General features: G+C 40.0%; 2 protein-coding genes across 2 annotated transcripts in view; one reads left to right on the top strand and one right to left on the bottom strand.

Annotated features, from left to right (window-relative positions):
* Window positions 1-599: 599 nt before the first annotated feature.
* slc1a7b (solute carrier family 1 member 7b) lies at window positions 600-39794 on the bottom strand. Its single transcript, XM_029430548.1, has 11 exons — window positions 39654-39794; window positions 25445-25524; window positions 17030-17245; window positions 11888-11930; window positions 11552-11786; window positions 11341-11440; window positions 10964-11197; window positions 10258-10452; window positions 2952-3086; window positions 2686-2785; window positions 600-1892 (listed from the first exon to the last, which is right to left on the bottom strand). The coding sequence occupies exons 1-11, from the start codon at window positions 39792-39794 to the stop codon at window positions 1632-1634; spliced, it is 1740 nt and encodes a 579-aa protein (XP_029286408.1). The 3' UTR covers window positions 600-1631.
* Window positions 39795-55274: 15480 nt separating this feature from the next.
* Window positions 55275-60948, top strand: part of LOC115007608 (protein shisa-like-2A) — an 8094-nt gene continuing 2420 nt past the window's right edge. The window contains exons 1-2 of the mRNA XM_029430549.1: window positions 55275-55523; window positions 60654-60790. Of these exons, the coding sequence (XP_029286409.1) occupies window positions 55342-55523; window positions 60654-60790 (319 nt within the window). The 5' untranslated portion in view covers window positions 55275-55341. The remainder of the gene's footprint in view (window positions 55524-60653; window positions 60791-60948) is intronic.

Genomic DNA, 60948 nt, shown 5'->3' with positions numbered 1-60948 from the left:
TGTTTGAGATATTAGAGATAGTAGTGAAAAAATCAACTCAACCAACAAACAAGGACTCCCTGGATTGTGTTGAATTATCAGTTGTTGTTTTAGGCTGTTCAAGTGGCAGGAAAGTTTGATAAAAAGCAGGTGCTCCTGAGGCTGCTCAAATAAGTCTCTATTTTGCCCTTGTTTTACAGTTTCTGATCTTCTTCTTCTTCAGCCCTCTCTTCCCTGTCATCCCGTCAGCCTAGCACCACCAGCTTTGTTAAGGCAAAATTAAACATTTAGGGCATTTCACTTTGCCTCCTGATCATTTAGCCCAAACCAGACACTTGCACTCCTGTCTTGTCTCTTATATGCAACCCTGCCTCCGACTAAATTACATTCTCATACAACTTAACTGCACTTTGCGTTTTGAGGGACATTTATTTTCTCATGGATTACTGTCGCAGTTTAAAATACTTGTTAACGTTGTAAATGAAAATAAAATTGTAAAAACACAGGAAAACTACTTGGTTACGTTTGGCTTATTTAAGGTTTTGCTTATTTAAGTAACGGATGTAAATTTAAACTAGAATTACCGCCATGCCGTTGCCTCTGCCAACCGGTCAAATTGCAGTTTACATCCATGTCAGTCTAAAATGTCATCACTTTATGCTATTAGACATTTTTGCAAAATTAGCATATGAATTCTTATAAAATTATGGCCAAAAGGCCATAATTATGACGAGGTTAGCGTTTGCCTTTTGACCACCAAAATTGAACCAGTTTATCTTGAGTCCAAGTGGACGTTTTGTCCCAAATCGGAAGAAATTCCCTCCAGGCACTCCTGGGATAACACGTTCACAAGAATGGAACGGATGTGACCTTTGACCCCCAAATTCTAATTCAGTTTATCTGTGAGTCGTGTGGACGCTTGCGCTGTCGCAGTGGCGGAGCCATAAAAAGTCAACGATGACTTTTGATTTCACACAGGACACTAACAGCAGTCTCCTGGGGGAAAGTCCTGTGTGTTTGATCCACCCAACCTCCCCGACCTCCTGCCTATGCAGATTTCTGATTGATTACAAACATATCTGTGGTACGTCAAAAACAAATGTAATCCGTGAAAAAATATGTTTCCCTCGAAGTCATTGACATTGCAGTTTAATTGTATGGGAACTGAGTTTTTAGGAGACCAGGCTGCTTATACGACACAAACAGCTGGTTGCTTGCAGTAGTATAAAATATAATAAATACAGACAAAAACTAAAATCATAAATAATATAAAATGAAGATATCAAATACAAATCAGTTCATCAATGCAAGTACTCACACCTGTAATCCGAGTCTGGGAGTTTAGGTGCAGGTCCACACCAAGGACACATTTTATGTATGAAATCATAAACATGTTGTCCTTTTAGTGTCATTAATTCCACGGTTAGTGAGACACTTGTCCAATCTCACAGAAAGCATTTCACTGATGTACAATTTCCTCACTACATGGCTTTCCTCTTAGATTTCAGGACATCTTGTAACCAATAAGTTTTGCCCCCACCACACTAAGATGAGAGATGGCCGTTCTGTCCTCCCACCTGTACAGACGTCCTTTGCTCCGAGGTCCTGATCAGCACTCCTACACAGACGACCTGATAAACTCCAGGAGGAGGTTATACATTGGTCTCAAGACCATTAATGTCAATGGTGCAGTGTTCTTTGCTCTTCTTCAGATTCCTCGAGGGAATCGGAGGCTTCTTCCTCTCTGTAGGCGGCCGGACGCCCTCCTCCAGCTGTATCAGCCGGGCCACGTCAGAAGGGATAAGCTCGTGCTTGGCTCCTGAAGAAGGGGGCCGGTAGTTGCCGTTGTTGTTGTGACAGTTCATCAGAGTTGGGGGGTTCAACACGGGTTTGGGCTCACACATCATTGGCACCTAGGGGCCGACGGGGTCACAGGAAGGGAAGCAGAAAGGGAATTGGAAAGTGGAATAAGAAAATTAAAGCATGTTAGGAAGGAAATTGATGCAACATGTTGAAAGGACCTGGACAGCGATTTAGTCAGATATTTTATATTCTATCCCCATAATAAATGTTTTTTGTATTATATTGTGAATATGTTGTGTAATGTACAATGACAGTAATTACATACATTAACATCCTTCCTTTCTAAATGTCTGCTATTGTGGAGTGTTTAGCAGTGTTCATTTTGTTAACAAAAACTATGACTAAATATGTTCGTCAACAACATTTTTATCCAGTACTAAGCTGGTGCAATGACGAGACGGCACCGACGTCATTAAACACTAACTGTGACAAAATATCTTTCTATTCACATTGACAAAAAAGAGCAGACAAAATATTATAGACTGTTTTCTTTTCTTCAATGCAGCCGTTGTGTTGCCTGTGCTGCGTACGCCATATCAGGCCAACATCGGCAGCACACAATGAGCAGTCAGGAAGACTCGGAGCAACTTGACGACACTAGTTTTTAGGAAAAATTCGGACATTTAAACAAACAGAAACATGACGTCATGTAGTTTTCAGTATCAGGAAATAGTATTGACAGCACACCGGAGAACCTTTGATCGCATCAGCTCGATCAATCAAAACCAGCCCATGCTATGTTTTTGAACAACCCTTTTAATGAAGAATTACGTTTGTGTCACAACTGTGCAAGTCTTAAGTAGTTTTATTGCTTTCTGTAGAGAAGCCATAAATAAAACTTACCCCATCTCCCTCTTGCATGAAGTCTTTCCTGCAGATGTGTGCCATGATGCCTGTGGCCAAAGCATCCCCCATTACATTCACCATGGTGCGGAATCTGTCTCTGTAGATGAGAAAGACATTTGAGACAATGAGTTTAACTTAAACCTGAAATATTTTGGGACATTTTGGCCGAATGAAGAGATGAAGAAGAGGGGGCTCATGTGTTGTTATGAATAATTTGGATCTGGTGGGCAAAAGTGATGGAAGTGAACACACAGGCTACTTACAATGCCCAGTCGACTGCAATGATGAGAGTGATGTCATCAGTTGGCAACCCAACAGATGTTAGCACTATCACCATGGTGACCAGTCCAGCTTGTGGGATCCCTGCTGCACCAATACTGGCTGCAGTGGCTGTGATACTGGAGATTTAGAGAAAAACCGGATGTTAATTAATAAACATACACATTAGGAAGAGTATGTAATGTAACAACTGAAGAGACATAATGACTGTTGACCCTGAACAGAGGTTCCTGCGGGATGTCATGAGAGACACAACTAAAGGTCACAAGGAAATGCTTTTTTCAGTCCTTGATTTGTCTTTCACAAAAGGCATATCACCACTCCTCTTTTCCCATTGCAATTGTCTGTCCATCTAATTACCACCTTGCGGTTGTATGCATCCACAAACTAGTCAAGTTGTGAGGTTTCTTGTGATCTTGACATTTGACCACCAAAATATAATCAGTTCATCCTTGAGTGGACGTGTGTGCAAAATTTGATGAAATTCTCTCAAGGCATTTCTGAAATCTTGCGTTCATAAAAATGGGAACGACGGACGGATGTACACAACCCAAAAAAATTATGCATTTGGCCACGGCTATCACCGGCGCACAGGCATGAAAACTAAAATCAAAAACAGCACTGGTGACAGGGCAGCCATGTACTTTGTGTGGAGACAGATTGCATCCAAAAGAGATAGACTCCTTCAGACAAAGTAAAATCAGGAACACCAAAAATGACCTTGAACAGAACTGTGATGGACAAGCAAGCTGAAATGAACCTGAGTTAGGGGGAGGCTCAACATGTTGTCAACGATACGGAACATTGGGGCCTTCTGTCCCACAGGGGACAAATAAATACAGTTCTGTTAACTGGAATCACGATCTTGCCCTTAACTTAACAAAGAGTAGTAGTTGTGTAATCCTAAATATACCAAACTAGGGCTGTCCCCGACTGATCTGATTGGTCATACTTGCCTGTTGTCAAATCAGGTTTCCTTTTTTTGGCTAATTGATACCTCTCTGTTTAAGCTTTATGTATCTTTATAGAAGAACGCAATAACAACAAAATGATTGGCTGAGATACATATGCGACTCTCTCTTAGCTGTTGTTACGGAAAAACGGAATCGCTGTTTGTTGTGTGTCGGAGCGTTAGTTGTCCGTGTTATTGAAACGCAGCGGAGGAGATCGACAGACAGACAGACAGAACACATCACTTAGTTCGGTTTCTAAGCCGGCTTGCTTTTCGTATTGTAAATAGAACTTTCATTCTCCCCATTCCAGCAATCATCAGACAGAAGAGAAACAACAGTCAACGAGAGAGAGAGAGAGAGAGAGAGAGAGAGAGAGAGAGAGAGAGAGAGAGAGAGAGAGAGAGAGAGAGAGAGACGCAAGAGAATCATTCATTTTTATGTGAATGCTACAAGTTATTTTCACATATTTATTACTAGTATTATTATTAGGCTGATATTTATACCAAGGTAGGCTAAATATCACGATTTATAGGGAGAAACTAAACAATTTTCGAATCTTCAAATATTTGACTATTCGGGGTCCACCATATACCTAACCTTGCCATACCCATTATCTTTCTCTAACCACAATGTCAGCATAGTTGCCATGTGTAGACATTGTAAAAATAAAGACATTAAAAACACTAGGATAAACACTCCTGGGTTTGCAGCATCGTCCAATATCAACAGACAGAAATGCAGTCCAATGCATCCTATTCTCCTCTAAACCCCAGGACACAGTTTTCCAAAACCATCATCATCATCATCATCATCATCATCATCATCATCATCATCATCATCATCATCATCACAATAACTTGAAAGATATTATATTCACACAAGTAGCTTTAGGGGAATTCCTACAACAAAATCCACACATTGTCTTTTTTGGTGTTGAATGCCAACTGCTCAGGGTTTCAAACATAACTCAACCCTCCTGTAGTATCATTGTACTCACAGACTAAGCCCATCTTTTATTGAGTGCCCTACTTTCCCAGAGGGCAGCAGCAGACAGCTGATAGGTTGCTTTGATGAACGCTTGAACAGTTACTGATGATGAGAAAACTAATCAAAAGTTAAGCACATACCCATCAATAAATTAATTATCGTATTCTCCATTTCTTGTTGGGATGGAATCGAAAAATTTGCCTGGCCTCATAAGACTATGTCTCCATAGCAACTGTCTAACTGTATAGTGATTAGAAGCACCTTTAAATGAGATGAGTGCGTAACAGTAGAGACTGTGTGCAGAGTTGATCCCACTGCTCAGTACAGCATGATGGTGAGGGACGGCGGGGGGGGGGGGGGTTGGAGTCAGAGGTCCAGCTGTGGCGTGACTGGGATATGGTGGTTTATCGTGGCCACATGGCTCTTTTCAGAGATAAGTGGATAGTTTCAATTTACAGTTGTCGTATGGGATTATATAGAAAAACATACAGTGGTAAATATAAATAAATATAAATAATTTCCTTTGTTTTCAGTAAAACGCTGATGACAGAGTTGCGATATCAAATATATACGGTATATATATTCTTAACATTACTAATTTATGACACTGTTCTTTACAGGTAATTTGGGAGTCAATTATCACAACACAACAGTAATAGATTTTACATTTGTTTTTGAATGTACCAGGGATGTCAGAAACCTGAAACGTGTTTTTTTGATAAGGTCTAGTGGGAAGTTCAGAGAGAAGAGACAATGGACTAAATTCAATATTCAGATTGCAAATTGTAATGCTTTTGTCAGCAGATTATCTCCTGTTCACTGTACCAAATACTCATGTATTTTATGTAATCTGTACTTCCGCTTCTCTTTTTCAGCAGATCCCTCCCATTTCTTCAGCACCAGCAGGAGAGGATTCTCTTTTACATATTCACTATACGGTACGGCACGGCTCTACTCAGCTCGACTCGCTCTCTTTTGGTTTTCTAATTAGCAGAGTCATGTATAGTACCTGGTACTTTTTTGGTACCACCTCGGACGAGATTCCAAGTTGATACTGGGGGTGGTGTTAAAACACTGCAGACCACTGATTGGTCACGAGGAGAATCATCACTAGTGCTACGTGAAATATCCTGTACAAACCCAGCGATTTTATAGTGTTAATAGTGATCACAATTCTATTATTCACTCAACCTAGATAAAAAAATCTGAGTCATCTCACCTACAATGAGGGGATATAATCTGGAGTGGAAAACGAAATAGCGAAAAGGACATATTACCAAAAGTGAAGTCGAGCTGAACCACGCAATGAAAATGAGGTACTAGAATGCTATATTAGTCACTGATTTATCAGTGACTAATATAAGAAGGCCATCATCGTCAAATAGATTAAAACCCAGATCCAGGACACCTAAAGGCATCAATATGCAGCGCCCACTCCTTTCCAATACGACTTGGCAGGGCCATTTTTTTTTACTTTTTCTAATTTTCTGACAATATTTGTAACCTTCTGAAAGTGACAACCCAGAAATCACACACTTCATCAGTGTGTGAAGTGGGTGGCTTGGCTAAGTGTGTTGAAGACAGAAAGCAGGCAGGATTTGTACTTCTCTCTCAAGCACTACTTCCATCACTTTTTTTCCATCACAGTATGTTACACCATGAAGGCAGACTGTGAGGTTGATGCCATTTTACAGTTTATTGCGTTGTGTACCTCTTTATAATAATATGTTGGCCACCTCCGACCCCTAGTACACAGCGAATTAAAAAGAGCTATATAGATTGTATTTATTATTATTATCATTTCATGAACCAGACACTGCTGGTACATGTCCTCTTACACAGCCGATGCAGCCTCGGCCTCTCTCTGCTGCCTTTCTTCGGCCTTATACTCTGGCTCGTATAGTCAGCGAAAACACTGTGAAATATATCCCCCTCCATAACATTCTCTGCACTGAGATTGTGGATGCCACTTTTGCTGTTGGAAATAAAGTTTGTTTCCACATTTTTTACTCAAAGGATCTTACAAGAGGCTTATGAAGTACTGTTTTTGAACGACATCTAGAGCGCCGCTCCTGGCTACCCCGATGCAAACACTAAAATTCAAGCTGAATTAGACTGGAGCTCTTGCTTGCCTCCGACTACTTCATTGTTGCATCAAATGGGGGCTCTGAGTGAAGGAAGTACAACAGATCGTTTTTAGTCAATATAGCACACCGTCTCTTTATGCAATCCGTATAGTACAATGTTCTCTATCTCCCTCCGAGTCTTTATTAAGCCAACGGATAAAGGCATAAAGGCTGAAAAACTTCAAGTTCAATGAATATGAACGAACGTCTATCGAACTCATCGTATGACTAGCCCCATGGAATAGTCCTTGTGCCAGGTAGGCACGCTGGTCGCCCTGGTGGATCGGCGTTGACCCATCGCTGGTGCTGGCGGTGTCACGTCGGGCTCCGGTGGGGGTGGGGCTCTTAGGGTCCCAAGGTGGCGTCTGGTGGGTCGAGTGCTTCGGCGTGCCTCGTCCTGCTGCTGCTGGTGTGACTGAAGTGAGCGGTGCATTACGTCGGGTTGGTCTTGTCAAAGATGCAGACACCATGCTCGATTTCTTGAACAATCACGTCCTTTGACTCGTTTGCGTTTCGGAAGATCACAACCCAGCGCTTTATAATCTTTGTGCTCGTTGGTGAGCATGAGGTTTACATACAGCTGCGGGCTGGACTTCCGTTTCATCCACTTATCACACATATCATCGTACAGGTGGTGAGCGAGGGGGAGTGTGCGCAACCCGTCGTCTGCGCTGGCCATGGTGACCGTGCATAATTCAACAAAGGCTGCCGTCTGCTCATCGCACACCCCGTCGGTTTCCCCAGATGGGGAACTAGCCGGTCGGCCACCCAGGCATGCCTTACCATACCCAGGGCACTCTGTGCGTCTGGCACGCCACTGAGGCGTCTTGCCGTGGCCCACTTCACCATAGTAGATGCATACCCCTTCGGGCTTGTCCTTCGGGTTCTCTGGCCTGGCTCCTCCCCTGTTGCGGACGTCCTGCTGTTTCCCCCGCCGATATGAACTGCTGATTACATCCGCGCCCTGAGGGTCTAGTAGGCGCTATGCCGAGCGCTTTCCAGACTCCTTGGCCTCGATATACTCTATCATGTCCTTTAATGGCGTGTCCTGGTTCTTTTCACCGAGCAGGTCAAGTTGTATTTCTTGGTCAGCGATGCTGCGGGCAATCACATTGCGTAGTATCTCTTCTGTGAAGTCGTTGACTTGATCACACTCTGCCTTGGTGCACTTCATCTCATACTTGCACGTGTCCGCCTGCCCCTTGATAATACTAATAATAATAATACATTTTATTTGTAAAGCGCCTTTCAAAGCTAAAAGCAATCTCAAGGCACTCAAGATGCGGGCGTGGAACGACCGGATGGGCTCCTCGTGCCCTTGCCGCATGGTGGATAGGGCCACACGAGCTACCATGGTGTTCTCCGCTGGGACGGCAGCTTAAGTTTATCCATCTTGGCATTCGTGCCCGGCGCCCTGGGGACTGCGACGTGTACAGTGGCGTGTACACCCAGCATGGCTGCAATCACTGCGTCAAGTTGTTTAGTTGTTTAGTTATAAATAAGAACAGGGTTCCATTAATTCGATCGCTTTTATTAAAAATAATATCAGTGTGATATGACAATAACTAAACAAGTATTATACAGGTTGAAACACAGACGTGTTTACAATTAAATCTGATTCCGGGTTCCGGTCGCGCATGCGCTGATACAAGGGACCGTCTATGTATGCAATCTGTATAGTACAATGTTCTCTAATCATTAGTGAACACAATGTGTGCTTCCATAGCTATGCGGATGACACACAACTGTACATCTCTGCTGAACCAAATGATACTACAGCTGTTAACTCCATCACTGTCTGTCAGCAATAAATAAATGGATGAGCAATAATTTCTTAAAATTAAATGGGCCTTTTAATGGTGATATTTTACATCTCCTTACTTTAGCCTTTTAATGGTGAATTTTTTAATGCTGCTACTCTATGCCACTTTAAACTAATTTAAATGATTTCATTCTGTACTGTTAATTTTTGCTATAACTGGTCTAACATTGAATGTGTAAAGGTAACTTCGATACATTTCAGAGTGTGTATTTTTGAAAAACCTGAGATCAAATAGACTGTGTTACCACGGGAAAAAGAGGTAGTTTGTCTGATAAATGTGTAAGATTATTGGAGAAAAACTGGCTTTAACAGATAGATTTCATAAAACTTAACAAACTGGGGTTTGTTTATGAAACGGGAAGACTACCAAGAATGTGTAGCAAAGGGAGTAAACCAGTTGAAAGGCCACATGGGCCCATTGCTGATCTCATGCTTTCAAAATATGGCTCTGATAGTTTAAAACATTTACAAGAATGGTGTGATGAATGTGGTTTCCCGGCAGGAGGGTCTTTTAAGCACGGCACAGATAGGGAAACTAGGCATGATTTCCAATGTTATTTTATACTATTTTAATTCTGCTATTTTATATTATTTTAATTCTGCTATTTTATACTATTTTAATTCTGCTATTTTTTTTTACTATTTTAATTCTGTTATTTTATATTATTTTAATTCTGCTATTTTATACTATTTTAATTCTGCTATTTTTATACTATTTTTAATGCTACTTCACACAATTTACATCAACACTGTACTGTAAATGCTCTGTCTAATCTTGTACTATGTTTTTGCTGTGAAGCACTTTGGGCTGCAATTCTTGTATGAAAGGTGCTATACAAATAAAGCTTATTATTATTATTATTATTATTATTATTATTATTATTATTATTATTATTATTATTATTATTATTATTATTATCAACAAACTAAAATGTTTACTGTGTTTTCTTGGATTGCTTGATAAAAAGCAACCCTTGCTAGCAATTGCTCTTCTGCACCTTGATGGAAGCTGGGCAAGTTCACCCTGATTTATGAGTGTTTTTTGATGGGCTATTGCAGGAATGACTCAAAAGGTATTCATTGATGCTATAACAGTGTGTCAAAAACATGAGGGTATCTCACATCCATCATCAATATTTCCTATTGGTGCTTATGTGTCAAATTTAAAACTAGCATTTATAAACTGGTGAAAGACATTTTCCAACATCTGTGTTGCAACAAATCAGGTCATAAAATCACGGAAAACACTAATTAAAGTGGGTATTTTAAAATCCATGTATTATGCATAATGCATGTTTGCTATTCAGCGTAAAGGAATTATTGCCGTTGATATCGTTGCTTTAAAATCCCAATGATATATTTACAATGTTAATGAGCTTAGACGCACAGATGGTCCACTGACCTGATGGTGATGATCTGACCAAAGTCCAGCTCGTAATTGTTCACTTGTGCGATGAATATTGCTGCCACAGCCTCGTAGAGAGCGGTGCCGTCCATATTGATGGTGGCACCCACAGGGAGCACAAAACGGATGATGCGGCGGTCAATGTGGTTGTTCTCTAAGAGGCACTTGAAGGTTATAGGCAATGTGGCAGAGCTGTGGAAGACAGAGAACAAGACAGAGAGTTCAGAACATTCAAAGGTCAGGAAAAAAATCATTACCTCCTAATTTCTCCTGGTTCATATGTAAACAAGTTGTATCTGTAATCACCAGCACTACAGTCTCCATACACACTGCTTCTGTGTTTTAGATTTAGACCTTTCAGGCAGCCATTGATTTCCATTCATTTCTGTATGGGTTGTAAATTCACATTCACACACGGATAGCTGCCAGTCTAATCAAAAGCGTGGAATGCTCCTTTACATTCCCATCTCTTTCCACACACACCAGATGTGTTCTGATCTCCCAAAGTCCCTTTGAGGCTTTTCATGCTAATGTTCTAGTAAATTGATAGGACAGGAAAGGATAAGTGGTATTAGGGCCCAGGGAAATATAATTTTGATTCACACATGAGAAAATAAAAAACACTTACTGATCTGTTCTTTTTACAATATAAACAAAAACCAAGATAATTGAGTTTGTTCACCATGCAGTCATTTTCCTTTACCTGGAAGAGGTTGCCAGGGCGATGAGCAGGGCTTGCAGGATTCCCCGTATGTAAACGATGGGGCTCTTTTTGGTGATGAAGAAGTACATGGAAGGCAGGATGAACAAGCCGTGCAACACCAGACCAAACACCACGGTGACGGCGTAGAAACCCAGCTTTTTCCCCATGGCTGACGGATCGCTCATCTCCAGGATTTTACCGGCCACCAGGAACACGATGCCAAACGGGAAGTACCTGTCAGGGCGAGGAGTAGATAAAAGTCAGCAACAGTGGCTGTTAAGTCAAGTAAGTAGATTTGTTGACCTATAGAAAGGTTTCCCACCGACATCATCATGAGATGCACAAAAGTAAAGTAGTATGTTTGAAGAAAGCATTACCATATAACAATGGCAACAATTCTAAGGACGGCCTCATTCAGGCTCAGGCAGAAGTTCACCAAGGCGCTGCCATTTGGCCCCATCCTTCCCAACATAATACCTGTGAAAATATACAACACAATCTTTAAAATGATGAATGAAAGCATTTTTCATTTGCAATGATACATTCAACATGAGGCCGAATTGAGAGAAGAATGATGCAGGTTTTTACCCATGGTGGCTGAAAATATAACAATTCCAAGGACATTCATTCCATCGCTGGTTCCTTCTCGTATGCGTACGAGCACATCAGGGGGCGGAGTCAGGTCAAGGGCAAAGTTCTGAATGTCAGTCCCATTATCGTCCTGGATACCGTAGATGAGCGCTCGCCGTGTGGTGGACTCTGATTGGGCTTGACTCACCGTTGGCTTGGGTTTCACAACAGTGTACTCACTACTCGTTCGATACTGTTGCCAGGGAATAGAAACAGAAGCAGAAAAATACTTTAAAAAAAAAAGCTATGCCTTCGTGTTTGAAAGTGATATGTGTTTATTATCAAACGTCTCACCTGCTGAAATGTGGCCTGGACCAGATTAGATGGAAACATGTTGCTGCAAGTCAAAGATAAACACATATTAAAACATTCTGGTTCAAAAAGTTTAACAAATAAGCAAGCAAACAGTTAGATACTGCATTTTGAGGGTTAAAAGGCCTTTTCCTATTTAGTTTAATACGTGTTATTATCCATATATTATCTCCAGAATTACGGTTACATTAATCATTCTTTTCAAATAATCTGATCCTATTCACTACAAAACTGAAGAGAACTCAGATTTCAGAGGTTCTTGCCTTGATAAAAGAAATGGCAGTGAGTCAGCAGGTTCCAAATATATCCTTCAAGTGTTTTTGACAAGCTGACATAATACAGAGCAGGAGCCTGCAAGAGTGAACAGTGCAGCTCTCACACTGTAACCTCTTTGCAAGAGAGGTGGTGGCAGACGATATAATTATTTACATTTATACAAAAAAACCCATAATAAAACAAACTACAAAAACAAAATGAAATTAATATTGTTGCTCCAAGGTAAAAAAAAAAAAAAATCCTGCTCTGTAATTTGTTACAATCCAGTGACATTTACCCTCCTGTCTCAACAAACCAAATTATGCTGAAATTGTTTGCTGGTCTGTTTGATTGAAGTGGGCTTGACCTCAAATCATGTTGCTGGATATTTAGAATAATAAGTTTTTTTATAACATTCTACAATTTAAGAAGAGCAAAGAGGCAGGGTTAATTCGACTGAAACAAATAGAGGTTTCTGCTGTGAAACGGTTGAATTTTCAGTGAAATTTGGTTTATTGAACAATAACAAAAACTTCACTTTAACCTTTCGTTGTCGAAACTATGGAGTTGCTCTCCAAAAATCCATTTGAAAAACCATCTGCACTCCAGACACCCTACTGATGGAGGGAGGGGGGTGTATAAAAATATGATAAACTATCAGCTCTGACAATAATTACCCAGACAGATCATTTCATCTCTGCCCCTGGCTCAATTAAAACTCGAAGGGCATTCGGAGATCGCAGACCTCCACAAACTACATTTACATAAGTCAACAATAATGCTTTCATCTGGCCCATTATTCAGATCCGCTCAAAAAGGTAATGGGTTCTTCCTTGGCCCATGATGCACCCTTCTACCAAGTTTTAGGAAAGTTTGTTCATAATCAAATGAACAAACCAAACCGAAAAAACCTAACGACAGAGGTAAATACCAACCACTGTACACAATAATAGCCTAATTTCCCCCAAAGGTGTGATAACTGAAAAATTAACTAGGTATCACTTCCAACACACTCAACCCAATATACGTTTATGAGCAGCTTAATTGATGTGTTTTACATAAAGGGTCTATAGGCTATACGGCATTCATTGCAGTAATATAGCAGCAAACAGATATTTGCGATGGAAAGATATATTGCAGTAATGGCATCCTAAGCAGAGAATGAACTCCCTTTGTGTGTGCCGTATTCCGAGCTTCTCTGCACTTTGTTTACGTAGCCGGTCCGGCCGTGCGTGCATGTAAGTCCTATGTGTGGCTAGCTAATGGCTGCCGCTCTGCACTTGGTTTGTATGATGACTAGGCTACCGCTGAAAAACACCAACCCGACCGACAGCGTCCACACGGAATCGTAAGGCTCACCCTCTGGTTCCCCCCCAGGTTAGCACTGTTAGCACTGTTGCCGTTGTTTGTTGTTGTTTGCAATATTTCACTGTCAGCACCGTGAGCGGCTAGCCGCCGGCTCAGCCAATGCCATGTCGCCAAATTTCCTCATACAAATTTAAAGTTACATTAATAAGCAATATAATGCTCCCTTTCATAATTGCATACACTCAGATGTTTTGCTGATGCAACCTTACTTGCTCTCGTATGATCAGCAGATTATGGTGGCTAATGTTAGCTGTTTAGGTATAATTATAACTTCTGCTACTTAAGTTCCTGTGCAGTGACAGTTACAGTAGGCTACAGATAGATACGATAGATAGACAGTGCCGCCCCTGCACAAGCACAACAGGTCCAGATCTTTCCCCAAAACCCAAATTAGACATTTTAATTTGCTCTGCCTTCACATCAGGAATATCTGCCAGCTGGTGACATTAATTGTTGAGTCAGAGGAGGTATGGAAATACCTGTCATTGTGAAGCCACCCAAAACCTTAAACAGCTAATAACAGAATTTAAATAAAAAATGTTCCCATTGACATGAACACTCTCAATAAGAGATGTAAATTAGGGATGTTCATTTTTTCGCAAAATATTAAAAAGAAATATGAAAATATAGTTAAACCTTGAAGCTGCACTAATCAATATGTTTATAAACTGCTACTTTTATATTATTGTTTATGTGCTCAGCGTGCAAACATGCATTTTGAAGCAGCTCCTCTAATAGTGTTTATACTGCATTCTTAATGTCACCTGCGGATCCATTCAGCCTGCCAACACAGCTGTGCTCTCTGGTGACGACCTGGGCTTTGACTCACCCCACAAACAACATGAAATAATAAAATGCTTGAATTAGACTTTCAGAAGCACAGTGTACAGACAGGTGACTGTTAATAGTCCTGTTTACTGATGCTGGGTCTGAAAAACTGAGTAACATCTCCTATTAAAGAAGATTAAATGGTTTTAGTCAACAATGATGTCATCCCAGATGCAGGAACAGAAAAGCTTAAAACAACCAATGTTTATAAATCCTGTCTCCAGATTTGTGACAAATCCAAATCCAAACAGAAAAAGTAGGCTGTGAGGATGATGTCCGCTCTAGTGAGGTGTTGATTTTATGTGAAAAGGGTGTTTCCATTCACATTCAGCTAGAATATAATAGAATATAATAGCTGAATGTGAATGGAAACACCCTTTTCACATAAAATCAACACCTCACTAGAGCGGACATCATCCTCACAGCCTACTTTTTCTGTTTGGATTTGTGCCTGTAAACTGCACTTCATGTGAGTACACTTCAAGGGCATTGCCGTATTGAGCTTGATCATCCTTAATAGTTTCACCCCCGAAATTGCCATATAGTTTTAATTAGATTTTTTTTATCAAAGGTGCCTCACAACACCATGGCCATGTATTGAGTAGTAAGAAAGAAACATATGTATAAGTAACAGCACAGACTGTCTGCAGTACTGGGAACTTACATCGTTGATGAAACTCAAATAATAAAATAACATGTGTCATGATGTTTTTGAAATGCTGAACTTCACCACACACAGCTGTTCTTTTGTTGACAAGATGTCATTCAGACATGGGAACATGCTGTGCGTGACACTGTTGTTTAGTTTTTTTGTAATGTTTTGTTCTTACTTTTGGATAAAACATGTTGGGTGTGCTGTAAATTGGTTTGTGTATTAGGGCCACTGAGAAGAAATCATAATATCATGGGAATAAAGTTCAACAAATGATGATACAACCAAAATGTTGTAATCCATTTCCAACACCATCAACTTGTGGCCAGAGATGTTTGGAAGAAACAAAGTCCCCACTGTTCTCCAGCTGCTGCTTTAAGCTTAGTTATGCCACTAAGAAATCATGTCATCTCATCAACATCAGCGTTTGCTGGAGTCGGGGGTGAAACTATTAAGGATGATCAAGCTCAATACGGCAATGCCCTTGAAGGGTACTCACATGAAGTGCAGTTTACAGGCACAAGGGGCACTACTCCGCCTGTGAGAGAGTTGTATGATGTCCTCTGTGGTTTTGCAGGGAACTGACTAAAGTCTGAAAATAACTCTGATGATGACAGTAGTTATCTGGGTTTAGGCTTACAGACAGGAAACCTGCTTTATAAACTAGGGACATGGAGTTTGAGAGTCAAAGTCATTTACCAGGCAGTGAAGATTCAGTGATGCTGCTGAGCTCCATTATGGGATGTGGAGCATCCAGCCTTTCTCAATCTTGACCTATACTAAGGACTAAAAGTCTTGGTCGGAGCTCAGGGATGTGCAGAAACTGAAATGCAGCCTGGGACTTTGAGATGGCCTAAGAGTTGGCAGTAATATTTTCAGGTAAAGGGAGAATCTGATGATGCTGAAGATCTTTAGGATATTTAGATATGCCTCAGTTTATATAAGCATGTCAGTTAGGCAATCAGATTTCAACAAAATGTGGATCAGTCCACATTTGGAGAGGCTGCTCAAATCCCCCCTCAATATTGAGTATTAGATTGGCCCAATCTGACAGGCATAGCTGCACTCTGTGCTGTGTGAGACTGCGAGGGCCAGGCTGACCCAGGCCGACCCAGGCCACAGCAGAGGACCATACAGTAACTACCGACTGAAAAATAAAAACTCTATGACCTACTGCCTGTTCAGTCTGGAATGGAACGGCCATGGTCTTCTCTAAATTCTCGCCTGTGCTGCTTTGATTTTGACCCTTTTTTGTGTGCAGTACTAAATCACTAGAGTATCCTTTTAAAGCTTTGATCATGGGGTCTTTATGTGCACAACTCATTTCAAAATGGTGAACCCTCTATCAAAGTACACCTTCATATCCTCCCCAGCTGTCATCTGGACACATACACTGGCACACTCATATACATACTTCTCTACATCTGAGCTATTTTTGAAGTATTAAGACTTTGACCACAGAATATTACAAGTAATACAACTTTTCTTTTCTTGGAATGTTTTATAAAATTCACATTTGTCATAAAACTCCAACTTTCAACCCTTAAAACTGTTGTATATGGGACAGACTGGTCTCATCTTATACGTTTTTAAAAAGGTATAAATTATGAACTGTGTATATATGCAATATATGTATACATACTCAACATCAATCTTCTTCCATCAATCTTATCCTCTTTTGGTCCCCCCTGTATGTCCACAAATCCCCTGCAGTACAGAAATAATCTGTGTGCGTCTCTCAGTGAGTGTTATTACTTCTGAGGACAGAAGCTCCCTGCAGACCTCGCAGGTCCAGTCTGTCTCTGCTCATCCTCCTCTACCTACAGTTCACCGCACAGTACTGTACTGAAACTCCTTCTGCCTTGAAGACATTTCATCACAGCCAAACAATTAAACAGCATGTGCTCCACTTGTACTATTTTAATCTGAACTGGCTGATACAATACTTGCCATGTATTGAGTGTTGCTCACACACGTATCAGCTGTTGTTGGTGTGCACTTGTATGCTATGGTGGTCTTACCGGATGAGGTCCAGCAGAGCATCAGCAGAACTCATGATAGGCTTGCCACTGTCCTCAGAGTCCTCTTTCTGTGCTGCACCGCCTGGGTGGATGATGGAGACCATGATGATTCCCACTACCACGGCCACAAAGGTGGTCCACAGGTAATAAGACACTGTGATGAGGCCGAGCCGACTGGAACACTTGGCGTCGAGGGCTGCCAGTCCTGACATCAAACTGGAAGAGGAAACATCCATGTTAGCAATGTTAGTGCTTTAAATGTAGATAATAACAATAATAATAATAATAATAATAATACACTTTATTTGTATTGCGCCTTTCATACAAGAAATACAGAACACGTCTTACATCTGTGTCACCGTGGGTTCTTATGGGTTAAGGGAAAATAGACATTCAATGAAAAACAGGAATAGAAGGCTATAATTAAGTGGAAATAAAATGTTAAATACAAATGTAATTAAATAGAATGCTTAACATAAGATAGAAAATAAAACCCAGGGAATAATTATAATAATATTAAAATAAGTAACCCATGCATACAACAATAAACACTGCAGCAGCATCGAAAGCTCTCCATTCTTTCCAACTCCGTTCTTTTATTTTCTTCATCAGTGGTGGGAACCATCACTCTACTGTGGTGGAGAGGTTTGTGTGTCCCTATGAACCTGAGAGCTGTGTTGTCTGGAGCCTTGTGCTCCTGGTAGGGTCTTCCAAGGCAAATTGGTCTCAGGCGAGGGGCCAGACTAAGAAGGTTCAAAATGACCTCATGAAAAAAAGGGAAACAGAAGGAAAGACCCTGCCTAGAGGTAGCCCGTCTGGAGCCAGGCCCAGAGGGAGGGCCCGACAGCGAACGCCTGGTGGCCGGGTTTGCTACAGAGCCCGGTCAGGCACAGCCCGAAGAAGCTACGTGGTGCCTCCCATCCATCCTGTGAGCTCACAGGAAGAACCGCTGGGGTCGGGTGCGCTGTCATACGGGTGGCAGTGATGGTCAGGGACGCCTTCGGGTTACAGGGGGAAAACTCTGACTGTTGTTTGTGCCTATGCCCCAAACCGCAGTTCGGAGTATTCGGCCTTCTTGGAGACCCTGAATGGAGCCCTACAGGGGGCTCCAGTAGGGGACTCCGTAGTCTTGCTGGGATACTTTAACGTGGGAAACGATGGAGACACCTGGAGAGGCGTGATTGGGAGGAACGGCCTGATCTAAACCCGAACAGTCGTTTGTTGTTGGACTTCTGTGCTAGTCATGGAATGGCCATAACAAACACCATGTTTGAACATAAGAATGCTCATAAGTGTACGTGGTACACACGTGGTTCAAAACCTTCATTGCTGAAGCTGCGGTGAGGAGCTGTGGTCTCAAGGTCTTAGGTGCTTCAAGGGGCAGTAACCCTCGAACACCGTGGTGTACCCCGGTGGTCAGGGAAGCTGTTCGTCTGAAGAAGGAGTCCTTCCGGGTTATGTTATCCGGGAGGACTCTGGAAACAGTTGCAGGGTACCGACGGATTCAAAGGGCGGCAGAGGATAAGCAGTGGGTGTGGGAGAAGTTCGGAGAAGCTATGGAGAAGGATTTTTGGTCGGCACCAAGGTGCTTCTGGAAAACCGTCCGGAACCTCAGGGAGGGGGAAGCGGGGAACCATCCAAGCTGTGTACAGCAAGGTTGGGACCCTGATGACTTCGACTAAGAAGGTTATCGGAACAGTGGAAGGAGCACTTTGAGGAACTCCTGAATCCGACTAACACGCCCTCTATGGTAGAGGCAGAGCTGGAAGCTGATGGGGGATCATCGTCAATTTCCCTGTTGGAAGTCATTGAAGTAGTCAAACAACTCCACAGTGGCAAAGCCGCAGGGGTTGATGAGATTCGTCCAGAAATGCTGAAGGCTTTGGTTGTTGAGGGGCTGTCTTGGTTGACACGCCTCGTCAACATTGCGTGGAAGTCTGGGACAGTGCCTAGGGGGTGGCAGACCAGGGTGGTGGTTCCCCTATTCAAAAAAGGGGACCAGAGAGTGTTAGCCAACTACAGGGATATCACACTTCTCAGCCTCCCCGGTAAAGTCTACTCCAAGGTGCTGGAAAGGAGTGTTCGGCCGACTCTTCATTCTTGCAAGGATCCTGGAGGGGGCCTGGGAGTACGCCCAACCGGTCTACATGTGTTTTGTGGATCTGGAGAAGGCGTATGACCGGGTCCCCCGGGTGATTCTGTGGGAGGTGCTGCGGGAGTATGGGGTGAGGGGGTCACTTCTGAGGGCCATCCAATCCCTGTAGGTCCAAAGTTAGAGTTGTGTCCAGATACTCGGCGGTAAGTCGGACTCGTTCCCAGTGAATGTTGGCCTCCTCTGCGCTTTATCACCAATCCTGTTTGTAATTTTCATAGACAGGATATTGAGGCATAGTCGTGGAGGAGAGGGGTTGCACTTCAGTGGCATGAGGAGCTCATTGCTGCTCTTTGCAGATGATGTGGTCCTGATGGCGTCATCTGTCTGTGACCTTCGGCAGTCACTGGATCAGTTCGTAGCCAAGTATGAAGCGGTTGGGATGAGGATCAGCACCGCAAAATCTGAGGCCATGGCTCTCAGCAGGAAACCGCTGGATTGCCTACTCCGGGTAGGGAATGAGCCCTTACCCCAACTGAAGAAGTTCAAGTACCTTGGGGTCTTGTTCGCAAGTGATGGTACCATGGTGCGAGAGATTGGCCGGAGAATCGGAGCAGCGGGGGCGATTTTACATTCACTTTACTGCACCGTTGTAATGAAAAGAACGAAAAGCTGAGCCAGAAGGCAAAGCTCTCGATCTTCCGGGCGATCTTCGTTCCTACCCTCACCTCTGGTCATGAAGGCTGGGTCATGACCGAAAGAACGAGATCACGGGTACAAGCGGCCGAAACGGGTTTTCTCAGACGGGCGGCTGGCGTCTCCCTTAGAGATCGGGTGAGAAGCTCAGCCATCCGTTTTACCTCAGATTGTTGAACCATGTTATAGCAAATGTGTCAATGCAATCCATCAGTTAGCAACTAATTATTTGCCATGCTTCTCACTTTGAAAATCAACTTATGTTGATAGTCTTGTGTTCTATAAAATCTTGTATCTTCAAAATGTCAACTTTTCAGCAGCTTGGAAACAATTAATTTCTGAGTGAAGAGAAAGCATTTAGAAATGGTTTTATGAGGCTTAAGAGCTTGGACAATATTCATAACCTTTCCAAGGGTATGTAATCCTTCCATTTATCTGAAAACTTCAAACATAAAACTTGGACATTCATTCAAACAATGGATTTCTGAGTGAAGCCAATGCATTTAGAAATGGCTTTATGAGGCTAAAACCTTTGACAAAATTCATAACCTTTCCAAGGGTATGCAATCATCCAATCTATCTGAGAACTTAATTTGAGAAAACAATTTCCCTACAAGGTCTATTTTGAAGCTCGACTGGAATTTTCAGTGTGATGTGGAGTTTGCCAGCTTTTGTTTATGACTTGCATCTACATTTCCATCACAACTGAGCAAACATCTGCATCTTTATGATAAGACAATGTGTAGTTAGAGTTAAGAAGTACAAGTTTAGATACAAAAACAACTTTGTTGGGTTTAGGGGGAAGATAATGGTTTGGCTAAAAATAAGTATATACTCCATCCATCCGGCCTTCCTCCCTGCGTGGACCTTTTGACTTCCTTCTTTCCATCCATCCATCGTCTACCGCTTATCCGGGATCGGGTCGCAGGGGCAGCAGCTCCAGTAAGGAACCCCAATCTTCCCTTCTCCGGGCCACATCCTCCAGCTCCGACTGGGGGATCCTGAGGCGTTCCCAGGCCAGTGAGGAGATATAATCTCTCCACCGAGTCCTGGGTCTTCCCCGGGGTCTCCTCCCAGCTGGACGTCCCTGGAACACCTCCCTAGGGAGGCGGCCAGGTGGCATCCTTAATAGATGCCCGAACCACCTCAACTGGCTCCTTTCAACGTAAAGGAGCAGAGGCTCTACTCCGAGTCTCTCACGGATGGCTGAGCTTCTCACCCTATCTCTAAGGGAGACGCCAGCCACCCATCTGAGAAAACCCATTTCGGCCGCTTGTACCCGTGATCTCGTTCTTTCGGTCATGACCCAGCCTTCATGACCATAGGTGAGGGTAGGAACGAAGATCGACCGGTATATTGAGAGCTTTGCCTTCTGGCTCAGCTCTCTTTTATCACAACGGTGCGGTAAAGTGACTGTAATACCGCCCCCGCTGCTCCGATTCTCTGGCCAATCTCTCGCTCCGTCCCCTCACTCGCGAACAAGACCCCGAGGTACTTGAACTCCTTCACTTGGGGTAATGGCTGATTCCCTACCCGGAGTAGGCAATCCACCGGTTTCCTGCTGAGAGCCATGGCCTCAGATTTAGAGGTGCTGATACTCATCCCAACCGCTGCACACTCGGCTGTGAACCGATCCAGTGATTGTTGAAGGTCACAGACCGATGATGCCATAAGGACCACATCATCTGCAAAGAGCAGCGATGAGATCCTTAGGTCACCGAACTGCAACCCCTCTCCTCCACGACTACGCCTCGATATCCTATCCTTGAAAATCACGAACAGGATTGGTGATAAAGCGCAGCCCTGGCGGAGGCCAACATTCACTGGAAACGAGTCCGACTTACTGCCGAGTATCCGGACACAACTTTCGCTTTGGGCGTACAGAGATTGGATGGCCCTCAAAAGTGACCCCCTCACCCCATACTCCCGCAGCACCTCCCACAGTATCACCCGGGGGACCCGGTCATACGCCTTCTCCAGATCCACAAAACACATGTAGACCGGATGGGCGTACTCCCACACCCCCTCCAGGATCCATGCAAGAGTAAAGAGTTGGTCTGTTGTTCCTCTTCAATCAGAGGTTCGACTACCGGTGGAACCCTCCTTTCCAGTACCTTGGAGTAGACTTTACCAGGGAGGCTGAGAAGTGTGATACCCCTGTAGTTGGCACACACTCTCTGGTTCCCCTTTTTAAATAGGGGAACCACCACCCCGGTCTGCCAACCCCTAGGCACTGTCCCAGACTTCCACGCAATGTTGACGAGGCGTGTCAACCAAGATAGCCCCTCAACATCCAAAGCCTTCAGCATTTCTGGACGGATCTCATCAACCCCTGCGGCTTTGCCACTGTGGAGTTGTTTGACTACCTTAGTGACTTCCATGAGCAATTTGCCCAAACATTTTTCAAGATTTTGCAAATGAAACCTGAATTTCTGTTGAATATTGAAGAAACATTTCACAAAAATGCAGGCACTTAGTCATACATCAGCAAGCTCCATCAGGCCGCTGAAGGAGGGCTCTGTCCTTGGAGATATGAGACTGTCTGCAAAACAAGGTTGAAAACTGCTCTTGATCCCTTTAATAATTAAGCAATAGCTCACGACAGGCCGTGCTATATGCTCATTATATCACAGTTAAGGGGTGTGGTTCGGCCCGACGCGAAGTTAACCCCCTTAACTGTGATATAATGATCATATATCACGGTCTGAAGTGAGCTATTGCTTTTATAAAACGGTTACCAAGTGTGGCAATATGAAAGAAAAATACACACTCCAATTTAAATAGTTTTTATTATTAAATAATGATGTTCAAAATAAAATAGTCCCTCCGTTGCCTTCTGCACAAAACATAGTGCTAACAGCTAGGGCGCTAACAGCTACCGCGGTGTTCTGTTCATTTCGTTTTTTTCCATTTGGTCTACCTGCTCTTCACGTAGCTCTGCATGTCGTCTTTTAGGGGCTTTTTTCTCTGGAGATAGGCACTGATCAATCCACTCCTCCAGAGTAGAGAACATTGTACTATACTAAATGGACGGTCCCTTGTATTGGCGCATGCGCAACCGGAACCCGGAACCAGATTGAACTGTAAACACATCTGTGTTTCAGCCTGTATAGTACGTGTTTGATTATTGTCATTTCATGCTGATATTATTTATAATAAAAGCATCCGAACAAATGGAACTCTGTTCTTATTTACATAGTAAAGCTTTGTAAGTTTGTTTCTTAACGGACGTAATTTAACAGCTGTAACGGTTGTAGTTTTTTCTCAGACGCGGAGGGATAATGACTTGTTGTGAAAAGTAACTACAATTCTACCCATGATATACGCTCATTATACCACGGCTAAGAACCAATCAGATTGCTTGATGTGACATGTCCGTTTTATAACTATTATTATACCGATGCATCATTGTCTCTTTCTTCTGGGCACTGCATTGAGGATGGCTCGTTTCATGTGGTCTTAACTACTGTTGCTGTATTCAGTAATGAATAATATAATATAATATGAATTATTCGAATAGCATGAAGTGTGATAAAGTAGGCGGTTTTAGGAAGCATCAAACTCACGTCTGCATGTTAAATCAATAACGAGTAACCACCAGAGGATCCACCAATAACCTCACAGACAGCAGTTTAACACAACTGGCAACACATCAGTGTTTGTTGGATTTCTCTTTCACACACATGAAAGACATGTCCTATTCTTCATATGCTCATCTTATGTTTGTCCTACTTACAGCGATTGGGACCGGTCATGTCCCCCTTGTATTCTTGTATCTATAGATGTGTCAGCTTGTATCTCTTGTATCTCTAGATGTGCGTAGTTGCACAGCCGATTGTCTGTAAACATTGTCACCTATTTGGTGACTATATAGTCTAATTGTATTCTCTGTTCGTTGAACTTCACGGCAGACTGCTTGACACTCTGTTGTTTGTTGTTCGATTCTTGCAAGAATAAAGAGCTCACTTCTTTAACCAAGTATCTTTATTTCAGTATAATAGATTCACTTCTCACAACCCTTTGGTTTGCACGAAAACAAGAACATGTACAACGTCAAGACTTTCTTTACTGAATGTGCAAATTAAAGTTCAACAACTCTGATTTGCATTTAAAAGTTAATTTGCACCTCAATCAAGAAACAGAAGATGAGTCCTCCTCTACAATCCTACACTCTAAGAAGATGAGAGGGCTGCAGACTGCTTTTACTTCATTACATCGCAACTCGGTGTCACGACAGCCATTCATTTGTATGTAGAGCCGGAAAGGGGAACAACATCACAAGTATAGAGCAGGTTCTGCCTCTCAATCAGCATCCAATGACTAGAATCCATTGGCACATTAGTGTTGCCAGATTTGAACTTGCACCAGCTGTACCCATATCAAATACATTTAATTAACACCTCAAAGTCCTAAAATCTTCTGAAATATTAGATACATTGCCACATCTAAGGATTTTTTCATTTATTTAATTATAATATTGAATAGTTTTTGACATACAGTATAGTAAGTGAGCTAATGGATAAATGACCTAACTATCAAAAAGAAAACGTCTGAGGTATTCAAATCCAGAAGATGGTGTAGTGCTATGACCTTTTATTAAAACTTTGGAAGTTGGAGAAAGAGTTGATATTTGACCTGTGATCATCCGTTTGAATCCACAGTTCCTGGTGTATAAGTGCAACAGGCCATGCCTTGTACTCTCTTGTAATACATTTCCATGCATGCTTCTCATAGGAATCACAGTCCACGGCTCCACTAAGCTTTATGCAAATGTTATGCAATGATGACACCAAAATGAGTGGGGACATTTCAGTGACTTTTGGAACTACTTCTACTTTCATAGGAACTGGTCCTGCCTCCATTTGCTTGCGCTTTAAGTCAGACACTGACAATTGTTCTCTCATCTCGGCTTTTATATGTTACCAGACTAACTGCCAGCTATCAATGGAAGCATTTCAGCTTTAAACATTATTGAAAACATATTCGAGCACTGTGTCAAAAGGTTTAGCTTGTGCAGATGGTCAAACTGAGTCAGTCAGACAGTACGTGGTAGCTGGTAATCTTAACGATATTCTTCCTGCTGCCTGTGGACTCGCTGCTGCAGTTTGGTTGATGGTTAGACTACTTTTATTTCCTCATGCAGCATACATCTGAGTGGGAATTGACATAGCCTTGCATAGCCAGACGCTGGAGAAAGGGCTGGTTGTTCTACATTTTATCATTCTGGTATACGGGAAAAAATGGCGCTAAACCAAGGATGCAGCGACGGTTAGAGCGATTTCCGCTATCTTAATTTTTTAAAAGTTGACAGCCTAAATGTAATTAACTAATTAAACAAAGCAATCTGATTTAGTCCCTATTATGTGTAGCAATCTAGTGAAAAAAGTTACAAATAAAGGTATATTACATTATTTGATACTTATAGTCAAAGGGCTTTTTTAATAACTTTCCTTATCCCTGAGTGTACTACTTCCAATCCACCTTGCTGTGAACATACAGAATATAAATATATACACTTACATACAGTATCATAACACACAGAATATGTCACTTAAAAGTTATTTTGTGCTAAACCCAAGGGTGAAGGGGTTTGGGTTATAATGAAGAGCAGGAACAGACGTCATTACCTGGAAACGACGAGTGGGAGAATCAGCATCTTCAGCATCCTCATCAGCAGCTCTCCAGGAAATTGGAAGTACTTCACCTCCTGTCAGGACGAGAGAAGACACAATTATGGTCAAAGGCCATTTGAGGAAGAGCATTGGACAGCTATTGAAAAGGAACTAGATGTTATATAAAAGATAATAAACAGGAAAAATACATTGTTAGGATGTCTGGAGCCCTGCTGAAGCTGGAAATGAGATCCTGACTGCAACATCATGAAGATCGAAGAGTCTATTTTTCTCTACCAACAGATGTATGGTCAAAAACGACCTGACTAATAAATCGAGGAACGTTCAATCATCTCAATTGTAAGTCTAAAATATAAGCTACTGAAATATTTTCCTTCATCTTTTGGAGAGATTTGTCATGTGAATATAAGAATCTATGTCATCTTTTAATCCTGTATTGCTCTCACAATACACATAGACATACTGTACACACAGGCACTGAGTTTCCAAAACAGAGCTAAGGGCTAAGAGCTTAATCTGTCAACATTTTTATTATAGTCATTTGTATGCTTCATTTAATTTCAGGAAGCAGTGCCGTTTCCTGACATTACCTTTCCAGTGTGGCTAATAATGTATTTTTCCTTTTTAATGTCAGCAGGACATGAAAAGGAAGCTTCACATTTTTTCACACATAAGAAGTGAGCCTTTCTTATTATGTAACATTAAGTGATCATTGAAAGTCAGACTGAAGCTGGATTTATATTTGTGTGCTCCTATGTGCATTAACTGTGCTGCTCACCCGAAACATTTGAACTACACATTGAGGCAATGGTGGCCACAAAGGTATATGGAGATTTTAAGAAATTGTCATTGGTCAGTTTGGGGCTGCTTGTGTTTTCTCCTCCAAGGTTTTGATGCTAATAAAGATTGTTGACTGTGAAGGCAAGGTTGAGGAAAGGCTCAGTAATCAGTAGTACTAGACATGCAGTATTTTGAGATCTGGCACTGCTGTAATCTATGTTTGCTAACAGCTAACAGTATGTAAAACCTACTTGGAAATACACCTGAGTGTTCACTTATTACCATAACAATGAAATGTACTTGTCTGAAAACACAAGTTCCACACATGTGCCATTAAACTGTAGACTTCACTTAGACTATATTTGTGCAACAGTTTGGCTACGTGGCAGGACTTGTTAAACTTTGGCTCTGATATGCCTGTGAGGTAAAGGTATAATTGCATGATTCACATGCTATCTGTTGGCCTACAACAAAAGAACTTTTAGATTTTTTTTGAGAAGTAAAGTAAATCAAATTTAAAAAAAGTTCAGAAATTAGAACAATATTTATTCACAAATTGTATTATACAAATTAAATCCTTTTCTTGTTTTCACTCTGCAATGGCAACAACATCCACTTTTCATTCTGATTATACAGTATGTGGTTGAGTTGCTTAAAAGGTTGCAAGTTGTATTGTGCATCTCACAGAGATACTGCGATATTGAGCTTGAAATGAATACAATTTTAGAATTAATAAATCATTGACAACAATAACAATGTCTCTGTTGACAACAGCATAGCCAGACAGCATTCTTTATCCCCTTATGTCCTTTTTTAGTAAAGAAAGCCCTGAAGGTCAAAACACAAAAACATTTCACAAAACACAACATAATTAAAATACGTATTGGACAATGATTCCTCGTTATTTTTTGCAATGTTTTTGCGTTTTCTGAAATGTCGTTGTGTAATACAAATTATGTATTTGGCCTGAAATCCTGTCAGAAATATATATCTTTACATTTGTCTTCTTTGTTTTACCTGATAAATATTACTTGTATCTTTTTAATACAGACACCAAACAGTGTAGACCAGTGTAACTTGCTTCGGTGGTCTGCTCTGCAGGTCCCCACAGTCTAGTGAATATACTGTATATGTAGATGCGTATATTTATTTTTTTCAATTAATTTCTGTCTGTTGTCTGTTGTCTGGTGTGATTTTAGTTTGTACATTTTTTCTATTATTTTTCTGTTGTTGATGTTGAAGGGTGTGTATGTACTGTTCAGTTAATCGTGTTATATATATTTAAGCAATAGCTCACGACAGGCTGTGGTATATGGTCATTATATCACAGTTAAGGGGCGTGGTACAACCCCCTTAACTGTGATATAATGACCATATATCACGGTCTGAAGTGAGCTATTGCTTTTATAAAACGGTTACCAAGTGTGGCAATATGAAAGAAAAATACACAGTCCAATTTAAATTGTTTTTATTATTAAATAATGATGTTCAAAATAAAATAGTCCCTCCATTGCCTTCTGCACAAAACATAGTGCGAGGTGGTTGCTATGCAACAACACTAACAGCTGCTCTTCACGTAGCTCTGCATGTCGTCTTTTAGAGGCTTTTTTCTCTGGAGATAGGCACTGATCGATCCACTCCTCCAGAGTAAAGCTTTGTAAGTTTGTTTCTTAACGGATGTAATTTAACAGCTGTAATGGTTGTAGCTTTTTCTCAGACGCGGAGGGATACTGACTTGTTGTGAAAAGTAACTACAATTCTACCCGTGATATACACTCATTATACCACGGCTAAGATCAGATTGCTTGATTTGACATGTCCGTTTTATAAATATATATATATACACTGTATATTGAATGCATAAAACAATGCAATTGATTAAGCAAAATATACAACAATTTTGTGAACGAGATTAAATTATGATTGTAATTGTGATTATGTTAAGAGTTAATATGCACATTTCTATCTGATGCAAAGCAAAAAAGTACAATACTACTGTATGACAGACTACTATTACTATTACAGATTACTATCACTCACCAGGCTGTGTGCTTTGCTAGAGTATTGCATAAGATGGAAGCAATGATTTTGGGAAGGTGATAATTTGTATCACTTGTCAAAGGAGGTAAAAAAAAAAGCTTATAGATAGCAAATGGAGTCAGAGGGTGACAGCTAAGCATAGACAGGCAAACCTAATTTGAAAAGAATAGGAGAGGAGCCATAAAATAACAAACTCCAGTGACATGTTTCCAAGAGTTTTGGGTGATAGTTTGGCAGAAGTGTTCAGATCTCACAGGCTTTTTGTGTATTTGTTTCAGTGTCCACTGGGCTTAACGTTGGCCAATATCCAGTGTAGCGGTGGACAGCTGTTCTCCATCAGCTGTGCTGCTCCATCCCCCTGCAGCCAGATATCATATCTCCACTCTATCAACATCAACTTGGCAGTATGTCAAGAGTTCGAAAAAGCTTCTTCCCTCCCAAGTCATCTCTTTGGTCACAGTGCGGTTTATAGTCAGTGTTTGATCCTGCACTTCATAAATAATTGTTCTTCACACACTTATTTAGAATGTTATCAGCGATTGAATGTGATTTATCAGTGGTTAGCACTACTATACTGATGCTTCAGATGGGCCAAACTGCACCTACTACAGCACCCACTACGTTGTGAAAGTGAAGGTGAAACGTAACGTTGTCAATAGAAACAAAACTACTTGATGAGGTTTAGTAAAAGATCATGGTTTGGGTTAAAATGTGTACATTTGTTACGTAACCTAAGTTGTGTATGTAAACGTAGCCTACGTAACTTAAAAGAAGTCAACTTGTTGAGGTTGAGTTCACACGGGACACAAACAGCTGTTTCCTGGGTGAAAGTCTATCCACCACAACCTCCCCTTGTGTGGACTGTTTAATAGCAGGTAGGGAACCACTACATTAGATGATTGCTCAAGAAAGAAAAAATATCCAAGGCTCTCTTCTGGCAAAAGTTAAAAAGCCTTTAATCAGATGACTATTTCATGTGGAAATTCTAAAAGTAGAAAATGCTTGTACGTGTTAAAATGGACTGTTGCCCACTTCCTAGTCCTTTACTTCCGGCCCCCTTGATGAAGATTCAGAGGTGGGTGTCTTTTAAATATTTTAATCAACAATGCCTAAGAATCAAACAAGGTGCAAACGTTCTGAATCTTTTCTTGACCATTCAGTCTTAGATTTTATTAGACCTTATTACGTTAGTAGGTAACACATCACGTACTACGTCATTTTGAACCAAACCTTTTCCTTAACTGGAGTTTGTGACTTTTTGCTGATTGTTTGGGTTTTACAGTCTGTAGCCACAGTGTTTTGGTTCACTCTTACCGCTCTCATAGAGTTGATTTTGGCTGTAGCAGGCAGCTGTCTCCAGCTAAAAAGCTGTTCACTGTTCACAGCGCCAAACAGCAGACAGACACAGATACAGACTAGCTGTTTAACACAGTGGAGCATTTGCCAGCTCTGAGGATTAGCTGGGGACCAAAAACAGCTAAAAGACAGTGAATACTGGGCTTACATTCCCCAGGTGTACAGAAACATGACTCCAGATGAAGTCTGATGTTACTCCATGTCTGCTGGATGTGTAAATGTATGCTTATAAGTAAGCCATAACACATTTACAGGATGATATATGTCACTGTTTTGTTTGCAGCTTGTTTCCGCTGACCCCAAGTGGCCAAAAAATCCGTTATTGCAGGTTTAAGCACACTGACAAATCCTCTTCATTATCTTCGCAGAACTTTTAATGTCTATAAGTAGAAGTGAGACAGAGGTCAAAGGATCTAATAGATATAACAGAACTATGGGTGTATACGTATGTCATTTTATAAGGGGTGCAAAAAAAAGCCCTTGACAACGGCTACAACATGAAACGACACCCACCTGTCACTCAAAGCGGCCACGGCCCTAATAATACGTAACTTTAGGCCTTAATATAAACAAAACGGGTGAGTTATATACCATAAGGTAATCATGAATAGGGAAATTAGCTTTAAAAACCAAAACCGTTTTTTCTACCAGAAAATATGTATAAAACATTTATGCTAATCTCTTTAGGAGCCGCCATTGTTGCTTTGAATGAACAGTCGCACGTAGCTGCTCCTCACAGGATGTTGATTTGTCCGGACACTGGTTGTCTGGACATAAACACATCACTTGAAGCCTCACAAGATTAATTTTTGTGTGATGTTGTGATCTTAATTCAAACACAAAACGTCCTAAGGCTGACTGTCCTCCATTCCTTTTTTTGTGACCACAACAGAGTCTTTATAACTAAATGTGATAATTTGGGGTATCATGTCATTGTCGGACTGGAAGTCTGCAACGGTCACAAACATTGTAGTGACCGTTTTTAATAAGATAGAAGCTTTAATATCATAATATAATAATATTATGATATTAAAGCTTCTATCTTATTAAAAGCTTGGATTAAGTAAGCCTTACTCGGCAGTCCAAACCTACAGTAGAAAATCTTTGTCATTTACTACAACTGAGGTGGGATGAGCAAGAGGCAACTTCCTGGCTGTTCGGCTGAGACCCCAATACAGTATCGATGTGATCATTAATACACATGTAAAAGTTTTGAATTGTATGAGCTGATAGAAGAGAGTGTGAGGGTAGGGATGTCAGGGGATTGGGAGGACGGTGGATTGAGGGGCTGCAGGGCGAGGCGGGTGCATAATGACAGCTAAAGAGCTTTTCTGTTGGGCATTAAGCAGAGAGAGCTTAGTTTGCTGTATAAGAGCAGGATCAGAGAAGGTTTGTCTCGGCTCTGCTCATCTTGCACTCATGCGTATGGGCCGGTGTGTATTTGGCTTTGTGTGTGTGTGTAGTTTGTGGTGCAAGTGCAGCTGTTTCCAAAGGACCAGTCAACAGGCCAGCTGCAGTTTGACAGGTTTTACCAGCGTGACACAACATGAGGGACCAGAATGTAACAAAACAGCAGCATCGGTACAAAATGTAAAAGTTTTACTCTGAACATGAATTATCCATCTATTCATCATCAAGAATCAGAATCAGAAATACTTTATTGACTTCATTGACTCAGTAAGGATGTGCTATTGAAATTTCCTTTCTCTGTAAAAATGTGAGTCATACAGAAGCTGCTGTTTGGGTTATTACATAAATGTGAAGATTTGACACGTGCCCCTTAAAAAGAGCTTGTGCCTCTGCTGAACAGCAGCCACTGTGGCCATAAGTGACAATTAAAAAGAGTAAAAGAGTATAAAAGTAGCCAGTTGTGGAAAGTACATTTACTCAAGTATTGTATTTATTTATTGTACTTTTTACAGTAATAGTTATTTTTCATATTGGGATTTAAAAAAACATATAAATAAAATATGATGCATTGTTAAAGAATAAACTACCCAACAGTATACAAACAGATAAAATCTGCTCCACCTCAACCAACTACAACATTTACAAACCACTTACCGAAAATATAATGCAGACAAGGCCATTCTGCCTGATGAGTACATGTACTTTTAATACTTTAACTACATATTGTTGCTAGCACATTCATCTGTTTACTTAAGTACAATTTTGAATGCAGGATTTTTAATGGAGCATTTTAATAGTTTGGTTTTGGTGCTTTTACTTAAGTAAATGATTTGATTTGATGAGACAGTAGTAAGACAGTGGGTGGCTAGCTTAAGTCCACCCGCTAAAGCTGCTGCTGCTGTTTATGTAATCTGTGTTATAACTCTCTGACAGACTTCATGCAGCACCACAAAGATAGATGCATTTTTGAAGTATTCAGTTACAGTTGACTTTTGAGTCAATAGTGGATGTTATACAATGTAATACAATAGTGCTATGACAATAGTTTCCCCTGACTTCAATTCTTTTGCAACCTACTGCAACCAGCAACAATACTGCAATTCTCCATTGTAGCATTTTTCAATTCTAATTTATTTCCAACCATCTGACAAAATAATGTCTCTTTAATGTCATGACTGAGCAAACTGTAGGCCTGTAGGATGTTGTCCTTGCTGGTGAAGACTTATTGGTGGGGCTGTTGAATATGCAATACATAAATGAATAAACAAGGATAGAAGCAGATATGTGGCACTAGAAAGTACATTTCAATTGCCATATACTTACTACTGTTGATGCTAAAGTACAGCACAATAACTTAGTTAAAATAATAATATTGAGCATCTGATACCCAATCATAGACTGAGTGCAGAATATATACTCAACAGTCAACTTCGTCCCACATTTTCAAGGCTGGGCAGTGTGGTGATTGCATCAGAGAAGCTTTTGTAGCCCGTTAGAGCCTGCAGGTGGAGGCTGGGCATGTTAAACTGAATTAATTTAGACAATTAGTCTGTTTCAGGTCCTGCTCAGTTCACTATAACTGATATCTCCAAGTCTTTAAAGTTACTCCAAAGGTCACATGAGTATCCCTGGGAGGGACAACATGTCAGCAGAAGCAGCGTTCAAAGGTTCAAGCTCCCATTACAGAAACACTTACAGTGCATGTGGTCAATGGGTGTGCTCATCTACACTAACGCTGTATCCCATACACATACCTTGCTTGCCTTATTCGAAGAAGATAAGCTTGAGAAAATCCAAAGCATTGCCATGAAGCGTTGATAGCATTTTATAAGAACACTCAGGGGCGAAATTACAAAAGGATTGCACAGCTTTTTCAGCCACTAAACCTGCATAAATAAGACACAAAGAAATTGGGTGATTCTCAAAGCAACTGCAAAGGGGTACATGCACTCTTAACTGCGCTGCCAAGCCAGTCCAATTCAAAAAGACCAGCGTTAAAGCCACATAGCCTGTAGTTACAGTGACATTATTAGCTTCTTTAAAGAGTGGGTGGTAACTGAAGCACATTCATGAGCGGTTTAAATTGTCACGTTTAAATTCCTTGCCGAACGTTTTGAGGAATGTGTCTGCAGCTCGTCAGTCAGTACCTGTAGCTCAGTCTGAAAATGGCATTTTTCTTTTTCTCTCTGCCATCGTTCTGCCTACTGTTTTCTTGTTGCAAAAGCAACGGGTAGGCTATACTTTGTCACATGGATGATTGCAATCAAATGCAATAAAAGTTATATTTGCACTCAGCTGCCAAACTTTATGGCCATGTTTGCCCTGTAATATTATACACCAGTATACGGCAATATGAGGGGGCATGCCATCCCCCTTGTTAGCAAAATGATCAAAATGCATTCCCCTTGTTAACCTGCCATCCTCCCTCTCCATTCCCGAGGAGCAGAGCGAGTGCCGGGGCAGAGGGCTTATTGTCTATTCTGCCTGACTTATTGATCCTTTATCTGACTGATGTTTGTCTAAGTTTAGTAGCCTCCAACGCGCACAACTGCACCACGTTTAGGCTGCGGTCAACTAGTGTTTCTGCTCCTCTGCTGTCTGTGTGTGTGTGTGTGTGTGTGTGTGTGTGTGTGTGTGTGTGTGTGTGTGTGTGTGTGTGTGTGTGTGTGTGTGTGTGTGTGTGTGTGTTCACTCATCTGCTCTTTGTTTTGAAACAACCGGCAAATATGTGGAAAGAGTAAGTAATGCAAAAAAACATAATCACAAACAACAGTAATACTGGGCTCTTTCAGTGGATGGGCAGATTTTGGAATGTCATTACGTGGGGGGTAAAAATATTGGGAATTGAAACAGCAGAGAGAAGACAGGAAAATCAAAAGGCTAGGTAACAAGTAATTCACACTTTCTTATTCAAAACAGGCTGATATACGTTTTCTATGATTCCTGCACTTAGTCTGTGGGTGGGTTGATCTTCCCCACTGTTAAGAATGAACAAATGACTGATTAGCACAAGATCTATTGTGAATTGGACCTTGAGACGGGGCGGATAGTGTTACAACTGATGTGCAATTCATGCAGCTGTCAGCAGCCACAATTTATTCTTTGTACATCTATCTGAGTGAACTCAAATGTGTTTGTCACACTTCTCTTATTGATAAGCATATAAATATTTCCTCTGTAACCAGGATATAATATTTTTAGACGGCTCGAACACCATTACTGCTTTTAGAGCAGCTGGAGTGCCGATTGTATGGGTTTGCTAATGCCTGTCTGTGTCATACAGCCTATGTGCAAATGACTGTTTTGCTGGTACAGAGACAAAATATCACTAACAGCTCTATTCTGTTTGCTGAGGGACAAAACATCCACATTGTTCTTCTGTTTTCTGTTAAGTTTAGACTTGTTGTGTCTGGCACAGTTGAACATTCTAGAAATCTGCTATGATATTTAGTTTTTTAGGCAGTAGCTGCTGCAAACACAGTATGTTCATGTACTTTAATGGAATGATCTCTCGACTACTATTAATCAAACACTATACAAGCCTCCATAACAACTTCCTCAAAAGAGAACTCTGGGATCTGAGGATAAATATGTTGGCTTGGAGAGTAAAAATAAAAATCTTTAAATGAGTTTGCCTTACAAACCGGGGACAGGCAGATCCAAAGACTGTTGGGGTGTCTAAAATGAGATGCCATTTTTTGCATTATGGGAAATGAAGGATCCAGTATTCTTGGAGCTTCAGCCACATTAAATGTTTACGGTTGGGATATTTCAGATGAAACAATTTACAGCTCGCGGACTAGAAGAGACATTCAAAGTTTCACAGTGAGCAGTATATTAGGCAGTGAAAAGGAAGTGTTAATGAAATGTTAATTTTGACGTTATACTGTATGTTGTGGTTAACTGGGGCAGGATCAGCGAAGAGAAAAATCAAATAATTTACAGAAGAACAAAATAAAAGCTAAAAGACCGTCCCTTTTAGCTTTCTTTTGTTTTCGATAACAAGAGTCCATCTTTGTCGCTCATTCAACAGATGGAGAGAATTGCAGGATTTGAAAGGATTCAAAGCCAATCGACCGTCTTCCTCCTCGACAGGTACGTAACACGTCTAATTTATTTATGAAATACATTGTGACATGTAGTTTTAGATCAATATAGGAATTTACATTGGTGGCTATTTACATTGTATTACAGTTATTAATCTTACATAGCTATACATACATTTCCTCATTGCTATGCATATTGCAAAAAGCTGAAAAGTTTAAAAATGAAACTAGTAATAAAAGGAAGTTGCGTCTTTCTTTCACTCGCTTCCACATGCACAAGCTGGCCAGATGAAGATCTTTACAACATGAGGCGGTGGTGCTCATGGAAACAGGGAACCTCCGGCCTCCGGGCCGTATACGGCCCGCGAGACCATTTGATCTGGCCCTCGAGGTAATTCGTAAAAGGCACACAAAACAAATCCACTAGACGGCAATATTCTAAACGGGCCACTGACACAACACGAGCGGAACGTGTCATCACGTGGTCACGTCATGTAAAAAAACTTCAATATTAAACGAGACGGTCATTGACATCAGTGAACACAGCGTGGCGAGTGTAAAACAGAGAGAGGTGGATGCGGAATGTCGCACTTTCCAGGAGAAATGGACGAACGATTATTTCATTGTGTAAGTTAAAGGCCAGTGTGCCTAGTTTGTGCGGACGCATTTACGGTGATGAAAAATTATCTCGAGCGCCATTACACCACATAACATGCCAAACTGCACGAGCTGAAAGGCCGAGTGCGTTTGAATAAAGTTAACGCTCTTCGGCGGAGTTTGGCCCAACAAGCAGCTCTCTGCAGTGCGTAACATACAAACATGGAAAGATAGAGGTAGACCACCACACCAAGAACAGACTGTTCCACCACTGCTGTGCAATTATCACTGCCATTTACAATACTCACTTTATTTTCTATCAACCACTTGGTACTTGGTATTTAATTATTGTGTACTGCCTTTTTACTTCATATGTTCTTTTGCTGTGACAAGATACATTTTCCCGTTGTGAGACTAATAAAGGATTGTTTTCTGATAAAAACAGAAAGATACATGGATAAAAAAAGTTGCTTTTTTGCACAGCATAAAAGAAAAGTGAAATGAATGGGCTGTGTCTTAAAGAAATGTGCAGAGGTTATGAGTTCAATAATTAGTATGGTCCTCGAAGGATGTAAAAAATAAAATGACCCTTGATAGGAAAAAGGTTCCCCACCCCTGCTTTAAAGCTAGGGTGCATGATGTATTTTAGAAACTAACAATAGCCATGTTCGTCGTTTATATCCGTTATGATATGTTTACTTTCATAATGATAAAGGTGGCTTTGGAGCGAGGCCTGAAGGGACAGTGTTGCCAACTTGCCAACTTTCTTGTTAAATGTATTGACTTTTGGAGCTACTGCTGCTAGCTATTGTCTTTAGAAAAGAGTTGGCAACTTTGGGCTGTTTTTCTTCCCAGGTGGATAATTAATAATATTCTAGTTTACTCTTGCTGTCTTCTCTAATGTTACCTGCCCAAGCTTTAACTAGGAACTCAGAATTAAACATATTATTGCGTTTCCAACAAAATCAACAAAAAAAGATCATCTTAACCTTGTGGAGGTATAATTTATGACAGAGCTGTTTGTAAATGTGTACCTTACAGGGGCCACTGACTGTATGTAACATGTCCAACGTCCAACTGTCAGCCGAATCAATCACTTTCTGTGTGTAGGCAGCAACACTGTTTGCCCATGTATAGTTGTATGTACCTAATGTCAAAAGGCAGTACATTACATTACATTTCAGTATTCATAATGTTATCAGTTAAATATGTCTTATATCAGTTAAATATGGCCTGTCCTATCCATATATTTTTTTATTTTGATGTTTCACACTCTTTGTCCTTCTGACTGGGAAATTTGCAGCTGAGGATGTGATCCTGCAGACTGTCCTGATACTGTAGTCCAGCCTTATGTCATAGATTCATCCATACGTTTCTACTCAGCGTGTTCCAGTGTGGAAACTCTTCTGCATGTTAACATTCGTAGCATTCATATTCTTTAATTCATATTCTATTTGATTTGGGCTAATCCTTTTACATGTTGCTACTGCACTGTGTACTTTCTCCTCAGAAATAAGTCGGTTTCATCTTATCTCACTTTATTAATGCCGGATAGACACACACGCACGCACGCACGCACGCACGCACGCACGCACGCACGCACGCACACACGCACACACGCACACACACACACACACACACACACACACACACACACACACACACACAGGGATCAGGCCTCTCTAAATGTTCTGAATCATAAAGGTCTGTGCCTCCTGTGTACCTTGCCATCACACAGACAGGAACTCTTATGTGATGTAAAATTAGAGAAAGCATTTCATTGATTGGATTGTAATCCCCTATTGTGAGAGTAAAGGAGCCACAGGTTATTTTAAGCCTATTTGAGAATTTGACAGAGCTTTAGTCAGAGAGGAGATGGGAGAGAAAAGGCTGCATTTCGTTTATAGAGGCCGTCCATAAAGCTGCTTGGCTGTATTTAGAGCAATGTGCTGAAGCCGTGACATGTATTAACGTCAGTGTATTTACAGTAAGCTTCTGGGCTTGTTTTTAGCCTGGATTTGTTCAGCATTGATGTTTTTTACACAGCACACTTGGATGAAACACCAATTTGGGCCAATTTCAATCAGACCAAATATTTGCCCTTTGAAAGCTTTACATTTGACACTTTCCAAAAAATATCTGAACACTTCTATCACAGTAAGGGAAGGATTGGACGGTGAAAAGGATGCAACCACATTAAAGCCTTCTGTGTAGCCTCTAAAATGGAACGTTTGCAAAATATTGATAATGTTAAAAGTGTTTCAACTCTGATTTTAAGAGCTATTTTGATGTTTTTGCATACAGTTTCTCCTCCCTACTTTAAAGGATAGTTTCACATGTTTTCAAGGCTGTATTAAAGCAATAGTCATGGTGCTTGTTGTAATCTTTCCTCGTGTTCACATTGATCATTAACAGATCCCTTCCTTACATAGATGTGATGGGAGTATGTATAAATGGAAGTTCATCTGAAGTTAATGAGGATTCAGTCTCTTTTTGTACACAACTCTCTATGTTTCCTCTGACTGTGTTTATTTGTTGAGAGATAGAAACACAAAGAGGAACCTTTGTGCTAAAACATCTGTAACATTGAAAGATACTTTTTTTAATTAGTCCAACTCTGACTGCTGAAGCTTCACAGACATGAAAATGTGTCCTTTAAGGTTGGAACAATAATCTTCCCCACACTATCGTGTATATTCTGTATTAAGTCTATTAAAATGGAACATTTATGAATGTCTTGCGGATCATTCTAGACACATTGTCCGACTCATATTATCGGTAACTTTGAAAACTTGTATCTTCCCCATAATTGAAATTAAAGTCATGAGGCTTTTGGCTGCATTACAGAGGTTTGTGATAACTGTCCCTTTATTAAGGGCTTCAACAAGAATTAATTAAAAAACATTTATGTTCTCTTTCTAAGCCTCCAGACAGGGTTTGTTGTGTGTGTGTGTGTGTGTGTATATATATATATATATATATATATATAAATCACTGTGATATGAAAGTCAACTGACAGACGCTGGGAATAGGTATCTGCAGTGAACATCATATCTGCTCTTATTGTTGTCCAAGGTTTGTTACCTGTAAGTGCAGATTGATTTAGGAAGTCTGCACTGTGTAAAGCACAACAACAACAACATACTGGTATCTTTTGAAAATAAAAGCCAATGTGGTGTTTATTGATGTATTACCTATTTCAAGATAATTTGAAGTCTTTAATTTGATTTTTATATCGTGATGACAAGAAGGAAAACCAATGACTGCGTGGAAGCTATGACCCATATTCATAATTACAGTGGTGGAAGAAGAACTGATATCCTTTACTTAGGAACAAGCTCAAATTACTCTATTACAAGTAAAAGTCCTGAATTAAAAACCTAATTAAGTAAAATAAGTATTATTAGTAAAATGTACTTAACATATGCAAAGTACTGCAGAGAAATGGCAACTGTGACTAATATGTTACAACGTGACACTATGAGATTAATACTGATGCTTCACTATGTAAGCAGGTGGAGCTGGTACTTTATATTCAGTTACAGAAGCTCGTTTACTGGTTTAGTGCAGTGCTTCTCAACGTGTAGCTGTAAAAAAAGTAGTTTGAAATTAAGTAGAGTAGATGAAGCATAAATTGGAAAAGTGCAATACTTGAGTAAATATAACCTTAGTTACTTCCCACCACTGAAAAATTATAACAGGTGCTTTTATGCTTTATGCTTTTATAAAAGGAACAGTATACATGAAACTAGAAACCAGCTAGAAACATGCAAATACTGACTCTAAAGCACAGGTCAGCACTGATATGTGGCCGAGTATCAGTGTGAATTGTGGGTATAAATGCAGTAAATCAGGATAATAAATGAGGGGAAGAGTGTAATGCTCCACAGGTGTCGGAGGCACAGGGAAAAGATCCCTGATCATCTTCTGCCAGCATGACGTCACACTGGGTCAAGGGGAGGAGACCGACTGACCTGCTCCGTGAGGCGCCGTGTCCGCAGGAAGAATCCCAAAAGACATCCAATGATTACAGCCAGCACCGACATGATGAGGAGCCCATTCTGTTTGCAGACGTTCTTCACCCTCAACCACACTGCATCCAAAGCCACGGCCATCGTGAGTCAGCTGTCCTGTGTCCTATCAGCAACCCATAAATGTACCCAACTCAAAGCCTAAAATCCAGGTGTGATGATGAAAACACCGGAAAAAGAAAGTGGAGTAGATGAAGAAAAGTTTATGACTAGATGGGATGCTATGTGAAATATCCAATGCTCCAGAATGTTTTAAAGCACCTTCGGGCTCAGCATCCCTCTCGTCCTCTTGCTGCAGCAATATGCACTAAGCTAAGAAGATCCACTCACTTTCCAGGCATCCCGTCCCACCCAGCTCCACCCATCATCAGCAGCCCTGTGTGAGCTGACCCACCACCAGGGGGGTTGAACAGCTGGCAACCATGTCCCTGGGGGTGTTCATCACCAATCCTGTTAGTGCGCTATACTGTATTAAACAGGTCTGAAGCTGGATTAAAGATCCATGAACAATTTGACAAAGGTTAGCAGCCCTTTGTCAGAGTGGCGCTACCACATAGGCCTTCTGAACCTCACACACTGACAGACAATGTGGTCAATGAACACAAACACTTTACTATATGTAATGCATGTTGATTTAAGAGTTGACATAGTCTTTGGTTTATTAGGATAGCTATTTAATTTTACATAAAATAATCTAATCAGGGGTGAATTTAAGGGTTGACTGTTCGACACTACGGAGCCTGATTTGATTGCCAATCTAAACGACAAAAGTGTTGCAGCGGCAGAAAAATATGATTATGAAACAAAGGATCGTTCCATTTTTGGCTATATGGGGGTGCTAAATGTCTGATTTTATATAAGACTGCTTGGTTTCTCCCAATAAATCGTGATATTTAGCCTATTTTGGTATAAATATCAGCCTATTAATAATACTCTTAATAAAAATGAGAACATGACTCATTTGCTTTGAATCCATCTCCTTATTGTGCGTTAATAAATCACCATGACATACGACACTTTCTAAATGTGCAGGACCATGGGATCAGCATCTTAGCGATAGCCTTAGAAAGGCAAAATAACAACAACATGAAGCTACTGTAAACATAAAACTTAACCAATGAGCAACATAAATACTTCAACAAGATAGACAGGACTTGACCAAACAGATTCGACTTTTTAAATTCTTGTTCGGGGACGCCCCTAAATTATTTTAATTTAACCGTGTTTTCCTGAGTCTTGACAAACACGCAGAGATGTTCACCTCTCAGATGTGATTCAGACTCTTTCAAGCTAGTTTGTTGTCGCCGGCAACTGTTGGTTCAGTCTCACCGCTCTCATAAGTATTGTTTTCAGTGAGAAGGCTCAGATACACCCACTGTACACTACCTGCTCAGCACCAAACACCAGAGGTGTTGGATACAGTTGTGGTGAGAGAGACAGATTAAGAGATGTCAACATCGATGAAGCAGAGTCTGAGATATCCTGCCTTTTAGTCCCTGCTATCTCACATTTCCCATAATGCAACTCGATAGCATGTCTTTGTTAGACCTTCACATTTCTATTGGACTCTACTTCCCCAGTTTGTAACGCCTGATGACATCATCAGGGTGAATTTCTCAAAGCTCTCCCAGAACCTCAGAGGACATTATACAACTGCTTTTCCCATGGGGAGTGAAGCGACTCTCATGTGTCAAATCAAAATAACTACGCAAATAACAGAACAAACACACAGAGACAAGCTCTGGAATAATAGATACATTAATGTAAAGTAAAATACACACAATTGCCCATATCATTCAATTGCAAAACCAGGAAAATCATTGCAATTATTAATAAATCAACTAGAATGAGAATCATCCTCATTACTATTACTATTATTATTATTATTATTATTATTATTATTATTATTATTATTATTATTATTATTATTATTATTATTATTATTATTATTATATAATTATCATATAAATCAGTGCAGTTTTCATTCTTCTCATCTAATCAGAGGCTGTTACCTGAGATGAATGTACAATAACCACGTGAAGGTAAAAAGATTCAGCAGCGATTGCAAACAGCTCGCTCCGGTTCATTTTCTAATCCTGAGGACAACAGCTGTGGCTGCTTAACCTCTCCTTAATGAAAATACCTTTAAGTTGATTAAATAAAGCACAAAACTAATTAATTCAGTATTTAAAATCTGATATATATATAATAGCTTGTTTACTGTCTAGGAATTTAAGAATAACCCCCTTAGTATTACCTCTCACTAAACCTTTTTACTTCTCGCAAACAGCGCTAAGGGCTGCACTTTCAATTTTTAAAAAGCAGTTAAATCAGGCATTATAGAGTTTACATTATTGAGTTTCCACAGCTTAATATTGTTCTCCTCTCCCTTATTGTCTACTATCATCCAAAGTCCCCGTCATCTTCAGTGTTAAAACAATGTTTCCTCAAGCAAGTTATTGACTTCTATTATACATGTTATTTTGACAGTATGTATTTAATACAACCCTCCCAAGGTAGACACAGATGTATTAATAATACAATTTAGTACAATGATACGCATTGACTTTGGCCATTTATACTTTCCCAGGAGGTAGATCTGAAGGAAAATCTGAAGAGTTCATTATTTAAATTCTAAACAGAATGTCAAAATCGGAGCATGATGAATATGAAACGAGTAAAGATGTCTGCTCGGGAAGGCAGCCAAGGAGAAAACATATCTATACATCTCTCTCTGTACCTCTTAAAGATGAAGTTTTAAACAAGATGATACAATGTTAGAAAGTTCTTACTGTTTACTTAGTAGTGCTCACTGAACCCAGTTCCTCTAAACTACTCTCTTACTTTGTCCCCCTCAACTCAAAACTGTTTTGCTTATTGTAGCTTCACTTGGATGTTTGATTGTGCAGAATGATGTGTGTGAGTTTGAGGCTGTGTTCACATTCAACCTCTGAAACTTGAAGCCTTTACTGCAACTACACAGAGAAAGGACTGCAGCTAACAACAAATGGCGGGGCAGAGCGAAGGGTCAATTAAGCTAACGTTAGCTCGATGAGTTGGTTAAAAACAATGGGCCTAATACATGAATAATTCGCACGCACAGATTTGATCTTAAATTGTGCGTGAGAACAATTCAGGAACTTTTGTGGTATTCATCAATACTGCTTCCTGCTTGATCCTACGATCAAAGTTTAAGATTAGCCTAGACCACATGTAAGCCAATACGCACAAAAGCCAACTTGCATTATGCGCAGTGAAATATTTATGATGACAGTTTCCTTGATGAAAACACAAGGACAAATGTCTTACAATTCATGTTCAATGTTTAAACTTACATTTACAGACAGTTCAGTGGTAAAGTGGTTGGATAAAGGTGCTGCTGGCGATGGGTTGCTTATTGGTGTTATAATATGATAGAATGTTCACAAGTCTGCATTATCACCTTTCAACATAACTTTTAATTGAGGTGATAACCAGAAACTGACACTTGCTCAGTGGTGGAGGGTACTCTATATACTGAACCAAGACACAGCAGGTGGGGAGCTTGTATAAACACCTGCGAAAGTGTTCGAAAGAGTCTCTTCTTAACAAAACTTCATTAGGTAAAGTGTATATCTCTGCAGACAAAACTTTTGTTTTCTTTTTATTTCCTTTTCTGTTTCTTTTCTTTCTTATTGGTTAGCACTTAAGTCTGCTGCATGTACATATGGGTTTATTGGGCTGTTAGCCTTTGCTAATTGCAGATTGCCTGGCAACATAAGGAGAAATGCAAAGTTTGACAGGGCTGCTGTTGGGCCTTGTTACAATTTCAAAGAGGGGTTCAATGGGGTCAATTATTAGAGCAATATATGATTTTAAATGTGATATCTTTCGTTTGACTTAAATTTGACCTTTCCCTTAATGTACTAGTTCATTATCTGCTTAAATTTAACATTCAGCCATGTTAAAGAACAACTTGCAGGTTAGAGAGCAAATGATTTCTTTAAAGTGTGAGTGATGACAGTGACTCTGAGAGTCAGGTGACTTTGCAAAAGCTTTGGAGAGCTTTTGAAATCTGTCAATTCCAAATTAGAAAACAACAAGTTAGGGCAATGTTTTTGCATAGTTCATTATCCCTCCCTTAGTTCATTATTATTCCTTCAAGTCAGAGGATTCTGACAGCCGATCATCCTTCTGCAGCCAAAATATATTCACTTGGCCAAAAGTGTGGATCATCTGCATGGCCGCCCGACTCTACAGAGAGAGAGTCCAGGGAATCAAATTCATAATAGAGGTGAGTTTTCGGAGCCTTTATGTAAATTATAGATTCTGTAATTACAATTGTGTGTTCTGGCTGAAAGTGTGTAGCAATGGCTGTGCATACAGAGCTTGCATTAAAAACGTATCACAGCCACTAATGCATGTTGGACATATTTAATAATTTAATAAACATTTAAAATCCATGAACTCTGTATTAGCACCCTCAGCCAGCTGGCACTGAAGGCCACCTACCAGTCCCTAACAAATTATTTCAATGCCAGAAGAATAATGGTTAAACATATCAATAGTAAGACATAAAAGAAGATCTAAAAGAAAAACTACACTTGCATGTTTACTTGGAAATAAGTGGACAAAAGAATAAAGACTTACTTCAACAAAATAAGTATAAGTGTCCAATTTGAGCTATAGACTTGTTCATTGCTGTCTCACTTAGAAGGGGAATTGGCAACAGTTTATCTGTGCTGTTCTGTATTATCTGAAATTAAAGCAATTCATTTATTTTGTTTATTGTACTTTGAACAAAGCACTCTGCCAGAGAGAGAGAAAAGGGTCAATGTGTGGTGAAGTGGCGTGCAGGAGGGTTTAACTGGTCAGATGGGTTTCATTCAGTAATGTATGTATAAATGCCTTTTGAGAACAGCCAGGGGATTAGCAGAAATGCATTTGACTGGACTTTCATATATACACATTCGATGTCAGTTTACTGGAGCCCTGGCTTGGCACATGAGATCCATAACAACTCCTCTCATTTGTTGCGACAGCTGTCATCCACTTTTAAGCCTTTTTTCTCATCCTGATTCTCTGGAGTTGTACTTTCATATATGTAGCACACAGCAGGAGAATGTCTGTGTCAGAAGCTGCCCATAGTTCTTAGGCCCATTATTCTGACAGTCCATTAACCCAAAAACAAACACCCATTTCATTCTGCATAATAATTAGCCATCTGCTTCTGTTTGTAGGGAAAGTGTGTATTTTTGTAGCAATGGACATTCGGAAAACAATGGAATGGGACAATTGCTGTGGTAACGGGCTGGCAGAAAAATCTGCTTTGGGTCCAATGGGACATTTTTCGAACTAATATTTTGGTTTCGGAATACTGGGACTTCGGAACAATGTCACAGCAGCGTGAAAATACTCCGTTTGGTTTATGCGAGTAATGGGTGGAGCATGCAGGAGGCAGGGCAGGGCAAGGATTGCACCGCGATCACATAGTCTGTTCTTAATTTGGTCATAAAAAAACGAGTCTCTGTTTCTGAGTCGGCCGCTGCAGACTAAACAAGCCAAGAACATTCATTTTAGTTAATATTTATAACTATTTTGAAATTCCAACCTTTTTATGCAGTCCCTAACAAGTGAAAAGAAAAGAGTAGCTCTATTAAGAAGAATTAAGGCTTGGTCACACCAGAAAGTGGCACAGAAAAATCTGTGCATCTTTGTGAAATATTTCTTTGTGAAAGAAGTTTGCTGATGTAGGAACTACATGAAGGGTGAATTGAACTAATGCTGGCAAGCTAACAGCTAACACGCTTTCCAGCATTGTGTTTCTTAGGATTTTACATTATTTCGTCCGGTGAAGAGTCACTGAAGATTTGTCAGAATGACCAAAATTGAACTTGGTGTGAATTTGTTTTATTTACTTTGCCCCCAGTGTGAACGCACTGAACATTACAATTCCCTTTGAATAATCCGATTTGATTATATAGTATATACAGTATATACATAATACACCTTACTATATGTGTTGATATATTCTGTTATATATTAAACTATATATATAGTAATATATATTACATGTTATACTGCACTTTACTATATTAAACCATACTATACTGTTTATATTTTACATCTGTTATAATGCTGCAATATTCCAAATATTATGTTACATTATATTACTACCTTTTACCTTATACTATAACTCATATCCCATACTATGTCATCATTTACTATATTGTACTATTGTAGGTTAATAGTACTTAGAGTTTGTCTGTATTAATATAGAAATGTAATACAGATAGCCTATAATATAGAAAGAGGCAAAAAACTGTACTAGTATTTCCATCATATTCTATACTTTAAATCACATGTCCATATTAATACAGACAAACTCTAAGTACCATTATTTAATCATATCCTCAATGTGGTGTACACTGTTAATATAGACTTGCTGACTCTGCTGCTATTATATCACACTCACTTTACATTGCAATTGTGTCTCCACATGCTCCTCTATAGTTTGACTATTTTCATTTTATTCTTATTTTAGTTTTTTATATAGCTCTTTTTATTTATTTATTTTATTCTCTTTATTAATTAAAAAATGTATCTTATCTTGTTTTGTCTTAGTACTTGGTCAGTCGTGTGCTCTGGAGCCTGTCTGCCGGGAAATAGTTCAATAAACAAGAAGAAATTTAGACTAGAAATGTTCCAGCTCCATAGTTAACGCACAGAGTGGTAACAATCTTTGCATCTAACTCACTGCAAGAAAGCATATAAGTGTATTTCCCAAAACACCAAACTATTCCTTTAATCTTTTTATCGACCACTAGAAAGCACCTCAGCATGAAACTGGGCTCTGCAGGCGACGCATCTTGTTTTTAAGACACAGTCCGCTGTGTGTTTGCACAAGTCCAGCGCTGAACCTTTCTGTCAGCTGCACAGATATTATTTTATTTATTTATTTCACCCAGAGAGGAGTTTTAATCTTTCATTTGCCCAAAGCTTGAGTGATTCAGGTCGCTTTGTCCTTGACAGGCTGTCCTCAGCATGAGACCATGCATGTGCCAATCTGGTCACACAGATTCAGTTTGTCAATCAAATGTTTTGTCTTTTTTTAGCAGTGCATTACTCCCAATGGGCTTGGCTTACTTAGATTTCTACGGGACCACTCACATCCTCCTACTAACACACGTACACAATCCTGCTCTCATTCTTTTGCATTACATACTGTATGCAAGAATCATGAATGGAGGCTGGTGCTGTGGCGTGTTAACCGTGTGTGCCAGGGGAGAGCTGCATATGTGTGAGTAAAGTATGTGTGAGTAAAGTATGTGCTCGTGCTGCGATCACATGTTTTGCCAGACTCCATGGTCACTAATCCCTCTCTTTTGCCAATATTTCCACTCTATCTGGTTTCATCAGGCAGGGATTACACCGGATTAGACAACCTCCCAGAAGCTGACATGCATTCATTCATTAAAAACCCAAATGCAGTTGCTCACACGCCTTCAATTCAGGCACCAATTAGGCATTGAGCAAGGACATATATGATCCACGTGTTAGAATGTCTTTGAAAATGTTTATTTACTGTTGACTGCTGTGCGGAGATTGTTGTGTTGTGTGCTGTGTGATTATGTAATGTAGTGGTGATGACAGCATGGGGCCCTGATGTCATCAGGGTGGGAGTGGTATTGAGGTTGTAGTGTAGTAACCTTAGCCTTCCTTTTACCTCAGGCTTCTCTCTGCAGATAGATGGAGCCTTTTCAAAAACATTACAGCAAGCTCGATAGCACACACTTTATACAATGTCATTCCACAATATTATTGTATAAAGTTACATTTAAAAATGTTCTGAATACAGTAACTACACTTGCGTTGACAACATAACAAAAACACTTTACAATAATGCAAAGTTTCTTTCTGATCTTGCAGGAGATTATGAAATATAATATATTATGAAAATAGGTTTGTGGATATATTGACTGAAATATATAGAAATGCATATATGACGAGACTGAAGCCGTTTTGATGGAACCCGGACTCGACAAGGTTGTTTTTTTCTCACAATGCCATTGTGCTCTGCAAAGGCTCATGAAGCATCTGCTTGGGACAGATGTCACTTCAAGTAAGCCGCACACTAAATGATTGACAGGTCTCTCTTTCAATCAGACATCAACACAAAACCTACTGACAGCAGATAGGATAAGCGCACCACTCACTGGAATGAGATTGGTGTTTGTTTTCCATTTTCATCTTCAAATTGTAGGAGTTTTACCCAGGAGGCCGGAATTGACTGAAAGTCAACACGTTAATATTTATGTTTTGTTTTGGTATGAGGACATGTTGGTCAACTGTCATGTGGAACAAGATTAACAGTGCATTTTTGTCCAAAGACATTTTCTTCTTCCATCATTAACAATAATTTTAAATGTCACATTGACTGCAGATATGCATATTTTTTGTATATATATTATATGTGTCTAACAGTTGTGTTAGCGGTGGTGACACTCCCATACCTGCATATGTTAAACAATACATATACAGCCTTTTATAAGGACAACAGAATACGTGCAACAAAATGTAAATCTTTTGGAACATTTTGCTTGTTTCCGCTCCTTGAACCTCGGTTCCTGTGAAAATGAGTTCCTGACAACATTACACCTTTTGAAAAGTTTACTTAATGTGTGCTGAAAGAATATTGAACTGGGGAACATAAGACCTTGGGAACATGGATACACTCCCTATGGCAGCATAGGACATCGTGAATGGGCAGAATCCATGTTGAGTTTGAGCTAAAATCTTACACTCAAACAAACAATGAGGTTAGAACATATGGTGTATTTTTATAGATTGAAATACCCAACAGCATATAAGGTAGTTAAAATTGCATCCACTACATCTAACTACTACATTAAATGCTGCTTACACATACTATAAATGCATCACATACTAAAAATAATCCAGTAAAATATCATACTGTAAATCTCAATAAAGTAGAGTTACATTCTCAAAAAGCTGCATTTTTCAGCCCCAAACGCATTTGTTCTGAAGACCTACATCCTCATAAACAGGTCGCAAATATATACCGTTTTCCTTTTTTTGCCATTGCCTTTCATTTACTAATGTCAGCACTATTTTGCCGTATATAACACTGCATTTGTATACTGTTATTTAAAGGATTAATGATTTCCTAAAGCAGCAAGGCACTGTAGTTTTTTAGCAAACATTGGTGCAGTTGTTGTGGACTTTTTTTTGTGGCAGATTAATCCACGTTAGATGCTTAAATCTAGTTAGTGGCCATGGCAGCAGGACGGTGTATGGAGTCACTAAAAGGTAAAGGTAGAGTGTATTCATGGTAATAAAGGAACATGTCGCCCAGCAACAGTGAACAATTGAGCTCTATAGCCAAGACAAATAAAATATAATAGGCTTTAGATATACAGACAATACTTGCTAGTAGGATCAGTTCCTTGTTGGGTAACAGATATTAATTAATCCAGTAATGAATAACCAAGACCCCTCGAGGGTGTTATTCAGAAACATATGGTACGCAACACATTATAGGATTATATCTCAAAATATTCTACAAAAACGTTTGATATTTTAATTGTAAAACTCCCAATGCCCTCAAACACAAACACACACTGTAGCTACACATAGATTCAGACTTGCCTATGAGCCACATTTATTTATTGGAAGGCTTTAAAACTATTTACCCCTCTTTAATCTCTGTGTGTCAATCAGATCCTCTGAAACAAGCATATTTAACTATGTTAAGGAATTATTTGATTTCTTATTGTTAATGTTGAATGCGGTAATTAAAACATAATTTGCAGGTGAAAAATCAACATTTAATTATTTCTTAAAACAACCACCCTGAGCTCCGCAGCCGCTCAATGCTAGTTACAATAGCAAGGATCATTTTTCAAATTACAGCTCATGATCGCTGTGGAATTTGGCAGATGAAAGAAAAAGCAAGGACACATTTTGCCCTTCACTATTATTATTATTATTATTATTATTATTATTATTATTATTATTATTATTATTATTATTATTATTATTATTATTATTATTATTATTATTATTATTATTATTATCATAATGTGACTGGTGACGCAGTTATTGTCCTTCAAAGTCTGTTATTTTTATCAGGGCTGATTTCCTAAACACCGAAACACCACATGAACCAGCATCATCCCTCCATCCCCTCCAATATTGTCAAAGCCAGACCAGTGATGGAGAAAGTTTGCCCTTTAGGAATGGCGCCCCCATCAGGCTGAAATTCCACAATACATCATTGTGCCTCCAATGGTCCAACACTTCTGTCCCTGCAGCATAAATCAGTTGTGAGATTAGTATTCTTTAAGCAAACATATAAATACCACAATATAAAATACCCTTTTACAAGGAATATTGCTGAAAAGCCTACCGGTACATTCTATCTTCATTTCTGCCTTTAGAGCGAGTACATATGTCTACTTTCAAATCAGTTTTGTAATTTTCATGAAACCTTAAGTATTGCTTTAAGTAGCAAAGGTACCCATTATGCAGAAGAGTGTTGTATCATTATGCATATTATAGTATTGGATTAATTATTACTGATGCATTAATGTGTAAGCAGCATTTTAATTTAATATATATCTTTGTGTCAATTGTACTTTTAGGTATCTCCATATATTTTTCTTCCTGTAAGTGAGACTTGTATTTACATGCGCACGAGTATCATGGTTATGATCTGTTTTTTTAGAGCAGACTTTAATGTTTTCCACTTGTAAACATCATACAGTGGTTTTAGAAACACGTGTATGCCCTTTATTCTGATTTCAAGAAACCTGGATGCTACCTGTGGCAATCCAATAGAGACCAGGATACTGTGGCATTCACCTTATACTGGTTTGAATATTAATAGAATTAGATAAAAGCTGAAAGTGTATTTGAAATAGGTGAAATTACATTTTAAAAATGGTTGAAAGCTAAAGCTGATTTCTGTTTGAGTGTTCCTGGTGGCTAAAAGGCTTTGTTTGAAAATGCAATATTTATTTTATTTTTCTTGACAAAAGGTTATTATATTCTTTTGATGGAATAAAGGTTTCTCTATTAAATGAAAGGTGTTTTACCTTGATGAGGTAACACACTGCTCCGTGTTGAGGATGGTGCTATTCTAAAAGCAGCTCAGTCATGTGCGATTTAATATATCACGGTTAGGATAATACATTTGAGTTAGCAATGTTTTACCTTTCATTTCAGCACTCTTTGGGCTGTTCAGCACAATTGTATTTAACACTGAGCTCTGTCATACCCGCGTGCTCGGAGAAGTCCACCATCAATCCTGTGCCCTGATTACATGTGCTCCTCACTACCCAGCACACTGGCAGCCACTACACATGACCTACTGTCCCAACGGATCAACGGAAGACGCCATAGAACACATCTTCGACACCACATCCAGAACAGCACCGCTAGAATCCTGATGAGGGTGCGAAAATATAATCACATCACACCCATTCTCCACTCGCTCCACTGGCTTCCTGTCGCATTCAGGATTGAGTACAAAATCTCCCTACTCACCCATCAGGGCATACATGGAAATGCTCCTCCCTACCTCAAGGAACTCCTCCCTCCACAAACCTCCACACGCAACCTCTGCTCCTCTAAAAAAACTTTGCTCCACCCCCCCAGGACCAAGCTCCGCACCATGGGGGATCGGGCCTTCTGTTCAGCCGCTCCTCACCTGTGGAATTCCCTCCCAGAACACCTGAGGGCACCACAGGCCACCGACTCCTTCAAGAAGAGCCTAAAAACCTTTCTTTTAAAATAAGCCTTTTCTTAAAACCTTGTGTCTGTTGTTGTTGTTGTTGTTGTTGTCTTGTATTCTGTAGCACCTTGAGATTGCGTTTAGCTATGAAAGGCGCTTTACAAATAAAATTTATTATTATTATTATTATTATTATTATTATTATTATTATTCATGTTCATTGACTACAGTTCAAGGCCAACAACATAGTTCCGTCCAGGCTCGTCAAAAGCTTTTTAAAGAGCAGTTTGTTTGACTGAACATACAAAAGACGGTGCTCCGCCCTGCCTACAGGATATTTACACCAGTCACTGCAAAAATAAAGCTAAGAGAGTTAAGGATCCACACCACCCGAATAACGGATTGAGGTCTGAAAAGAGGAACTGGTTACACAAGGCCAGCACTGAGAGTCTCAGGAAGAGCTTCTACCCTCAGGCCATTAGGATCCAAAATCCTCTATTTCCCCCTAATCATACAAATATATATATATATATATATATATATATATATATATATACAAATACAATGATTGATCAATTGCTTGATTACATAGATCAGTGGTGTCTCAGACATCACTTGATGTATTGATGGGCAGATGAACACAGAGAAGGTAAAAGTGGTTTGGTCTGCATCAGCTTACTGTAGAGGGGTGATACATGTTGTCCAAGATGGAATTTGTCGTTATTTGTTGAACTCTTTTGAGTGCATCAATTATCTTGTATGAACCCTTTTAGAATATCCTTTAAAATGTTTGATTCTTGTAAATACCATATCCTCTGTGGGAAGAGGAACCCAAATAACCCTTATCGTGGTCATAATAAAACCACAATATGAAAGCTAGTTTATAAAAAAGAAACCAGAATATAGTGTCATGCACCTAAAGGCCCTGTCACACATATCCGTATGACAGAAACGTATGCCGGCGTATACGAAATATCGGCAATAAGTTGATATAAATTAAGGGTAAGTAGTGATCGTTTGAAGGACACAGACGACACGCCAAAACACGGCAGACATACACAGTTCCATATGGCAGAAAATATGCCGGCATATATGAAAAGTAGCTCAAACCTTTCCACAGCGGTGTTGTAGCTGACGTATACATAACTAATTATTATACGTATGTCAAACATTGATAGCGTATCACTTACTTATACAAAACGTATCAGAGCGTCTGGACAATGGAGCTGGAAAAGTGCCATTTGGTTCACGTCATACTGATGCTGGAGAACAGAATGTACTCTTGTTGCAGCCTCTCAGCATCCTCCATGCTCTCTGATGATGGGTTGATGTATTCATCAAGACGTGCTGTGAAGAAGTGATGATGAGCTACTCACAGGGACCCTATATACTATATTCAAACCCCAACAAGCTCCCAAAACGCTAGCTGAACGCTAGCTGTACTGTAGAAACACGTTTAATAAGTTATTCCGTCGTCAGGGATCATCTTAACATAGGTTACGAATAGGTTATCCACTCGTTATCAATACATTGACTGTAGGGTTGACGTAGCCTATATCTAACCTCTACCGTATTCATGTACTATATTTACGTAGGTATGTATTCACGTACGTGTTCCGTATTCACGTATGTCTAACGTCACGTAACGTCTGCATATCTTATGAAGCACACGTTGGGTACGTCCGGTAATTTTGAACATGCTCAAAGCATTAGCGTTGAACAACGCACCCCAGCGTAACACCGCCTGCTCTTAACGAATACTACTTATGCCTTAGGTAGTTATGGGGAGATTTTTGTTGTTGAATTTGTTTATTCATGTTAAAAAAAGTACCTGGGTTTCCTTGCAAAGAAAAATGTTCATTCTGCATTTGTTCAAAATATGTGTATAGACAATGCTACATTCGAATGTATATGTATAGATATCTGTTGTAACTGTCAATATTCGTTCAAGCAATACTGCAATATGTGATCATGCAAAGAGAGAGAGAGAGAGAGAGAGAGAGAGAGAGAGAGAGAGAGAGAGAGAGAGAGAGGGATGGAGGAGAGAGCGAGAGAGAGAGAGAGAGAGCGAAAGAAGAGGAGAGATAGAGATACCTAGGATCTCTGCGCGCCGCGAGACCTCTACAACCTCTACAGATCAACAGACAGACAAGACAGACAGACAGACAGACAGAACAGACAGACAGACAGACAGACAGACAGACAGACAGACAGGGCTAAAAATTAAACAAAAGCTCAATAACCCTCAGCAGATCTGCAGCTTCCAGGCCCGGGGAAGTGTGCTAATCTGTAAAGACCTGAACCCACACATTGGCTTTTTACCTGACTACAGTCTAAAACCTAATTAACCTTCTTTGTTCCTCCTGCAGCTCTGTACATTGTCACGAGGAGACTCTTTAGGGAGACATAGTTTTTGGTAACAGATACAGATCCTTTGTCTCTCAGTGTATTCACAGTTAAACCTTTGACCCCTCTTTCAGACCATAGCCAAAATACTGTGTTTCTCAAAAGGATAGTGACAAACAACAGCACACCTCCACAGTCCTGTCAGCTGTTTCATATCAATACATCATACAGATAAAGTTAAAGAAAAATGTTGTCTTTCTTTTCCCAAGTCTTATAGCGCACTTATTGTTTGTATACATTGATTTCATCATGTCATATGTTTTACCACCCACACCAGATTCAATAACTTTGTAAAGTAGACCATTATGCCAAATAGAATAAATCGGGTGTCGGGTAAACATAATGTGACGTGTGGTTTTGGTACAAATCAAATTTGACGTTTAGAAAAGACATTGTGTTTGGTAAGGAAGTTTCGGATTTATAATACAACAAAGAATCTTCCCCAGATTACTGTTCACATAGTTATTCGTTTTTTTAATTTCCTGGATCTCTGTGCTTTTGATTGGATAATTACTTATTTATTAAATGTAGATTTGTGCCTTCTTTACTGGGACACACTTAAACAATACAAACGTTCAATCCAGATCCAGATCTCAAGGAAACAAAAATAACTTCACATTAGGAACAAACAAACTAGACAACTGTACAGAATACAACTATGAAGGATTGAACATACATTCCACTGGAAATTTTAACACAGAAAAATGAAAAAAAAAAAGAAATGACTAAAAAATGACTCCAACACCCAGTTGAAATTATAAATTTAGAGTCCTTTTAAAAAAGCATAATGGAGGTGCACAAAAAAACACACAAACTGAATCAATCAAATATTGGCTTCATCTTGAAAACAGTGAACCCCACTCTTATCACCAGAAAGCCCTGCGATGCAAAAAAGCTGAATAAAGAAAAGAACACCGACATACCAATCCAAAATACCAATCCTGCAGTCCAGCAGGAGAGCATGTCTTTACCTGCCAAGCATGTCTTTACCTGCCAAACAGTGAGTGACCCCCCCCCCCTCCCACACACACACACACACACACACACACACACACACACACACACACACACACACACTATTTGTATAGCACCTTTCATACAAGAAAAAGCCCAAAAACATAACAATTAGTACAAAAATAGACAGAATAAGAGCATTTACAGTACAATAATCACAGTGTAGATGTAAATGAGTCTGAAGTACCATAATATTATTATACTACTACATACTGTTATGTACATTATTATTATGATTGGCGTTATGTTTTTTGCTGTGTTTTATTATGGTCATGCCAATAAATCCTCCTGAATTTGAATTGAGAGGGAGAGAGAGAGAGAGAGAGGGGGGGGGGGGGGGGAGACCTCCTCCGCCCATTCTGTGCAGCTCCTGAGCTCCAGAATGAGACTCTCTGACGTTGATGTGGAGATGACACCGGGCTTCAATGTGTGCCACACCGCAAACGATTGTCCACGTGCAGACAGTCTGTATCGGATATGAGCTCAGACTGCGAAAGTTACCACAGCAAAGAAAACGTGCTCGTGGAGGGCTTCACGTGTCCGAAAGCGGACAGTGACCCCACGGCACTTTTCTGCTGCGGGTTCAGTGATTTGAAGTACTGTTGTGATGACCCCAACAGCTTTTTCCCCTACGAATATGGATACATGTGGTGGTTAAGGTAAGAGGAGTCAAATTAAACTGTTGCATAGATTGTTTCCCCCGTATCAGAAATATATAGCGGAGGTTAATATACTCTTTATGCATCACATAATCGGCAGTAGGCCTACGCGTTGTGCATTATCATGCATGGTAACAATAATTCTGTGCAAAACTGATGATCATCTTCAAGACGTTTTATCAATTGCAGCTTTTAAGGGTCAAAACACGCAAAAACATGCATTTGTGATTTGATACGCACTTTGTATTAGTGGTGTGTGATGAGAAGACAACCTGTTGGTGATATTTTGCAGCTTGTTTGGCTCTAATTAGGCTAATTGGCTGTGATAAGAGACTAAAAAGACATTTGTTTTTAAAAACTCTGACGGCCTTTACTAATGCATCTTCTCTGAGTTCCACACACACTGTAAATACCATTCGGGAGAACATTGTCCTCATTCAGTAAATGCTAAAGATCTACGAATGCACTGATCCACTTTTGGATAATACACATCCACAGACCTCACTGCTTTTATAGGGACTATGTATTCTGTAGTTCCATTGAAAAATGTTCACAGTGAGGTGTGAGGATTAGACACACAGTTTATGAACAGGCAAGGCAGGCAACTGCTCAGGGCTCCAGGGCGCCCCCCAAGGGCTGACAAACTTTGTTAGAATCAGAAATCCTTTATTAGTCCCACGACTGGGAAATTTACATTGTTACAGCAAAAGAGCAAGAAAGTAAAGTGGCGAGTACACAATTAAATATAATAAAATACAGTAACAGCAATGTCTCAAAATGTGACAAGCATATTGACCTCCTTCCCCTTAAACAATGGATGATTTACATCAGTAGGAAAACCTCCCTAAAGGGGCCTTTCGTTATTCCAGTCAAATTTGCATGATAGTGATGTGCAGGTCGACTTTTCAAAATTGCGGTTCCTTCGAGTTGATGCATGTACATGTATCAAACCTTTGAGTTTTGATACTTATAGATCGTGTGCATGTGAAGTCACACTCTTTGAGAGTGATTTACACGGGCATGGACGAGCACCCTGTCATCTTTCAGAGGTTTGGTAAGTAGACTACCAACCCAGCCAGAAACAAAGAAATGATAAGCATCTAAGCTCTTGTATGCCTTCATTTGTGTGTTGGTTGCCCACGACGTTTGTAGCACAAGGTAGTTCACAATATCCGGATATTCAATCGGCGGTAATGACTCAAAATCCTCAATAATCCTTTATTGTGTACGGGTCAAGGCTGCAAATTTGGACTTTTTCCTCTGAATCTTGCCTTTGCAGAAGACTCCAGAGAGTCAGAATACTTTGAAGAAGTCGGAGTTGTTGTTGTTGGCTTTAGACGCCATTGTTGATTTGTATACCAACCAACATGGTGTCGCACGCATACGTCACACAGTTTTGTCACGTGTTTGCGCACGAAGGATTTGTGAAAATGGCATCAGTTTTTTCGTGACACTCCGTCATAGTAGGCCTACATGCACGTTTGACAGCTTGTGCTGCCCGCCCCACAAAACTCCTAATCTTCAATGCATTACCAGTCATCATATATAAAATATAAATTTTAAAGAATAGATTCTGTATCCCACTTGTATGCAGGTAGGCTATGTAAGCTCAGTACGAAATGTCACTGATCGATCTATAGGGCATTTGTCCTGCATTCATGTGGAGAAATGACTTCCCAATCATATTTCATAATTGACCTGATCCGTTTCCTTCGCTCTTCGATTTCACACAAATACTAGAAATAGCTATCAATGTGTTGTTTTAACGCTCTGAGCAATAACATACAACACCACTTTGTAGCATCCCATGTTTTCCCACATTATGACTTAAAGCTCATGAGCACACCGAAGTCGTAAGAACTCTGGAAATGGAACCATTCCAGGTACATGTAAATGCACCATTAGCCTGCCGTGCTGTATGTCTCGACTCGAAAAAAATGTAATCAGTCCTCGCTTGTTCATTCAGTATTGTTGGGTCCGTGTATGTAGCTTCCTTTTTTGAGTGACCTGACCACCGTAGCAGACATCGTGAACTCTCCTACGATAACAGTTAGTGGGCAGTGGGAAAAGTCAGGGATTCGTCAGCATTCAGTGCATTGAACAGGCTGCCACAGTACATACCGGACACTAAAAAAGAGTAATGGTTGTAAAGATTTGTCTGTTCGTTTTTGCACATTACTTTTGCATGATTCATATTAACCATAACCATATTAACAAAATGGAAGACAATGAAGAGGATTTATCCTTGTGGAAGTTAAATAAGAGAGATAAAAAGAGGATGAGGAAAAGAGAAAGCAAGCAAGCAAAACACTAAAATAAGTAGTAAATTGTAGTAATGTAGTAGTGTTTTATTGTGTTGACATGCATAAAATATACCCACTGGGGAGGATATCATTTCTCAGTGCACAACAAAGTAAATCTCCCCTGCATTGTTCTGGGTTGGAGAGATACCTCGGTAAATAAAAGCCAGACTATCTGCATGGCTAGATATTCCTACAGGTAAGTGAGGTAATATGTTTTATATAATTTGGGCAAACTTAGCCTTTAAGTCATTATACAGAAAGTACATTTAAAGTACAAAATCACATTGTAATATACAGTATAACAACTGTATTTGTACAACAACTTTCATTTAGGTTGGTGCAGTTCAGAGTGTAGAGCGTGAAAACAACAAAAAAAGACTAAAACAATTCATCAATTTAACAATTGACAATTTTCGACTATGCACGGGAAACAATATAAATATAATTAAATATATTTATTGAAAAATTCAAACAGTAGTTACATCAATACAGCCAATCAACCTGCAGCACCAGCGACTTTCTGAACAGCTTTTGGATTACTCCAATACAAAATATGCACATTAAGACGATAGAAAAGAAATACAAATAAGATGACTTTTATTTAAACTTATGTACTGATGCAGTGTTATGTTAAGCAGTGCGGATGTTTCAGAGTGTGCTGCACAGTTTTTCGCCACCATACAGTGCCTGTGAGTGAGTGACAAGTTAAAAAGTAGAATTTGGAGAAGAAGAACTATTCTTCCTGTATCATTGGTGTTACGTGCCCTAGCAAAAAGATCAGCAGGTAACATGTAGGCAGACTTAAGAGTGGAAAAATATGCAGGGTTGTTTTTTAAGCATAGAAATAAAATGACTTCAAGGGACACTACGGCCACCTGTGTCTCTGGCTGCTATTTAATCATGTGCATTTAAACGTAACATTACTTTAAGTATGCGATTCACAGGCATTTTCACAGCTGGAAGACATTATTTGCACTTTTGTGATTTCCCCTTTTCTGTTTTACATACAAAATAATAGTGAAATTTCCACCCAGTGAAAGCATTCTTTCCTCTAACGTTAGAGGCGGTTGTGAGAGACTTGTGACGTGAAGTTTAGTAATGTGTATTGTTCTTTGGTTTAAAATGTATTTTGAAATTGTATTTGTCATAGTAATCATCATTGTTACTAAATGTATGTTTTTTTCTGTAACTGTGCCGGATTACAGTTATCTTAGTTTGTATCCTAATAACGTAACGCCGTTACATGTACTGAATCAGCTGAAGCTGAATTATAACTTTTGGCTGGACCTGATAGGAGAGCACTACAGAAGTCCAGCCTGCTCAATATAAAAGCATATGTCTCTTTGTGTCACTCAGAGAGAGACTTGGTCGCACTCTTTTATTGTTTTTGAGATGATAAAACGCAGATTTGGTTGGGCCTTAAAGTTCAGATCTGAGTCAAAGACCACACCAAGGTTTGTTGCTTGTTGGCTTGAGGTTAGTCCAAGGGAAGAGAAGTATGCGATAACCTATGATTTAATGTTGTGAAAATCAGAGTATTCAAAAATATTTCATCTTATAATTTAATGTAATTTTGTCACACTGCAACTCGTGTAGCGTGCTCCCAACACATCTCTGAAGGAGTTTGGATCAGATGAAATCAGCCGGCAAAAATAATTCCATTCAAACAGTTCCTCGCTTTTACCGAGTGCTCTGTTCTCTGTTCATATGACAAGGCATCAACGCAGAACACATCAGGCACTCTGCTGCTCACATATAAAGCACAACCAGACACAATAAACAATGAAGTTGATTTTTTTTGTTTTTTGTCAGCTGGCAGAAGTACGCTGTTCCCTTCATTCATTCAAACCAAATGCTCACTGCATGTGACAATAAGCAGCATTGTGATCTTCATAACATCTCACATCATGCATCTTTTTGTTTTGATTGTCTGTAGCTTTACTGGTGTCACCAGAACAAATGTACACAAAGTGGTGCTGTGTAAAAGAGAAGAAGTTATTTTATGTGAGTGAGTCACAGGAATTACATGAAATGTTCCTTACAGAGGGATCTTCTGTACGTATTTAGTTTGTTTACACTAAATGTACCTTACAACATAGTGTGTCACAAGCTATCTGTGACACTTTGTTAAGATGTGAATGTAAAAATACATTTTCTCCCATGCAAAGGAGATGTTACCTGTAAAAAATAGAAAACATTTCAGTCCAACCTTTTAGGTTACAACATAAAACCCCTTCTTACAACCTCCAGCCTGTCAACCTGTCACCAGGGCATAGTGTGACTCAGAAGAAGCACATGTAGGAGGCGTTGCACTGGCCATCCCTCAATTTCACGTTACAAATATTGCCGGAAACGTTGCCTGCATCCAGTTTTGAAAAGTATACCCACACTTTGAGCTCGCCAGCTGCAGTGGTTACATCTCGCTGACTCGCCAACTCTGCCAGCTCGGCTGTGACTTCATATTCTCTCACCCAGATGCGCTCTCCGGTAACGAAATTTGGCACCAATTGATTTAATGTGAATCGATACTCGGTGGAACTGACGTGTTTCGGTTGGTACCCTTAAAAGTACAAAGTTTTGTAAACAACCTAACTCAGTAGTAGAGGTGAAATGCTTCCCTCTATTTCTTTAGAACATGTGTCCAGGCATTAGACATGGCTTTTAATAAAAAAGAAAAGAAACGCATGACAGCAATATTTATCAATTCTAATCAGTGTTCACATAATCCATGCACTTGTATGCATTGACTGCTCTATCCAGTCTGTTGTACAGCAGGTGTATATGTATATATAATAGCCCTGCTGTGTCTTTGTTCTCTGTTTTATAGTCTTGGAGCTCTTGTGGGTCTCTCTGTAGCAGCTGTGGTTCTTCTCGCCTTCATCATCACTGTGTGTGTCCTGTGCTATCTGTTCATCACCACCAAACCCAGATGTCTGGACAATGGGCTGCCGCTCCGAGCACCAGGTACTCCGTGCAACTCCGTCTCTCTGCTGGGGGACATTCTGCTAACACGTCGATCAATTACACTGAATTATGCAGCAGCTACTTCCTGACATTTAATAATGGCTGACCGAAAGGTTTTGAAATAAATAACTTTCAGTTTAACAAGCTTGTTATTTTCT

The sequence above is a fragment of the Cottoperca gobio genome, chromosome 4, assembly GCF_900634415.1.
Source record: "Cottoperca gobio chromosome 4, fCotGob3.1, whole genome shotgun sequence".
NCBI classification, from domain to species: domain Eukaryota; kingdom Metazoa; phylum Chordata; class Actinopteri; order Perciformes; family Bovichtidae; genus Cottoperca; species Cottoperca gobio.
The sequence above is the reverse complement of the archived record's forward strand: the minus strand, read 5'-3'. Positions and strand labels throughout refer to the sequence as shown.

What these genes read in the sequence shown, in the direction of transcription:
- slc1a7b (XM_029430548.1), bottom strand. Translation starts at nt 39,794, where the DNA reads ATGGCCGTGGCTTTGGATGCAGTGTGGTTGAGGGTGAAGAACGTCTGC. An exon ending in TCCAGGCCACATTTCAGCAG is followed by an intron (nt 11,787 to 11,887) that starts GTGAGACGTTTG and finishes CCCTGGCAACAG; the next exon opens with TATCGAACGAGTAGTGAGTA. An exon ending in TCATGCAAGAGGGAGATGGG is followed by an intron (nt 1,893 to 2,685) that starts GTAAGTTTTATT and finishes GTCGGCCCCTAG; the next exon opens with GTGCCAATGATGTGTGAGCC.